Here is a 72,089-nt window from a genome sequence, read left to right as displayed (position 1 = left end):
TTGCAAAACATATGCAATTAAATTAAAATTAATGACAAACAACTAAATTGGTATTTTTTTTATTATTGCTTTATATATATCCTTATAAGGTGCTGTGCTATTAATTTGACGTAGGTTTTCACATTTACGTTTAGTAAATATATAGGGCTGAAATTTTGAGGGATTGTGGGGTCTTTACCAGGCTTCGGGATAGTTACTGTGTGTGTGTGCTCTGAGAATCTCCAGTGGGAAAGCGCAGGAGGAGGCCACTACATCAAATAGGGACACAAGGTGTTTTGTAGTACTCTGACACAAAGCTATCTGGTCCCGGTGACTTGCCATTAGGTAGGGCATTTATCATTTTCAAGATTTCTGCCGACACGTATGTCGAGTTAAGATCTTGGAGTTGCATGGAAGCTAGAGAGGGTAAGTTCAGCTTATTAAGGAACTCTATTAGTTCTGAGTCTCACGGTTGGATAGTGGTAGGATCGTCTTTCAATTATATAAGGAGCCGTAAAATCTGGCAAATGAGTCACCTATATCTTGTGGGTTGACTATTTTTTTGTTTATCTACCGAGTGATATAGGAAAGGATTTTTTGCTTTCGATCTTTGAATTGCATGTCTTTTTGCCAGTAGTTTACCTGTCCTATTCCCCGAGGCGTAATAATTAAGTTTAAAACCTCTAGCATGATGATCATAATGCTCAAGTAATAACTTACATAAGTCAAGGAGGAGTTGGGCAAGGTCTGAGGAAGTTTTATGAGTAAAGCAGGTTTAATTTTATGGTCATCTATGTATTGTAGAAGGTCATTTATCTGTTGGTGTTTATGCCATTTTACCCTAACACTCAAATTAATACACCCCTCATATATGCCTTAAAGGAATTAAAGGAGGAGTCAAATTTTTCCTTTTTTGTCCCTATACAATCCATCCTTTCACCTAGGTAACCTGCATCAGCTCTGACCCTTCTCAGGGAGGAGGTGATGTCAGCATATAAAGATCTTGCAGGGACACCAACATTTCTTTCATTGTGGAATCAAGTATGGGGTTGTTGGTGGTAGGGAAGTCAGCTATGGGATCTTTATGGGTGATGGGGCTGCTTTGGTCACTTACCTCACCTGGTTTTTCCCTCTGCATGATGCGAGTTGGTGCCATAATTTGCAGCTTAGTTTTAACAGGGCTCCTGGTGGGAAGGGTAGAGGAACCCAAATTGGTTGGTGATGTAGCCATAGAAGTCCAATGACTCTGATGTAGCGATTCTGCAGCTGCCAAGGTACCTGTTCACAACATGCAGCCGCTACAGTTTTGTTGGGGCCTATTCGGTTTGGAAAAAAGCAGATGGGCATGAAGAAAGTCAACACCTTCTGCGGCTGTTCCTGGTCTTTCCACTTTGGGGACATATCCATGGAATGAGGGATGGTAGAGATGGCGGCCAGATCAGGTTGGAGTCCCCCGTGGTAGAGCAGAGTGCTTTCATGGCCATCTTGGATTGTGGTTTCCATACCCCTCATTAAGCATAGATTTTAAAGTGGTTGTAAACCTCTGATGTGACATTTGAACAAAGCTTATCTTTCTAAGAACCCTAAATGTAATTTCTATGTGCTGCTTCATTCATCTGCTATCAGCAGGAATCCCTTCTGATAAGTTTTTCCTGACATCAAGAGAAAAAAGGTAGCAAGGGAGGGAGCACTGACTGATTGACAGCCTCCCCTCTGTTCCTGTGAGCTGTGTAAAGGGGGTGTGTCCTTTCCCTCCAATTAGCTGTCACAGATTTCCTCATTGAGCTCCACAATGTGTAACTCCAGCCCCCATTTCTCTGACAGCTCAGACAAGCTTTATACATTCTGGACTTTGAATGGATGTAGAGGGATGGCAGGGCATATTTTGCAGAGGGAATACTCCAAAGACATGCAGGTAGGTTAATTGGCTTCTGTCCAAAAATTGGCCCTAGTATATGAATGGGGACCTTGGATTGTGGGCTCCTTGAGGGTAGGGACCGATGTGATAAATAATTAATGTGGGCTACTGGCGCTACCTCCAATATATATATATTCAAAATATTAAGATTATTAAAATTACCGTTAGTGGCCCTCAGGCCTAGAATATATCTAAATGTATTTAATACACCTTATATCAACTGGTGTGGGTTGAACTAAACCAATCCCTTAATGATTAATCCAAAAAATGAGTGATTTCTATCTGAACCCCAACAAAGGGGTATGTATCAAGGAGGAAAAACTAATTTCCCCTATTTTTCAACATGAAGTGAATAATCTATATATACCAATTATATGTGAACAATATACAAATTAGTGCAAAATTAAATCCAAAATTTGTAAAAACCTATAAAAAGAATTCCCCATACATGGGAAGTGTATCAGCTTAAATACCCAATTAATTATAATAAAACTAGAAACAGAACAAAAGAACCAAAGGACAAAAAAACAGAAAAATAAAAAAAACTTGAAAAACCTAGACCAGTTTTAAATAGCAAAAATAGTCCACAATAATTCTTCTGTCAAATGTCCACAAATGTGCAAATTTTCTGCTTCAGGAGAAAAGAAGGTGACTTTTGTGATCATGAATGCTTATTGGTGACTTCCGTGCTCATTCCCCCTCATGGGTCCCCACTCATCAGATCCACGCACCCCCTAAGGGGTTATAGGCATGAAGGTTCTATTCCACTTTACTATTGGGGATTCCACCACTCGGCTTTGTCTTCCAAGTTCTTCCACAGGATTTTGTTCGTTATAAAGGAAAAAACAATCTTGTATCCGGTGATAGTTCCTCAAAAGGGAAAGAAACCAACTCTCATGGTGTAGTATGTCGGGTATCCAGAAAAAACTTTTTGTTGGGGGGAACAGGCTATTGCCACATTATATTATACTCTTTACAGGGCTATATTGAAAATAGTGGGAGGACTATGGCCACTAATTAAAAAATTATATGTTTTATTGCAAAAATAACAAAAACTTATAATCAAAAAATTAGATCGAAAAAGTTTTTTACAGAGATATAAAAAAACAATACAAAAAACATCTCACAAATCCATCATGTATAGCCTATTGTAAAGCAGTTTCACTCCTTTGATCTCAAATTAGACACCAGTACTACCCAACCGTCTACAAAAAACATAGCGGAATTTCTAGATTTGGTCAAAACTCCAGTCCTTGACCCTCAAATATTAGAACGACCTAATGCACAATTACTAGTGATGAAATTATAACAGTTATTAAATCCCTAGCCATGAACAAATCCCCAGGGCCAGATGGACTTTCAGCTGAATATTACCAAAACTTTTCCAACATACTGATCCCACATCTAGTCAAAGTATTCAGTGAAAAGATGGCCTCTAGTTCATTACCAACAGAAATGCTTAAAGCTATAATAGTCACATTACCCAAGCCAGGGAAAGAACCAAAAATACCTCAACATTTTAGACCAATATCTCTTAATACAGACCTTAAAATGTATGCAAAGGTTATTTCCAATAGGATAGCAGACGGAACACCGTCTTTAATAGCCCCAGACCAAGTAGTATTTGTACAAGGACGTCAAGCTCCTGATGGCACCCATACAATACTTAATTTAATTAATACTTAAATACTATATAAATACTATACTTAAATACTTAATTTATAGCTGTAAACTATGCACCGCCTTTATAGCTCTAGATGCTGAAAAGACTTTTGATCGGGTACATTGGGGTTATTTACAAGCTGCCCTTATAAAATTTGGTTTTACAGGATCTATCTTGTCAGCCATAATAGCACTGTATAACAACCCATCGGTGCAAGTTTATGCCTCCTCTGTACTCTCCGATGCCTTTACTATAACCAACGGTACAAGGCAAGGGTGTCCTCTTTCACCTTTAATATTTACACTGGTTATGGAATCATTTGCGGCTGCCATCAGGAGCTCCTCGACAATAAAAGGTATTACAGTAGCTGGCAAAAATCATAAAATAGGGTTCTTCGCAGACGATGTCATTTTGATGATCTCAGATATGAATAACTCTCTACCCGAAGTCTGAAAATTTATTGAAACCTTTGGTGCCATTTCCTATTATAAGATTAACGTATCTAAATGTCAGGTCCTCATAAATAATCTTAATCATAAAATATGGACAAAAATTAAATATTTATTCCTGTGTAACTGGGATAACAGCAAAATTCAATACCTAGGGATCTATCTAACTGCCAATGTATGAAGTCAACTATAAAAAACTACTACAATCAGTTCAGATCGAACTTTTGCAACTGGCTAAATTTGAAATTTCATGGATGGGTAGGATAGCATCTTTCAAAATTATGGTGCTACTGAAAATCTTGTATATTTTTAGGACAGTACCAATACCCTTACCAGCTCTTTTTTTCAATAAATATGATAACTCACTTCTATCCTTTATTTGGAAAGGATCCAGAGCAAGAATAGCCTTCTCGATACTTAGGAAACAGAGATCGAAAGGGGGTATGGAAGTCCCGATTATTAAAGACTATTATAGAGCTATTCTTTTAGACCAGCTTAAAGCATGGGTCGAACCGTCCCCAAGTAATCAATGGGTTACATTAGAATGCAGTCTAGTACAAAATAGCAACCTCAAAGCCCTATTAATTGCAGTGGCTACTAAGAAACCACTATATATAGCGGATCACCCTTCTATATCCGCCTCTCTTTGAGCTTGGAAAGATCTTCTAGATAGAAGTCAAGAACAGATACATATAGCCTTGTGTGATATCCCGCTTCAATCCTTTACTTTTTTAATACCCAACCTTTCAGTTCTACCTTGGATTGGGGCGGGATACCACACCTTGCGGGAAGTTGCAGAGGAAATCAAACACAAAGATACATTTAGAATGCTACAAATTCAACACCTTCTAAGTCTTAGGCCTTGTACACACAGTCGGATATTCTGACAGAAAATGTCCGATCGGACCATGCTTGTCGGATAATTCGACTGTCTGTGAGCTCCATCGGACTGTTTCCGTCTGAATATCCGACCGACAAAGTTTGAGAGCTGGCTATAAAATTTTCCGACAACATAATCCGATGTGCGTCAGTTCCGATCGTGTGTAGCCTAGTCCGACGGACTAGGTGCCACGCACACAGAATAAATTCTGAGACGAAAGTGCTTGGTCAGGTAAAACTACCATTCGTAATCGATATAGCACATTCGTCATGCTGCAATGTTAAAAATTATTTAATGCAGAGCATTCTCTTTTTCTTTAGAATGCTACAAGAATGAAGTTGTTTTGCTGCTCATATTCACACACACTTCTCCAAAACGTATTTCTTTATTCTTTTTCCTCATTTCATGAATACAATATCTTAATTCGTCACATCTCCCCAATCATATTTTAGTTTTTTTTGTTTTAAATTTTGTGGTTGTTTTTTTTAATCAAGATCTCCTTTTTTGACAGTTTGCTCATCTTCGGAATTTTTTTGGTGTGTTTCTTTTTTAATCTCTTGGAGGTTGTTTGGTGCTGGTGCCCCTTGTTATTAATTTGACTTTGTATTTTTTAAATGTACCTGCCTACTCACAAATAAACTGTCCTTTTTGAAGTAAAACACATAGACAAGAATTTCTTGAACCCAAAAAAAACGTTATTTAGGTGTCAGAAACAAATAAAGAGGGAGGCAGTGCTGGAGAAACTGGGGAGATTTGCGAAGCCTTTTGCCCCCAGGGCACACATCAACTATTTAAATGCAGAAATTGGTGGCCTGAGGAGTACATATCTGAGGGAGAACAGTCTGGTCCTGAAGTCCAAGAAATCTGGAACAGCAGAAGATGACATCTATGTCCCCAGGCTGTGGTCCTACAAGAGCATGCATCTTCTGTCAGACCAGACTGAACCCAGGCCATCACTCTCTGGTTTTCCTTCCACACTTGCTTCCAGGCTATGGCTGTGGTGGAGGTGTGGCAGAAGGAGGAGGAGGGAGCAAGTGTGTTATTTGTGTGATTTGGCCCAACAACCCCTTGTTGAGTGTGTGGATAATGAGCTTCTCACACATGAGGTGTTGCTCCTCCTCCATTTGCTGGAGTTTGCAGGCAGCCAAGGTGGCAAAGGCCTTTTGATATGTGGGGGTGGCTTTGAGGGCCGCTGAAGCCTTCCCAATTAGCCTCAGAGCCGACTCCTCCACATTCCCCCCCTTTCTGGCCCTTTTGGGTGGAAGGCGGAGGGGAGGGACCTGCCCACCTCTTGGCTGCCACTTACCCCTGCCTCCTTCTGGCTGCCACGTTCCATAGCCACCTCCTGGCTGCTGCATTCCATACCCTCCTCCTGGTTGAGGTCTTCCTGTGTATGAAAAAGGAACCTAGTTTTAGTTTTTGGTTCATCAAACACACACAATTTTCAGCTCTTGACTGTTGTAAATTGTTAACAAATAGAAAAGACTATCATTCTGAGCCCAGCATTTTTCATTCTTGGCCCAAAGGTTTTGGCCACTACTGTGTATTGATATGTGAAACACTTTCTAAAATCAGCAATTAGTGAGCAAAAATCAAGTTAACATCATTCATTTTTACTCCAACAATATGTAGAACAATACTATACCTGGCTCAAGCTGGGCTCCTCCAGTTATTCCTGTCTGGAAGGCCCAGGTTGGGTGTCGGAATACTCAGCAGGGGTGGAATAAAGCATAGAAGGAAGCGTGGATGTAAGAGTAGAGAGGGATTCCCTGACCTCAGCCTGGTTTGACATAAATGGCATCCTCTCATAGTACCACAGCCTGGGGACATAAACTTCATCTGTTGCTGCTCCAGTTTTCATGGACTCCAGCACCTTCTTGCGCTCCCTCAGATATGTACTCCTCAGGCCACCAATTTTTGTTCTTAAATAGCTGATGTCTGCCCTGGGGACCACCGGCTTCACAAACTCCAGCAGTTTCTCCATTGCTGCCTGTCTCTTTAATTTGTTACTGTAGTGGGGATGTGTAACTTGCCACAGACAGGGCAGCTCCCTGTACTTGTCGATGAACAGGGGGAGAAAGCTGTGGTTGTTAAACCCATCCATATTATCTGCAAGACACAACACAAGACAAAACCTAATGTCAGGCTAAACTCTTCTAATCTTGTCCCAATACAGGCCTCAATCTAGAAGCAGTATAGGCTAGTGATGTACCAAGTTAAAATTGTACCTTCGTTTGAACGATCAGCGTGTCAACTTCTCCCTCTGCTCACAGATCGTCCGTACGACACACGCGTGTTGCGTTTTAGATACAGTGCGCATGCGTGAAACTCCGCCCACCCCTGACGTTCTTTCTAGTCTATTCTCCATCCCTTCTCTTTTGGCGCAGTGGGGAGAGCACATGCCGGAGACATGGCAGGGGCATTCTAATTCCACTAACGAAGAGGAGGACGAGGAAAGCCCAGAGGCTGAAACATCCCGATCCCTGAGGAGAAGATTTAAGGCCTCAAATATGTCTTTTAGAGAGATGTTGGAGATGGTGGACATATTGAAGAGGAGCAACTATGATGGGAAGTATGGACCTTACCCAAACCCAAATGTCAGAAAGGCCAAGATCATGACTAAAGTTGTGAAGAGTCTTCAGAAGAATTTTGGGGTACGACGATCCAAGGATCAACTGAGAAAGCGCTGGTCAGACCTGAAACTGAGGGAGCATGATCAGTACAGAAGGATCAAGCGAGTTCTTCAAAAATGTAAGCAGTTGTCGTGTGTTCATATTATTATTATTGCTTGCATTGTTGTACAGTTTAAAATGGCCACTTTCATGTTCATGGGTTCAATCGTTCGTAATAAACATCATTTGTTAGCCCACTCCAAAAACAATGTTTTGCCAAGTTGCACTTGACTATATTTGTTCACACAACAGGTAGGTATTCCAGCTTTAGAAAGTGTCAAAAATAATGTTTTCATCCTTGAACTCTGCCAAAAAACACATTTGTACGACACTTCCAAGCAATGTTTCATATTCCTATTTCTGCCCTCAGATATCTGTGTGCTAAGTATTCCTTTTTTTCCATTCTCATAGGGGAGAGAAGACTCGGGACGTCTGAGGACACCAGGGACCCCACACCTCCCAAAGAAGGGGAAAAACCAACACCAGAAGCAGAGGAGGAAGAGGAAGGAGAGATTGTTGAAATTGGCGAAATTGGCACCACAACAGGTGAGTGTCGGAGACCACAGCTTCTGGTAAGCTAATCAATGTATGCCTGCATATTTATAATACATGGTGTGTTTTTTTTTTTGGTTTCTTTTTAGGTGATGTGGATGTTGTGGAAGAAGAATCACATTTTAGCAGTGAAAGTGCCCAGATCCTCACTGGGGAGATAATGGGGTGCAATCGCGATTTAGAGAATATCCAGAAAAACATCAATGATGTTCAGCAAAAAATAAAGAACATCGTTGATGTTTTAGGGTCTGAAACACACAAAACCCCTTCCTTGCTACTAAAGTGGCTGAGATGAAGGGGTTGCACCCCAAAAACACGTACTTTGATACCCCATGATGAGAGATAGCACATGTTGACATTAGACATGGGAACAGGAAACTGGCCACTTTTTGATTTTGCGTGCATCTTCCAAATTTGGCTTTTTAAGGGGTGACACCCCATCTGATGAAGGCAAATATCAGCACAGTTTGTACATACTCATGTCTATTGTCTTCAATTTTCAAAGTTGAATGTTGTAAGTTCCTGTGTTCTGTATGTTATGCTTTGATACATGCCCGTTTACACAAAAAAGGCAAGTTAAAAAAATGTTACCAAAAATAATGTTTTATACACACCAAATATGTTGGTTTGTTGTCAAACCCTTTTCTAAACGCACATGTGAATGTGCTTTTAGTAAAAAGTTACATTATCAACAATGTGTGGCTTCCTTTTTCAATGCGCAAAAGCAGTATTTGTAGTAAAGTTGTTGTTTTCTGTGGCAATGGGTGTTATTTACTAAAGGCAAATCCACTTTGCACTCCAAGTGCAGTTTCAGGTGTACTTTTGCAGTGCACTTGTAGTGAATAGTAGATTTGCCTTTAGTAAATAACAGCCACAGTGATGTTTAAATTTCCCCAATCACGCCATTTTCATGACCACACATATTTCTGCGATGGTGCTGAAAATGAGCAATATTTTTGTCAGTAATGCACTACATACATTAACAACAAAAATAAGGTGTGTGTGTAGCAGACCCACAACATAATAAGATTATCTGAAGAAAAGAAAAGACTGTCACTTCATCTCGCTCTGAATTTGGGTTTGCACTGTTGTAGAAAAAGGCCCAAAAAAACCCTGACCAGCTTTAAGGGCAGTCACGTTGACATTTTCCAGAAAGTCTGCATCAGGCCCAACTGAGGCCACATAGTTTGCTGAGTGTTTTTTCAAAAAATTGTGCAGGAATGCAGCACGAAAGCACAATATGATTGAGTTTATATTCCGCCATGTGGATTGGAATCAAAAATAGGTGGAACCGGCTGGCCATTATCCCAAAAGTGTTCTCCACTACTCTTCTGGCTCTGGCCAGCTGCAAATTAAAGATCCTCTGATCCGGGGTGAGGGTCCTCATCGGGAAAGGCCGCATCAGATGGTTTGCCAGAGCAACGCTTCATTTGCGACAAAAAAAAGGGGAGTCCTTCGACATTCTCCTCTGGAGGTGGCAAGCCCAGACTGCCACTCTGGAGATGCCAGTAGAACTCCGTCCACGCGAACACTCCACCATCCGACATACGGACATTTTTCCCCACGTCCACATACAGGAAGTCATTTGTCGCTGACACCACCGCCAAAATCATGATACTATTATACCCCTTGTAATTATAATAGTAGGACCCCGAGTTGTGGGGTGGGACGATGTGGACGTGTTTCCCATCAATTGCACCTCCACAATTGGGAAAGTCCCAACGGCTGGCAAAGTGGGAGGCCACAGTCTGCCATTCCTGTGGCGTTGAAGGAAACTGTGGAGTCAAACAAGAAAAAAAATAGTCATTTTGCACATCAACATTGCAAGCAGATTTGGCCAAGATCAATATAACATTTTTGGAAATTAGTATTTAAAGCCAAAAGTATAAGGTTCCCTTATGAGATTCCTCATCCCCCATCTGATGGCCCATTGCAAAAAATTAAGGGGGAATGTTTTGTACAGGTAACCCTCTCCACTTCATTGAGAGCTGAATGCATAAATAATGTGTGATACTTTGGCCAGCCCTTCCTTACTTACACTATTGGCAGCCCACCGGACAGGTAAGAAGTGTCATAATACAAAAAAAGGAACAAATGGAAGCACATTTTGACATTCTGCTATTACCTATCAAGATAATAATAGGAGAATTTTTTTTTTAAACTGTAGCATTTGAAAGTATTGAGGCAGGCCCTTGCACTACATGCTTCGGTGAATTGGGTTTGGCAAAGTCAGCAGATAGAGGATTACTATCAGCTGACCTAGCAGTTGGGGGGAGGGGGGTTCCTAATGAGTTTGGCCCACCAAAAAAAAAACCTCTGGCACTCTGCATGAATTTAAACACATATAACATTTGTACTCATTTTAGGGGGTGTTTAGGGGAAAGCAATACTATGGAGCTGACAAAATACATTGCTAAGTGACTAGGCTATAGGTTTATGGGCCCAGAAGAACATGCTGGGGAAGTTAGTGAAGGCAAATATGCATGAAGGACAAAAAAGGAACTTGAAAAGCTTCCAGCATGCATGAGGACAAAGGGGCACAGCATATCATTTACAGCATATTGCAATCATGGTAATTAGGGAATGAGGAAAGAAATCCAATACATTAGCAAACATTAAATACATAGAATGTGATGTTAAAGGAGAAAACGTACCTTAACATAGTCCTTCTGCAGGACCTGTATGATGGCAGAATGGGTCTCTGGAATAATGATTCCCAGGGCCTGGGGGGAGATGCCTGTCGAGAACTTGAGGTACTGAAGACTTCTCCCTGTCACCAAGTCAGCAGATAGAGGATTGCTATCAGCTGACCTAGCAGTTGGGGGGAGGGGGGTTCCTAATGAGTTTGGCCCACCAAAAATAAAATCCTCTGGCACTCTGCATGAATTTAAACACACATAACATTTGTACTCATTTTAGGAGGTGTTTAGGGGAAAGCAATACTATGGAGCTGACAAAATACATTGCTAAGTGACTAGGCTATAGGTTTATGGGCCCAGAAGAGCATGCTGGGGAAGTTAGTGAAGGCAAATATGCATGAAGGACAAAAAAGGAACTTGAAATGCTTCCAGCATGAATGAGGACAAAAGGGCACAGCATATCAATTACAGCATATTGCAATCATGGTAATTAGGGAATGAGGAAAGAAATCCAATACATTAGCAAACATTAAATACATAGAATGTGATGTTAAAGGAGAAAACTTACCTTAACATAGTCCTTCTGCAGGACCTGTATGATGGCAGAATGGCAGAAATGGTCTCTGAAATCATGATTCCCAGAGCCTGGGGGGAGATGCTTGTCGAGAACTTGAGGTACTGAAGACTTCTCCCTGTCGCCAAGTACTGCAACGTAGCGATGAGCCTCTGCTCCGGAGTGATGGCTTGCCGCATGCAGGTATCCTGTCTGCTTAAATAAGGGGATATCAAAGCCAGCAGATGGTGAAAAACAGGGTCCGTCATCCGGAGATAATTCTTGAAATCATCAGCATTATTCTCCCGGATCTCACGAAGCAAAGGCATGTGGGCTGGTCACGCTGGAGCAACCAATTCTTGGTCCAGAAACTCCTCCTCACCCTGTTCATGGACTGGGTTTGTGTCAAAGCTAAAAGCCCAACTCCAAGCCCCTGTACAGCATGAACTCTACGATGAGTAAGTACACGAAACATGGCTTAAAACAGTTGGCTGGTCAGAACAGACAACAGAAAGCACCGATAAACAGCAAGGCCTGAAAGAACGAACTGAAAACCAGAAACAAGCTGACAATAAGCACTGTAAATCATAGCGTACTATATACCAAGATACAGTCCGCAATGACCAACAAATGTGAACTGACTACACGCACTGATAATCAGATACGCACCGACAAGCACAAACTGGAGAGCAGTAATGATCTGAAGCACAAATCTGAAAAGCTGGAATCGTCTCTTACCAAACTTCTACTAGCACGCGATAAACACGAGATCAGCAGAAGGAGCTCAAAGGGTGCCACACGTGGTGCTGAACTTCCCTTTTCTAGTCCCGTCGTACGCGGTTTACGTCACCGCGTTCTTGTCGACCGGAAATTCCGACAACTTTGTCTGACCGCGTGGATGCAACACCAGTTCCCGACTAAATCTGTCTGAATTGAACCGACGGGTTTTATGGTCGGAATGTCTGACCGTGTGTACAAGGGCTAACACTGTAACTCTAAACAAAGAAATATGGGAATTCTATCATAGAAACCCTTCCTGAAAAAAGGCATTTCACATCTGTATTCCCTACTGCAGTCCAAATCCTTAATAAAACAGTCACCGGCAATACTGAAATGGGAATCAGGATTAAATAGTTCTTACTCCATGCAAGAATGGTTTCAGGCAATCAACTCCAGTTTAAAAGCATTGTGTATTACACTGGGAGAATTTTTATAAGATACTCTACAGATGGTACTGTACATGACACCAGCCCATCTAGCTAAAATTTCTAAAGAACACTCCCCGGAATGTTGGTGCAATTGTGGGCAACCAGGAAACCTGCTCCATATATTATGGTATTGTAAATCAATAGCAAGCTTCTGGAAGTCAATCTTCCATCTAATCTTAATGGTTACAGGGATAGAGTTTGGCATTACTGGGACTCTATATAGGGAATTTTCCCACACATTTTAGAACAGTAATTCTTCACATTTTAATTGCGGCAAGAATGTCCATAATATGTCATTGGAAAAAAGATATAGCACCTTCTACCACAGAAGTCGTTTCTAGAGTAACCTTACAGCCACGGAAATAGGGAAACCTTCAATAAAAATTGGGAAATATGGATTAAGGCACATAAACTGACAAACATCCTTTGAGGTACTACTATACGATTCAGGTAGTTAAACAGCAAGCAGGATACAGATGGCAGATAAGAGAGCAAAGAAGCAGTGGAGATAATCATACAGGTGTGATAGTAAGAGTGTGGGAGGAGTGTTTAGACATACAGGAAGGGTGATAAGAGCATTGGAGAGGTGGGGTTAAATGTTCAGGTTGTAGCGATCATGGAGTAGGGGGGGGGGGTTTAGTCAGGCGTTGGTAAGAGTGGGGTGGGGAGGGATAAACATTTATGGTGGTGAGAGTGGTGTGCAGTGAAGGTGTGGTGGTGAAAGTGGGGGTGTAAGGGCTTTTAGGTGTGGCGGTGAGAGCAGAAAAGGAGTCCAGTAAGGCATTCAGTTGTGGTGGTAGGCATACTCAAACCTCACTTCTCCCCCACTCTCACACCTGCATTCCTAACCCTACCTCTACTTAATCCCATCATCACATCTACATGCCTACCCTCACCCTGCACATAACACTAGACCTGTAGGTCTTATCACCAGAGCTGAATTCCTAGCCTCACTCCTCCTCTGCTTTCACCACCGGACTTACATATTTAACCAGTTCCTATGCCTCTTACTAAATATTTTTGACTGTCTACTTTCCAAAAAAGGGTCAATTGGGGGGTATTTGTACTGTTCTGGTGTTTTCAGGCCTCTGGAACTGAGATAAGCCATGAGTACATCAAGACTGATATATATATATACCCGACTTTTAAGTACACAATGGGGTTTATTTACTAAAGCTGGAAAGTGAAAAATCAGGCTCATTTCAGTATATAAACCAATGAGCTTCTAACCCCAGATTGTTCAATTAAGCTTTGGTAATAAAACCTGGAAGCTCATTGTTTCTATGCAGAAGTGAGCCCGATTTTGCACTTTCCAGCTTTAGTAAATAAGCCCCATTGTGTACTTAAAAGTGGGGTATGCCTGTATATATATATATATATATATAAATATATATATATATATATATATATATATATATATATATATATATATATATATATATATATATATATATATATATATATATATATATATATATATATATATATATATATACACACACACACACACACACACTGTATATACCATAGTTTGTGGACTCTATAACGTTCCTACAGACTAAATGACATACACTGATTTGTTTTTTTTTCACCAAAGAAATTTAACAGCCTAGAGTTTTGCCTAAATTTATGAAAAAAAACATTATTTGTTTCTGTTATAAATTTTGCAAACAAAGAAAACTTTTTTTTTTTTTTTTTTTTTTCGGTCTTTTTTAACAAAAAAATCTAAAACCCAGGAGTTATTAAAAAACACCAAAAGAAAGTTCTATTTGTGTTAAAAAATTATAAAAATGTATTATGGGTACAGGTGTGCATGTTGTGCGATTGTGCAATTGTTATTCAAAGTGTGACAGTGCTGAAAGCTGAAAATTGGCCAGCACAGGAAGAGGGTGAAAGTACCTGACACTGAAGTGCTTAAACCCAACAGATCCCCCTGGCTTACTGCTACATTTGGAAACCTAACCTCAACCCTCCTCTGCCCTCATCACACATCTGCATATCTAATGAATGAATGAATGAATGAATGAAATACTTATATAGCGCACAATGCGAACTGAATCGCCTCTAATCCCACCTCTAACCATCTCTAACCAACACACCTGAGAGTTTAACTTGCTCTGTCCACCATACTTGCATGCTTAATTCCTCATCTCTCCTTCTTTAAGCACCACAAATGCAAGCCTAATTCAATCCCTTCCCCCAGCGGCATAACTAGAACCTTCAGGGTCCCGATGCAAGAAACCATGGAGGGCCCCCCCGGCTCAGGACAGGGCTCTTTTCTCCGAGCCCGATGGTGGAACACCAGGACCCGGTCCCAACTGGGTGGCTGCATGTAAAGGAAACAATTTCTAAGGCTGCTTTCACACTGGGGCGGGAGCAGTGTCGGCGGTAAAGTGCCGCTATTTTTAGCGGCGCTTTACCGTCGTTTTAGCGGCGGTCTGCGGGCGCTAGCGGGGTGGTTTTAACCCCCGCTAGCGGGCGAAAAAGGGTTAAACCCGCCCGCAAAGCGCCCGCAAAGCGCCGCTGCAGCGGCGCTTTGCCGGCGGTATTGCCGCGGTGTCCCATTGATTTCAATGGGTAGGAGCGGTTTAGGAGCGGTGAATACACCGCTCCTTCACCGCTCCAAAGATGCGGCTAGCAGGACTTTTTTCACCGTCTTGCCAGCGCATCGCTCCAGTGTGAAAGCCCTCCGGCTTTCACACTGGAGTGAAAGGGGCCGGTTTTTTTCAGGCGCTACACAGGCGCTATTTTTAGCGCTGTAACGCCTGAATACCGCCCCAGTGTGAAAGAAGCCTTAATGTCCCCCTGCTTCTCCTCCTCTCCCACCCACAGGCATTCAGCGGATGCAACTATGTGCATTGCATGCAGTTGTAGCATAGTGATAATGCATTTAAGGGGTTAAAACAGGTGGTCAGTAGGCAACATATTGCCTCTCTACTGGCTGTCAAAGGCCTCTGAAAAGCGATCTGAGCATGGATCGCTTTTCGGAGAAACAGCATTTTACATAAAATGTGCATACATACATGTAAACACACACACACACACACATAATTATATATTATATATACACGCACACACACACATATATAAAAACACACACATATATATAAATGCACATATGCACACACATATAAACCAGTGGTAGCTGGTGCTCAAAATTTTTAGGGGGCGCAAACAAACTGAAAAATTCAGAAAAAAATATCAATTACAGCCACTGTGCCCATCAATTACAGACACTGTACCATCAAACGCCACCACTGTGCCATCAAATGTCACCACTGTGCCCATCAAACTCTGCCGCTGTGCCATCAAACTCTGCCATTGTGCCCATACAACTCTGCTGCTGTGCCCATCAAATGCCACCAGTGTGCCCATCAAATGATGCCAGTGTACCCATCAAATGATGCCACTCTGCCCATCAAGCTCTGCCACTGTGCCCATCAAATGCCGCCACTGTGCACATCAAATGCTGTTGGTATGCCCATCCAACTCTGCCACTGTGAATCCCCACCGCCCGCTCGCTGTCTGCCCGCCACTTACCCTGTCTTGGTGGGGCAGCGGGTAACGGCCATGAGCGGGGTCCTCCATGCATCTCCTGCCATCCTCATCTCCCGTCCTATCCTCCTGATAGACGTCCAATAGCTGCACCTATCGTTTTAGCCAATCAGGTGATGGGGTAACAGACCCGCACACCTGATTGGTGGAGAGGCGGTTCAGTGTTAAGAAAGCGAATATTAATTCACTTTTCTAACACACCTGGGTAGACTGTGAGTGTCAAGCATGGTGCTCGCAGTTCACCTATTTTGAAGCCTATTAGAGCCTATGGCTCTAATCAGGTGCTGCAAAAACACCCCCCCACCGCTGTAATTCAGGCGGCCGGCACCCCAAAAGGGACCAGACACCTAAATATGGCAGTGACCATGGACAGATTCATGCTATGCTATGCATACACACACACACACACACACACACATACATGCATGCTCTCACACACACACACACACATATACATGCATGCTCACACACACATACAAGTATGCTCACACACACACACACACATGCAAGCATGCTCACACACACACATACATGCATGCTCACACACACACACACATGCATGCACACACATATAAACACAAATACAGCCGCTAGTCTTATAAAAAAACAAACGGCAGATATTTACCTTGGCTCTTCCTGCCGGTATTGCACTGTAGGAGGGAGACAAAGAGCATACCCTGTGCTTTCACTTTAGCCTAATGTGAGGAGCTCCCCGCACAGTGCCGATTTCAATTTGGTTGATGATCGGGGAGCTCCTCTCAGCCTCCCCTCCTATTGAAGAGTACAGGGGGCCCTCAAGGGCCCCCTGCAGCAAGGAGCCCGGTCGCCATAGCGATCTTGGCGACCCCTATAATTCCGTCACTGCCTTCCCCACTCTCACACTACACCTGCATTCTTATCAATGCCTCTCTCTCCTTTGCTTTCATGACCACACCTGAACACCTAACCTGACCCATTCCCTTTTTTCAATTCCATACCTGAATGCTTAACCTTACCTCCCCCCTGCTATCAGTACTGCACCTACATGCCTAACCACTTCCTTCCCATGCTCACATCCATAACTAAATGCCTCATTAGACCCCTTCTCCACTCTCACCACTACATTGAGTAGCCTAACCCCACCTATTCCTTGTTTAATCACCATACCTGAATGTCAAACCCTACCCCCTCCCCTACTCTAACCACCACACCTTCACACCCCACTGCTCTCATCACCACACATGAATGCTAACCACTTCCCCACCTCCACTGTCACCAACAAACTAGAACATCTAAAACCACCCCTCCTTCACTCTCACTACCACAATTGAACACCTAACCCCATCTGTCCAACCCTCTCATCACATCACACCCACACATCTCACCATACTTCACTCCCACTATACACCTAAACACCAAGTCCACTCCACCCCTACTCTCATCAAATACCTACCCTACCTCTCTCCCTCTCTCACTCTAACATCTGAATGTTAATTCCACCCCTCTCCAGCTCTTATTATCACACCTACACATCTAATTCCACCAATCAACCAGGTCTGCATGCCTATCCCCATTCCTCCACCTTCATCATCATCATACCTGCGTGCATTAACCCACCCCTACTCTCACAATGACACCAAGTTCCTGGACCCAGGCCTTCCTCCATTTTACCACGACACATGTACACTAGTGTTGGGAAAACGGTTCAGACAAGAAAAAGTTTGGCCTGAACATCATCCATTTGCCCATTCAGCGAACACTCAAATTTGCCAGGTGCTCGGAGAGATGTTTGACCGTGAGCGCCCCACAATGCACTGCACGCTGCACAGTGCATTCTAAGCCCTGATTGGGGAAAGCTTTCCCCAATCAGGGAATAGTGAATATCTGATTGGTAAGAAGAAGGACAGGAAGCCGGCTGCTGCTTCCTTAACGGATAAGTCATCAGCTGTCAATGAGCTTACCCACTGACAGCTGAATGATAAAAAAAATTTGCCAGCAATACAAAAATGTAAAAAAAAAAATGGCATGGGGCCCTCCAATCCATACCTTGCCCTTAGCGTCTGTTATGGATTTTAAGAGGAAACCCACTCAATATAAAAAGATCTATACCAGACCCGTATTCGAGCATGCAGCCCGGCAGGCCAGAAAAAGGGGGGAGACAAGCGAGCGCTCCCTCCTGAATCATACCAAGCCACATGCCCTCGACATGGGGGGTGCTTTGTGGCAGGGGGTTGCTCTGCCCCCACCCCAAAGCACCTTGTCCCCATGTTGATGTGAACAAGGGTCTTTTCCTGACAATCTTGGACTGTGGTTGTGGGGGTCTGCAGACAGAGGGCTTATCTCTTTACCAAGAAGGCCCCCCCATGTGAATGAGCAGGGGTGCATAGTACCCCTACTCATTCACCCAAAAAGTGTCAAAAAGAAATAAAAACACACACAGTTTTTGACAATTCTTTTATTAAAAATAAAAAAATAATATTTTTTCAATGTATATCCATCATCAATCATGATGCTGACTCCACCACCGAACCCGTATTTTTTTTTTAAACGGTCTGCCCGTGACAAAGGCTAAGCGCCATCTGCCTACTCCTGCATCGGACAGTTCTTAAATAGGTAAGGGTCGGAGTCTACCTGGTGACACCGCTTGGTGGTACTGCCCCATGTGACATCACTGACCCAGCATGCATTGATCGGTGACGTCACACAGGGGTGGTGTTGGGGAAATTTTTTTTATTTTTAATAAAGGAATTGTCAAAAGCTGTGTGTGTGTGTGTGTGTGTTTTTATTCCTTTTGACACCTTTTTGGTGATTGGGTATGGGCACATAGTAGCACATACTCATTCACATGGGGAGGTGGGATCTGGGGGCCCACTTGTTAAAGGGGGCTTCCAAATTCTGATAAGCCCCCTGCCCACAGATCCTCATAACCACAGCTCAGGATTGTCAGGAAGAGGCCCTTGTACCCATCAACATGGGGGCAAGATGCTTTGGGATGGGGGGCAGAAGCCACCCCTCCATGTTGAGGGCAGATGGCCTGGTATGGTACAAGAGGGAGAGCACTCTTTTGCCCCTTTGTACAATGGTATTGTATTGTTGGACATTTAAATGTAATTATTTTTCTTTATGAATGTTGATTTGCTACAGCAGGTTCAATTCATGGCAAAAATGCACCACTTTACAGGCAGACTAAGGGGACCCCCCCAGGCACTATATTTAACCACTTGCTTACTGGGCACTTAAACCCCCCTCAGTCCCAGACCAATTTTCAGCTTTCAGCGCTGATGCACTTTGAATGACAATTGCGCGGACATACAACACTGTACCCAAATGAAATTTTTATCATTTTTTTCCCACAAATAGAGCTTTTTTTTGGTGGTATTTAATTACAGCTGGGAGTTTTATTTTTTGCTAAACAAACAAAAAAAATCATGTTTAATAGTTTGTTATAAAATTTTGCAAACAGGTCATTTTTCTCCTTCATTGAAGTGCACTGATGAGACAGCACTGATAGGCTGCACTGGTTGGCACTGATAGACTGCATTGGTGGGCACTGATAGGCTGCATTTTCTCCTCGCGCTGTCAGCGCGAGGAGGAATAATAGCCGATTACCGGCTCCGTTATATCACATGATCAGCTGTCATTGGCTGACAGCTGACCACGTGATAAGGGGTCGGGATCGACCCCTTGCTCAAATCGGTGATCAGGCGAGTCTCATAGACTCGCCGATCACAGGGCGCGCTGCATGCGCCCCTCAGGCCGCTCGTGCACAGGACGACGTCAATAGACGTAGTCCCGGCAAAAGAGATCCGCGCTGTAGCCGTCATTCGGCTATACCGCGGGTCTCAACTGGTTAAAGGATATTTTTTGTTGTTGTTGTTTCACTTATTGTTTCACTATAATCATCAATAAAATCACTGCTCCTTAAAAAATTATAAATCCTTTTAAACATTTTTTTTTTTTTTGGGCTGGCTGACACATCACTTCCACTACAGTAGACGGAAAACATGATGGTATCATCATTTCTCCCAGAATACAGGACTTTTGTAAACTTAATCTTCTTCCTATCCTACAAACTACACACAATAGGCTGAAAGTGTGGGCTAATCTTCCCCTTACGTTGATAGGTCGAATTAATTTAATTAAAATGAAATTGCTTCCCCCTCTACTATACCTCACGCGCCATTCTCCAACGTGGATACCCAAGGTTCTTTTTCAACGTTTAAACTCTCACATATCTAGTTTTTTATGGGGCACCACACCTCCCTGGTTCCGCTTGTCCATACTACAAAAACCTTGGACGCAGGGGGGCTTGGCTTGTCCTGATTTTTTTCTTTATTTCATTGGGGTGATGCTCACACATGCCCACGGCTGGCTTGCCTTGGACGCCACCAACACAGCAGTTGCCTTGGAGGCCTCAATTGTGGGATCATTTGAAGCACTGCGGAATGTTTTGTTTAGGGGCTCTAGGGCTCTGCATCCTCTCACTACCTCGATGAAGACGGCGCTGAGGGCGTGGTCTGGGGTGGTCGGCCACCGGCCGGCTGAGTCCCGGGTACGCTCTCCTAATACTCCATTGTGGCTTAATCCCTCCCTACCTGAATTCTACTCTATTCTGGATCCGATCGTGTGGGCATCGAGGGGCTTTCGGTATCTCCATCATATTTGCAAGAATGGTGCATTACTGACATTTGACCAGCTTAAATCTAGGTTTAACTTACCCAATGTGTACTTCTTCCGGTTCCTGCAGCTTTGCCATGCGTACGGGACTCAGTTTGGTAGTTCTCCTCTAACCCTATATCAGTCTAAGATGGAGCTGCTCCTGGGTCAGGAAACACTACCTAAACCATTATCCACGATTTACAAGGCTCTACAGCCCTCTGTTCATCGTGGATTGGAAAAACTTCAGGACTTTTGGGTGGCAGAGCTGCCAGAGCTGGATGGGGAGGACTGGGAGGACATTTGGGACTCCCGGTTTAGACACTTCGTCTCCTCTAGAGACCGGCTGATTCAATTTAAAATACTGCATACATTTTACTATACCCCATATAGGCTTCATAAAATGTACCCTGACTCCACGTCGCAGTGCTGGGGCTGTCAGGCGGGATACATTCACATGATTTGGTCTTGCCCTGAGGTGCAACATTACTGGTCACTGGACATCTCCTTTATTACTAAGCGGACAACGATTCCTATACCTCAGACAATAGAGATTTGCCTGCTTGGTTTGGTAGATGCTCTAGTCCCCTCAAAGGCAGTCCGCACATTACTGGAATTGTTGCTCTTTTATGCCAGGAAAATTGTTGTGCTCCGGTGGAGGGCCCCCACAGCAGCCCTCACCCTGAGTGCATGGAAATCATTAGTTAACCTTGCAGTACCCTTGTACAAGGAAGTATATTCTAACCGGGGATGCCCTCAAAAGTTTCAGAAGGTTTGAAATATATGGTTGGAGTCTGAGACAACAACTGTGGAACAGGAAAACCCTATAAGATTATCAGCCCAATCTAATGCGTAGATAACTCCTCTAATGGTTCCATCTGGGGGAGCATTTGAGCTGCCCACATGCCAATAGTCACCCACTTATAGACTTTTGTTTTATTGGACTGCCTGTAGTGAATCAATAGGCCTAAGTCGATCACTAGGCAATATATTTCTCCTGTCAACTTTAGCAGCAAGCTACAAGGTTGTTTTGATGAATGTTCTAAGGGTTAGGCTGATAGTTTTTAGGTTGTTATGCCTTACCTACTGTTTTGTATTATTTTGGTACATGTCCCCAAGGCAGCACCTTTATGGCCAATAACTTGCATGTAAGCCTTCAAAATGGGGATGTTTGATGGGGTTTGGGTCTGAACTTTTGCGGTGTTCAAGAGTTCTGGTGTGAACCGAACCGGGGGATGTTCAGCCCATCTCTACTGTACACCTAACGCCCACCATTCTGACATTCTAACCACCACACCTGCCCGCCTAACTCCACGGCTCCCTAGCTATCTCAACAACATCTGCATATTCATCCCCATCCCTTCAGTGCTCCAACTATTACACTTGCATGCCTAATCCCACCCTTCCACATATAACCCAACCCTTCTGCTCTCACCACCACACTTACCTAAATAACCAAACCTTTTCCCTGCTCTCAGAACAACATTTTAATGGCTAACTTCACTTATCCCACACTCTCACTGTCACACCAGCATTTGTAACTCCATTCCTTCTCTACTCTCACCACCACATCTATAAACACTGCTAAACCCCCCACTATGCTCTCATCACTGCATCTATCTGCTTATCTAACCCTGCCCTGTATTTACCTAAATACCTGAACACTAAATCCTCTTCCTAGCTTTTACCACCATACCTAATCCCACCTAACTCCCACTCTTTTCACCACATTTGTACGCCTATGTTCAACCCTTATTAACACCATACCTGCATGCCTAACACCACCCTGGGCTCACTCCTTCTTTGCTCTCACTATCAACACACCTTCACTCTTCCCCCACTATCAACTACACCTTTGCTCTATTCTCACCACCACACCTGAACATCTAACCTACTGCTCCCCCACTCTTACTAATATCCTTGGACACCTAACCCTACTCCTCCCTGGCTCTCACCACCACACTTGCATACCTAACCCCACTCCACCCTTTTCTGACCACCACAGCTGAATGTGAAACACTGCCCATCCCCAGCTTTTACCCCCATGCTGCATGCTTAACCCCAGCCCACCTCCCCTCTCACAACCACAGCTGAATGCCTATTTTCACCTCTCCCCTATTCTCACCACCACACTTATATACATAAGCAAACCCTTCACCTGATGTCACCACCACACTAATACACATAACCAAACCCCTCCTTTGCTCTCACCACTACCCTTACAAACATAACCTAATCCCTCCCCTGCTCGCAGCATAACACCTGATGATAACCCCCACTCCTCCCCTAATGTCATTGTCATATCTGCATTCATAACCCTGCCCTCCAGTTTTCACTGCCCTATCTCAACTACATGCCTTTTTAAAAACGATAATGTTTTCTCTTAAAAACAAAAAAAGATGTTTGATATTACAAAGATGTGCAGAAAATAATAATCTAATCACAGTTATAATTTAATTCCTAGACTTTTTCATTAACTCCAAAGAGAAATATGGAGTCAGGGCTGGCTAGTGTTAGACTATAACGGAAAAGAAAGCAACTTGTATGACAGTAAAGCATATTACAGATCCCAAACTTTTATTCTATTGATACATTTTATTGCACACTATTATGCTTCATAGTACAATATTCTATTATTTGATATATTTTAAATGACTATACTTTTGGCACTCTCACACATTTTATTTTTCACCTTCATATGTTGCAATAAATAGTTTAAATGAGCAAAAATATATAATTTCCTTGGAAGTTTAACTTCTAAATGTTGTTTTAAAAGCATTAAAATTAATCAAATTCACATCTCCAGCTGTATGAAGCAGGTGGAGGAAGCTTCTGTCAATCATGTCAAATTAAGGTAGGGGTAGATGCAAAAATGTTTTGAAAACATATTCATGCAATGAAAGCTCTGTCAGTTTATAACTTACAATAAGTTCTCCTTCTCTTTTGCTATATGAATTTGATATTTTGTAGAAAACAAAAATGTGGGCGCATAGCCACAGTTTATCTTTTTTTTTCTTCTAACCCAAATCTTTTAGGGGGAGTCTATTTATCAATAGCTTCATCTAAGATTCACAGAACTTACAACCAAAACTTCCACATTTTTTTCTAATTTAATTTTTCATTAGAAAAATGTGTACATTTCGTATGAAAGGTACATGAATCTTACATTAAAACAATGACAAATAGACACCTTAATGTATTGTAGGTAAGTGCAGGCTACTAAGAAATGGAGGAGAGGAGACATTGCAAAGAAAGAAACCATAGACTCATTTTCCCCCTTATAATCATGGACAAGGCTATTGCATCATCTCCTGCTTCTAGAAGGAGATTGTTCTTTCTCTTGAAGCAGAGAATTTTGGAACCTGTGGTTCTGCAGCTAATATTTACTAAATCTTGAAGCCCTTTTGAACTACAAATCCCAGCGGGCTCACTCTCTTGGCCCGGAGACATCTGTGAGGTCAGTCAGGAGCTGTTCTGCTCACAGCTGCACTGAGATCCAGTGATCAAGCCTCACAAGCAGCAGTCCACAGATCAATCTGCATCAGCACCAGAGATCCAGTGACACTGTTTATCTCATTGTCAGACATGTACATGCACAGCTGTCCTTAGAAGCCAGAGGCATAGAGATACTGTATCTGCAATGATTGCCACCCGTGGTTTTCCACCAATGCTACTGCAGTCTGCTGTGTACTGTGCACTTTATCCTACTGCCTATTCCATCTTCTTAAACTAGAGTCATATCTTCAATTGAGATTGGTGAGAGGGCAGCCTGTGCAGCCTCTGCTCTTTTGCATACATGGACAATGCTAGCAGTCATCTTTTCCCCTACTTCGATTAAGGAGATCTTGCTACCTCACCCTGAATGTATGCAGAGTTTGTTTATTCATCAACAACTACACTTCAAGTGTTGAAGGGCACCAGCTAATTGCTGCCAGAAGGTACCACCTCAAACACCTTCTGATTTTTCCCTATACTTATGCAGATACCTGTTCCCCACCCAGGAGTGCCTTTCCTCTGCCTATAGAGAGCTACTACCCCCCTTCCCATCACTGCACTGGTGGCTGGGTGGACTCAGACTGCAGTGACAGAAGGCCTCCCCTCCACAGCTAGTGCTGTTCCCTTAGAAGACACAACTATAATCCTTACTGCACCACCCATTAGTTTATGATTATCAGTTTTAAACTGCCTGTCCATTATTACCTGTGCTAAATCTGCTTACTTTCTAACATAATCGAACCGTGTACTACTGCAAGTTGTATGTTTCTGTAATTGACCTAAATTTCTTTACAGTACTCAATACAACAGTGCTTTATTAAAATCCATCCTCATTGCCTTATTTTGTGTTGGGTACTGTTTATAACAAGAATACCGAACAGTGTTTGCCAAATGTATGTATGAACCTAGAGTGTCAGAAGGGGTGAGGTGTTCACATGATCAGGGCAGTTCCAGAGGACAAGCATCACTTAGTGGCCCTTATGGGGATAGTGCTACAGTATATAGCATGCTCCACAGAATACAAAAAGTGTGGCATATCACTAATTCCTGTGTCTAGTCATGTAAAAACAAAAAACAAAATCCATGATTCACAGTTGCAAGGGAAGCAGGGGAAAAGTGTTGCTAAGCGTTATCTGAACTTGTTGGTCTAAGGTCTAAAGGCAGGGGTTTGTGCCCTGGACAAAAACTTTACCTGCAGTGACTATGAACTGTGCTAGATTTATAATAAGCATTGTCTCCTAAGAAGGAGAAGCTACAGATGATGTCTGCTGGAAACCTTGTACTAAAGTATATGCTGAATAGTGGAGTATGTACCTGAGTGAATGACAGGTTTCAAAGTACAGGTATCGGTAATGTGAAAATTGTTTACTGCTTTTACAGTACATGCTACAGAGGATACTTGTCTGCATTATCTGATCTGCAAAGTCTGGTTAGGTAACAGAACAGGAGAGTCCTTTTTCTGCACAGCACAGTGCCAGATTCAACAGCAGTTTGTGGAGATGGCTTACAAAAACCTTCCAAGACTTAATGACAGTTTATGCTGTGAGCTATTTTCTAGTGAGGAGACCGCAGTTATTTTATTTTTATTTTATTTTTTTCACACACTTCTTTGCTAAAAGCGATGGAAAACCTTACAACTTTAAAGCTGACCTTCAGTAATTTTTTCATCTTTCCATCTATTAAATCTTTTGCCCTTTTAACTTTGGATAGTAAAACATTTTTTTTCTGCCAGTAAATACCTTATACAGCCCACTTCCTTTTTCTTGTCATTAGCCTAGACTTATGATATCATGCAAAGCTCCCTCTCTCACTCTCGTGAGAGTTTGACAGGAAGGGAGAGGGGCTGAGTCGTAAGAGGACCAATGAGAACTGCAGGGCTGCAGAGCTGGAGGTATGCCTTTGCGTTAATCCAGGAAGTGAACAGGCAGCAGCTTCAGCTGCCCGCAGTTAAAATAGTTGCAGCCAGGCTCAGTGGAAGGAGATTTCTATAGCATATTTGGCAAGTACAGAATCACAGTATAAATAAAATAATATGCAAAGTGGTTGGAGGTAAGCTTCAGAATGGCAAAGAGGTTTTTATTATAAATTATGTGAGCAGACTGCAGTTCCTCTTTAACCACTTCAATACCAGGGACCTAGACACCTTCCTGCCCAAGCCAAATTTCAGCTTTCAGTGCTGTCACAATTTTAATGACAATTGTACGGTCATGTTACACAGTACCCAAACACATTTTTTATGATTTTGTTCCCACAAATAGAGCTTTCTTTTAGTGGTATTTGATCACCTCTGCAATTTTTATTGCTATCCCAGGAAGAAGTCAGAGTGACGAAACATGGGCGTGGCTACACGGAAATCAACTCCATTGATGTGAGACAACGTTTGCTATGCACACTGACACCGAGAGCAGGGGCTTTGGAGTGGGTGAGAGCCAGAGCGCACAAGCTGAGTCCGCCGTGACCGCAGTGCACCACTGAGCCATTGTTTGCAGTTTGCTGCGGTTATCTATTATATGCTGTGATTTTTCATTCACCATGTGAGTTTATATATTGAAGTGTGTTGTGAATTTTAAATAAATTGGTTTAAAACATTATCACACTATGTAGAGCACTTTTATCTTTCACATATGAAAATATCTGATTTGGATGGATGATCGGTTCATTGGCCCAGGTGTGGTTAAGAATACCTTTTAGCCTAACACGAGAGTGGGAGACAACATATGCTTTTCATAGGGAGAGGTGTCACAAGCACGTCGGTGTGGTAGAAGATTTAAGAATTTAAGAAGATTCAATTTCACTTTGTTTATTTAATTTAATATTGATTTGTGGACTTTTATCAATATGTTTCATGTCTCTACGTCACTGGGTGATTTAATCACATTACTATATTTTTGATATACAGTCATTGTTATTTCATTGCACCAGTGCCACTAAATTATCACCTATTTTTGTTATTACAAGGTTGTAGGTATAATTTTCAGTTAATTTATATTATTTTATTTAAGTGGCAGCTTATTCACGGTTTCATTTGCTCATTGGAGCAGTGGAGGTACAGGGTATTAGGGGTGGATTACATCCAGTACCATCAGATCAATGTTTATTTATTTGTCCATGTTCTGAGGATAGTTGGAAATGGTTTGATTTGAATGTAAGCTGTCAAGGGGGTATTCTAGTAATTACAGTTAATACCCGAGGCTGAATGGCATGACAATAGGCTGAGAGGAGCTTCAAAATTGATGATCTGGATCTAGGTTCGTTTATCTGAACAATGGGAACCAACTCCTTATATCAAAATAGGAAAAATGTAAACCGCGCTAGGAAAAATAGTGAAAAATTAACAAACTAACAAAGTAGGCGGCAGCAATAAATGTGATATGGCACCCAACAGTAACAAAGCCGCGCCAACCCTCCACTTCATATAATATAAAATTAAAATTAAAAAATAAAATAAAATTTGAAAATAGAAATAAAGACTAATACAATTATGCAAAATGACCTCAAATAATGTGTAGATAACCAAAAAAGCCAAACATGGCATAAAGTGAAAAAAGTCCAATTAAAGAAAAGTTCATAGGTGAATCCAAATAACGGACATAAGTGTTCTTAAATGGCAGCACCACAGTGATTCAACACTTTCCAAAGCGCGTGGGATACCCATCACCATATGTTGAATGCGCTTACCAGAAAATATATGGAATGAAGCATATACAAATGATAAATGGATGACATCCAGGTTAACCTTCCTCAGCTGGGTCAGCACTCCATCTCTTAGCGGTGTTTCCAAGATAATAGTCTGTTCAGTGGTCTCGATATGAAGCACTCAGAGGCCCACAGAAAAGAAAGGGACTGACATAGCGTAATAACGTAGGAACAGTTTAATGAATAAAAGTAATGCACTTACAAGTATGTAGATAAAACACAGCATATAGGAGCAATGTAAAAAGCCGGCCGGCAAACAGGAGCCCGTCCTCCTCTCCTACAACGTGGTGGCGTCACTGCGTGCCTTCCCAGATGCGTTTCGTCATACCTGACGTTGTCAATGGGGAACGGGCAGCGCAGTGACGCTCCGCCTAATAAAGCTAACGAAGGGAACCAAGCCTCGTATTGAAATACGAGGCTCAGTAACGCTCCGCCTAATAGAACTACCGAAGGGAACCAGGCCTCGTTTTGAGATGCAAGACTTAGTCAACATACGCCATTACAGAAAATGGCAAATAACCCCAGTACGAGCGCTGTCTATCCAGAATTGAAATATTATAGCAACCCGTAACGAACACACTTGGCGTCTGTTAGATAGAACATCATAAATGAAAATCCCATCCAACAGATATATTATGTGTTTAAAAAGAAAAGAAACATTAAAATAATAAATAAATGTGCTCGTGTAACACAAATAGAAAGTTGGCAATATATAAATCGCATAACACTTCATAATCGCTTATCCCTCCGTGAAACATGAACGAAAAATCCGTTAAATCGTGAAACGAAGGAATTACATCCCATCCTTCTGACGGGATTGGCGCGAAAAAGACGTCTGCATAAATGGTGTCATATGTCTAATAGTATGCTGACAGTGTAAAAAATCGCATACCCTTCGCAATACACGAAAGAGATAGAAAATTAAAGGGGAATAAGTAAATAAGAAAGGATTATTGGAGAAAATTATTTCACACAAATCCATAGGTGTAGTGTTTATCTAAATGGAAAGGACAAATGAAATAAATGTTAAAAAATGAAATAGGTGTTAAAATATATATATATATGCTATGGAGTAGTCAATGTGCATAGATCCAACCATAAATAATACGAGTTGGATCACCGCACATGAGCCAAACCCCATAACGACATAAAAATAAAAAATAAAAAATAAAAATAGCCTAATCTGTATGATCAATAGATCGTCCATAATAAAAGAATCCATATATAAAAAATAAAAATAATACATATACCTAAAATGTATATCCAAAAATGGCGCACATATCTAGAATGCATAGACCAGTCTAGCATCTCACAACAGGCAAGGCCAAAAGAATATTGTATATATAAAACTAGTATAACATTCGAAGTGCAAAGAATACATAAATTAAATATATAAAATTATATGAATAAAGAGTCAAAACCAAACAGATAAAAAGAAAGGTTTAACTAAGAATTGTCAATGAAGGCGTTGACATCGGTGTCAATATTGAGCCCAAAAGGGGTATAAGTTTTGAGACGGTGGACCCAAGACATTTCCAGTTTAGAAATTTCTTTTACTAAAGAGCTGCCCCGCCAGTGAGGCTTATATTTATCAATCCCCAAGAAAAGCGTCTTAGAGGGGTCTTTACTGTGAAATTTCAAATAGTGTTTAGACACAGAGTGGTTGGGGAAACCAATGATAATATTGCTTATATGTTCATTGAGTCTCACCTGTAGGGGGCGCTTTGTGCGTCCCACATATTGCAGCCCACAAGGGCACTGCAACATGTACACCACTCCCACGGTGGCACATGTGATACATGGTTTAATGGTATGGTTTAATCCAGTAACTGTACTGCGAAAAGTGGTGGTCCGTCTCTGAAGACAAGAATTCAAGGAACAGACCCTACACTTACCACATTTGTAAAATCCTGTGAGCTGGTCAAAAAAAACCCTACCTCTAGCTGGAGGGTCTATGACATTTGGTGCCAAGCGATGATGGACTGACGATGCTCCTCTAAACACTATTTGGGGCCTCTCACTAACCACATTTTTCAAGGTAGCATCGCTGCTAACAATGTGCCAGTGTTTGTTTATCAATTTCTTTATACTCTTCTGTTGAAAAGAGTAAGTGGTAATAAAGGGGACTTTTCCTTGAGTGTCATTAACACGTGGGCCCCTTTCGACCAACAAATCGGCACGGTGAATATTGGTCACTTCATTAAGGGTCTTAATTAAGAAATCTTGTTGATATCCTTTTTCTAAAAATCTGGAGGTGAGAACTTCGGCCTGTGCCAAAAATTCCTCAATTTCAGAGCAATTACGCCTCAATCGGATGTATTGACTTTTGGGAACTGATCGAAGCCAGGGGACATGATGGCAACTATCAGTCGGGATGAAAGAGTTCCGATCAGTGTCTTTAAAGAACGTTGAGGTGACAAAACGATCTTTTTTTATAACGATATTGAGATCTAAAAAGTTTATTCTCACCTGGCTTATCTCATAACTGAGATGTATGCCCCTTTCATTATCATTCAGGGAGTCCATGAAATGTCTCAAATCTCGCTCATGGCCATCCCAGAGGAGGAGGATGTCATCTATATACCTAGCCCACAAAACAATCTGAGGTATATCGTGGGCATAGATGACATCCTCCTCCCATCTGGCCATAAAGAGATTAGCCAGGCTGGGGGCATACTTTGGGGGCATAGCTTTAACATAGGATTAGCATAGGATATAACATAGGATAACATAAAATATTTAGATTCATTTCTACAGCCTTTGGTCCAGAAGTCCCCCTCCTATGTTAAAGACTCTAGACATGTCATTAACCTCTTGGATGATCTGTCTGCAGGGCCCGATACATGGTCTATGCATTCTAGATATGTGCGCCATTTTTGGATATACATTTTAGGTATATGTATTATTTTTATTTTTTATATATGGATTCTTTTATTATGGACGATCTATTGATCGTACAGATTAGGCTATTTTTATTTTTTATTTTTATGTCGTTATGGGGTTTGGCTCATGTGCGGTGATCCAACTCGTATTATTTATGGTTGGCTCTATGCACATTGACTACTCCATAGCATATATATATATTTTTTAACACCTATTTCATTTTTTAACATTTATTTCATTTGTCCTTTCCATTAAGATAAACACTACACCTATGGATTTGTGTGAAATAATTTTCTCTTTCGTGTATTGCGAAGGGTATGCGATTTTTTACACTGTCAGCATACTATTAGACATATGACACCATTTATGCAGACGTCTTTTTCGCGCCAATCCCGTCAGAAGGATGGGATGTAATTCCTTCGTTTCACGATTTAACGGATTTTTCGTTCGTGTTTCACGGAGGGATAAGCGATTATGAAGTGTTATGCGATTTATATATTGCCAACTTTCTATTTGTGTTACACGAGCACATTTATTTATTATTTTAATGTTTCTTTTCTTTTTAAACACATAATATATCTGTTGGATGGGATTTTCATTTATGATGTTCTATCTAACAGACGCCAAGTGTGTTCGTTACGGGTTGCTATAATATTTCAATTCTGGATAGACAGCGCTCGTACTGGGGTTATTTGCCATTTTCTGTAATGGCGTATGTTGACTAAGTCTTGCATCTCAAAACGAGGCCTGGTTCTCTTCGGTAGTTCTATTAGGCGGAGCGTTACTGAGCCTCGTATTTCAATACGAGGCTTGGTTCCCTTCGTTAGCTTTATTAGGCGGAGCGTCACTGCGCTGCCCGTTCCCCATTGACAACGTCAGGTATGACGAAACGCGTCTGGGTAGGCACGCAGTGACGCCACCACGTTGTAGGAGAGGAGGACGGGCTCCTGTTTGCCGGCCGGCTTTTTACATTGCTCCTATATGCTGTGTTTTATCTACATACTTGTAAGTGCATTACTTTTATTCATTAAACTGTTCCTACGTTATTACGCTATGTCAGTCCCTTTCTTTTCTGTGGGCCTCTGAGTGCTTCATATCGAGACCACTGAACAGACTATTATCTTGGAAACACCGCTAAGAGATGGAGTGCTGACCCAGCTGAGGAAGGTTAACCTGGATGTCATCCATTTATCATTTGTATATGCTTCATTCCATATATTTTCTGGTAAGCGCATTCAACATATGGTGACGGGTATCCCACGCGCTTTGGAAAGTGTTGAATCACTGTGGTGCTACCATTTAAGAACACTTACGTCCGTTATTTGGATTCACCTATGAACTTTTCTTTAATTGGACTTTTTTCACTTTATGCCATGTTTGGCTTTTTTGGTTATCTACACATTATTTGAGGTCATTTTGCATAATTGTATTAGTCTTTATTTCTATTTTCATATTTTATTTTATTTTTTAATTTTAACTCCTTATATCAGCTTCAATGGATACCATTGTTAAGATAAACTCTGCCCCCCCACCCGAAAGCACCTTGTCCCCATGTTAATGGGGACATGGACCTCTCCCCGACAACCCTGGGCTGTGATTGTTGGGTTCTGCGGTTAGGGGGCTTATCAGAATTTAGAAGCCCTCCGCCTGTAAATCTGTAAATCCATATTCCGATAAGCCCCCCACCTGCAGACCCCGACAACCACAGCCTGGGGTTGTCAGGAAGAGGTCCTTGTCCCCATCATCATGGGGACAAGGTGCTTTGAGGTGGGGAGAGACCCCCTGCCTCAAAGCACCTAATATTGAGAGCATGTGGCCTGGTATGGTTCAGGGCTGGGGGTGCTCACTCTTCCCCTCCCCTTTCCTGACTTGCTGGGCTGCATGCTCAGGGTATATACCAGGGATGGGCAAGTGACCATATACAATCGTATTAAGTGATGATCATATTAGATCAGCATGAGTATAATTGAAAGAATGGTGAAAAAAGGAAGTATATAAAGAATGTATAAGTAACCCTAAATAGCGGATATCAAATCTATGTGTGATAAGAGGCAGGCAGTGCAAGCCGGTCATCTAGTCAGCTGTGAATGGCATTATCGGCATAATACTCCAATTGCTCTACAGGCATACCCCACTTTTAAGTACACAAAGGAGTTTATTTATTAAAGCTGGAAAGTGCAAAATCAGGCTCACGTCTGCATAAAAACCAATGAGCTTCTAACCCCAGATTGTTCAATAAAGCTTTTGTAATAAAACCTGGAAGCCATTGGTTTCTATGCAGAAGTAAGCCTGATTTTGCACTTTCCAGCTTTAGTAAATGAACCCTAATGTGTACTTAAAAGTGGGGTATGCCTGTATTTGTCTGCTGGCTAGGAGCTTCTCATTGTCGGCCGGGTGCTCTGGGCGGACACAAGTCCATCCAGTTCACTTAACCACTTAACGACCACCGCATGCCATTGTACGTCATCACAATGGCATGTACAGGCACAAGCACGTACATGTACGTGCTTGCCTTCCAGCGGCGGTCCGGTTCGCTTCAGGAGCGATTCGGGATGGCAGTTGGTTTCTGGCCATCCCCTCTCGATTGCTCCTGGCGAATGAGAAGCTTCCTCCCACTGTGTATTGTATACACAGGCAGGGAGGAAGTGATGTCATTCTCCTCGGGGCGGTCTTATTGACCGGACTACGAGGAGAGGACACAGTAAGTCTGCACCAAACACTACACTGACACAAACTAACAAACCTGGTTCACCGCCAGGTTTTTATAGCGCTAGGTACCCTGATATACTACCCAATAATGGTTTTAACCCCCTGATTGCCCCTAGTTAACCCTTTCACCCCCTTTTGCCAGTGTCACTAAGCGATCATTTTTCTGATCGCTGTATTAGTGTCACTAATGTCGCTAGGTAGCTAGTTATTTTTTTAGGTTCACCGCCAGGTTTTTATAGCGCTAGGTACCCCCATATACTACCCAATAATGGTTTTAACCCCCTGATTGCCCCTAGTTAACCCTTTCACCAGCGATCACCGTATAAGTGTCACTGGTGACGCTGGTTAGTCAGTTCGTTATTTAGGTTCCCCGTCAGGTTTTTATATAGCGCCAGGGACCCCCATATACTACCTAATAAAAATTTGAACCCCCTGATTGCCCCTAGTTAACCCTTTCACCAGTGATCACCGTATAAGTGTTACGGGTGACTCTGGTTAGTTAGTTTGCTTTTTATAGCATCAGGGCACCCACCATTTATTACCCAATAAAGGTTTAACCCCCTGATCACCCGGCGGGTGATATCAATTAGGTTTTAGGGTCAGGGTCTGAGTCGCTCCAGGCAGCGCTAGGCTAGTGCCAGTACCGCTAACACCCACGCGCAAAGCATAAACCTCCCGTAGTGGTATAGAATCTGAACAGATCAAAATCTGATCTGATCAGATCTATACTAGCGTCCCCAGCAGTTTAGGGTTCCAAAAAACGCATTGTTAGCGGGATCAGCCCAGATACCTGCTAGCACCTGCGTTTTGCCCCTCCGCCCAGCCCACCCAAGTGCAGTATCGATCGATCGCTGTCACTTACAAAACACTAAACACATAGCTGCAGCGTTCGCAGAGTCAGGCCTGATCCCTGCGATCGCTAACAGGTTTTTTTGGTAGCGTTTTATATTGAAAACCGGAAGGCAGTGCATGGTTTTCGGGGTCCCGTACGTGGCTAGGCTCCCAAAAAGTCCCCCACATGTGGTATCCTCATACTCGGGAGAAGCAGCAGAATTTATTTTGGGGTGTAATTTGACTTATGCCCATAGCATGTGTGAGCAATATATCATTTAGTGACAACTTTGTGCAAAAAAAAATAAAAAATTGTAATATTCCTGCAACTTGTGGCAAAATATAAAATATTTAATGGACTCAACATGCCTCTCAGTAAATAGCTTGGGGTGTCTACTTTCCAAAATGGGGTCATTTGGGGGGGGGTTGTGTTATTTTGGCATTTTATGGCCTTCGAAACTGTGATAGGTAGTGAGGAGTGAAATCAAAAATTTGCACCCTTAGAAACCCTGAAGGCAGTGATTGGTCTTCGGGGTGCCGTACGCAGCTAGACTCCCAAAAAGTCCCACATATGTGGTATCCCCGTACTCAGGAGAAGCAGCAGAATATATTTTGGGGTGCAATTCCACATATAACTATGGCATGTGTGAGCAATATATCATTTAGTGACAACTTTTTGTAAATTTTTTTTTTTTTGTGTCATTATTCAATCACTTTGGACAAAAAAAAATATTCAATGGGCTCAACATGCCCCTCAGCAATTTCCTTGGGGTGTCTACTTTCCAAAAAGGGGTCATTTGGGGGGGGTATGTGTTATTTTGGCATTTTATGGCCTTCGAAACTGTGATAGGTAGTGAGGAGTGAAATCAAAAATTTGCACCCTTAGAAATCCTGAAGGCAGTGATTGGATTTCGGGGTGCCGTACGCGGCTAGACTCCCAAAAAGTCCCACATATGTGGTATCCCCGTACTCAGGAGAAGCAGCAGAATATATTTTGGGGTGCAATTCCACATATAACTATGGCATGTGTGAGCAATATATCATTTAGTGACAACTTTTTGTAAACTTTTTTTTTTTTGTGTCATTATTCAATCACTTGGGACAAAAAAAAAATATTCAGTGGGCTCAACATGCCCCTCAGCAATTTCCTTGGGGTGTCTACTTTCCAAAATGGGGTCATTTGGGGGGGGGTTGTACTGCCCTGCCATTTTAGCACCTCAAGAAATGAGATAGGCAGTCATAAATTAAAAGCTGTGTAAATTCCAGAAAATGTACTCTAGTTTGTAGGCGCTATAACTTTTGCGCAAACCAATAAATATACGCTTATTGACATTTTTTTTTTACTAAAGACATGTGGCTGAATAAATTTTTCCCTAAATGTATGACTAAAATTGAGTTTATTCGATTTTTCTTATAACAAAAAGTAGAAAATATATTTTTTTCTCAAAATTTTCGGTCTTTTTCCATTTATATCGCAAAAAATAAAAATCGCAGAGGCAATCAAATACCATCAAAAGAAAGCTCTATTTGTGGGAAGAAAAGGACGCAAATTTCGTTTGGGTACAATATTGCATGACCGCGCAATTACCAGTTAAATCAGTGCAGTGCAAAATTGTAAAAAGACCTCTGGTCCTTAGGCTGAAAATTGGTCTGAGGCTGAAGTGGTTAAAAACAAATAAATAAAATAAAAAATAATCGTACAATCCAAATACCCAATTTTATGTCCACAATTGATCCAAAGGAAGGCAAAAAAAACCCCCAGCAGAGCATGCTCCAATTTGCTACAGCAGGGGAAAAAAATTCCTTCCTGATCCCCCAAGAGGCGATCGGATTTTCCCTGGATCAACTTTACCTATGTTAGTACCTTGTTATATTATGTACCATCAGGAAAGTATCCAGGCCTTTCTTAAAGCAATCTACTGAGCTGGCCAGAACCACCTCTGGCGGGAGTCTATTCCACATTTTCACAGCTCTAACTGTGAAGAAACCTTTCCGTACTTGAAGATGAAATCTCTTTTCCTCTAGACGTAAAGACTGCCCTTGTGTCCTCTGGGTTGACCGGACAGAGAACAACTCAACACCAAGTTCACTATATGGACCCCTAATATATTTAAACATGTTGATCATATCCCCCCTTATTCTCCTCTTCTCAAGAGTGAATAAATTTAGGTTCTCTAATCTCTCCTCATAGCTGAGCTCCTCCATGCCTCTTATCAGTTTGGTTGCCCTTCTCTGCACTTTCTCCAGTTCCCCGATATCCTTTTTGAGAACTGGTGCCCAAAACTGAACTGCATATTCCAGGTGAGGTCTTACTAATGATTTGAACAGGGGCAAAAATGATATCTCTCTCTCTGTAGTCCATACCTCTCTTAATACAAGAAAGGACTTTGCTCGCTTTGGAAACAGCAACTTGGCATTGCATGTTGTTATTGAGCTTATGGTCTACCAAAACCCCCAGATCCTTCTCCACTATGGATTCCCCCAGTTGTACTCCCCCTAGCATGTATGATGCATGCATATTCTTAGCCCCCAAGTGAATAACTTTTCATTTATCAACTTTAAACCTCATCTGCCACATAGTCACCCAATTAGACAGTGTATTGAGGTCGGCTTGTAAATTGGAGACATCCTGTAAGGACGTTATTCCACTGCATATCTTGGTGTCATCTGCAAAGACAGAAATGTTACTTTTGATCCCAGACCCAATATCATTTATAAAGATGTTAAAAAGTAAGGGTCCCAGCACTGAACCTTGGGGTACACCACTGATAACCTTAGACCATTCAGAGTAAGAATCATTAACCACTACTCTCTGAATTCTGTCTTTTAGCCAATTTTCTATCCATTTACAAACTGATATTTCCAAACCTGTAGACTTTACCTTACACATGAGCCATGTGTGGGGAACTGTATTGAACACTTTTGCAAAATCCAAGTATACCACGTCCACCGCCACCCCTCTGTCCAAGGTTTTACTTACCTCCTCATAAAAAGAAATCAGATTTGTCTGACAACTTCTGTCTTTCATGAATCCATGTTGTCTGTTGCTTAAAGTGTTTTTGTTCAGCAAGAACTCGTCGATGTGGTATTTTATTAAACGCTCCAGTATCTTCCCAGCTATAGAAGTTAAGCTAACAGGTCTATAGTTACTTGGTAAAGACTTTGATCCCTTTTTAAATATAGGCACCACGTTCGCCTTGCGCCAATCCAGTGGGACTATTCCCCTCATTAATGAGTGCCTAAAAATTAGATACAATGGCTCTGAAATTACAGAGCTCAATTCTTTTAGGATCCGTGGGTGGATGCCATCAGGTGCTTTATCCACCTTTATTCTGTCTAAATATTTCTGGACCATATCACTTTTGAGCCATTGTGGATCATTTGGGGCTGTGTCACTATCACCCCCATTATGGACATGCGCTCCCCCATGCTCTTTTGTGTACACAGAGCTGAAGAAAGTGTTTAATAAATTAGCCTTCTCTTTGTCCCCAGTCACCAACTCTAGATTATTTTGTAAAGGGCCTACATGCTCAGACTTGACCTTTTTACTATTAATATATTTGAAGAATTTTTTGGGGTTTGTCCTGCTATCTTTTGCAATCTGTCGTTCGTTTTGAATTTTTGCATCCTTGATTTCCTTTTTACATATTCTGTTAAATTCTTTGTAACATTTAAATGACACTAGTGATCCTTCATTTTTATATTTTTTGAAAGCTCTTCTCTTATAGTTTATAGCTTTTTTACCTTTGGCCGTGAGCCACATAGGTTTTGTTTTTAGCCTTTTAAACTTATTGCCCATGGGAATATACTTTGCAGTAAGGTCCCAAACAGTCTTTTTGAAGAATTCCCATTTCTGTTCTGTGCCCATTGAATTCCCATTTCTGTTCTGTGCCCATTGTTATAATTCATCATTTACAGACATTATACATTCACTCCTGATGAGTCGGTCAACCGACGAAACGCAGCGAGCTATTGAGGATGCAATCCCTCACATTTCCATAATTTTTTACAACATTTTTATGAATTCTATTGTATATTATTACTGTACTATTTCTTTGAAATTTGTATAAATCTTTTTCCCTGTTATGATTATTAAGTTCTATATGATGTTTACTCGGTTGTCATGTCTGTACATGTATTGAACACTCATTGGTCACATAGAAACGCTCCATGACATTCATGTATAATTAATAAAAAAAAATCTACTCTTACATTCTTTTTGAGCCTGCCTCATTTAAAGTCCCACTCCCATACTCATTTTGTCTTTTGAATTTAGAATAGGGATGGAGACACACTGCCCCTCTTCCTTGTGCGTTTCATTTAAAGTCCGAGTATATGGAGATATACATTCCCCCCCTTTTTTGTTTTTTTCTATATTTATTTTACCGTCACTTTTTTAAAATATGTCAGCAGGGAAACCCATTGACTGCTGATGGCTTACAACCAGCTTACACTGCACCCTGATTGGGTAACCCCTATTGATGTTCCACCATCTTGGATCACTTTTTGTTTTTCTGTTGAGAGGTTCTACTGATTGACTCATATTGACTGATATTGACTGATATTGACTATAGTACTTTTGTCAAACGGCGGTAACATATGAGGGGTGTTTTTTCTGATAATTTTTTCTGTATTTTTTCTGTTTTAATAAAACAATTGTATATTCTTTATAAATAAAATTATATTTTTTAACAGATGGTTGTACTGTGTCTAAAAAGTCCATAGCCCCAAAAAAATATTTTTGTTCTCTCTAAGGTCTACATTTAGGACGTGGCACGTGTCTATTTGCAATGTTGTATCCACCTTACCACATGGTGTGTTGATATGTAGAATTTTTCAGTAATATGTAATTGATTCAGGATTCCATCAAGTAAAAAACACATGGTAAATGCCTGATTGCTGTGACATAAAATTGGTAAAAGCTTGACACATTTTTTTGGATAATTTCCACTCATCAGGAGCAGCTGTACACTGGATATGTCTGTAATAAAGTGTAAATTAAACATAAATGGTGGTTAATATACCAGGAAGAGAGGGGACAAGAAACCTATAGTCCCAACACTCTTACCTATGGGTAGATTCTAGGTTAAAAAGAATATAGATATGGTTATTAACAATTGGAGGCACTGTTGGAACAACATCCCCCCGGGAGCTGAGGTAATGGCACTGTGGTGACAGAATGGCAAAAAACACTGGTGAATGAACATCTCAAAGGAAGGGATCCCCCATCACAAGCAAGCAAATGATATTGAATATGAGCCCCTAGGACTTCTATGAAAAATTATTATATATATATATATATATATATATATATATACTGTATATATATATATATATATATATATATATATATATATATATATATATATATATATATATATATATATATATATATATATATATATATATATATACTGTATATATATATATATATATATATATATATATATATATACTGTATGTATATATATATATATGTATATATATATATATATATATATATATATATATATATATATATATATATATATATATATATATATATATATATATATATATATATATATATATATAGTAAACTAGTGTAACAATTAAAATAACTTCTGGCTAAGCTGATGAGGAAAGGGGGGAAAGTAACCATATATGAAAGGTAGAGTGGGCCATGAAAGAAGAACCCAGGTGTGCAATAAAGAAATTGGTTGTGTCACCAAAAGAAAGTATAATAATCCAGAGAAGGAGTACCCACAACAGAACCAATAGAAGAAACCACTGCAATTAGATTACCTGGGACTTGAAATAAAGCATATGGTCCAAGGTAGTGTATAGGTGTAACAGGAAAATGTTAGTGAACAAGGTGTATACTCCATCAAGGAATAGTGATGAATGGCGGCCAGCCTGCCAACAGAGCCCCACCAATGTTACGCTACGTGCTTGATAGAGAGGAGGCGACCACGTCCAAGCGACTAACACTCGTAAATAGGCGCCTAAACCCTCCTTTGTGATGCATGCAGATGGAAAAAGCATTAAGTCAGCATGTGGTGTCAAAATTGACATCAATCGTGCTGCTTGTGGGGGTAGCGTTGACACGCAGTGAGTACAAGCCTGCAACCCCACGATCAGTGAGATCGGGGGAATGGAGGAAAGCCCAGATGCCCGTCGCAGCTCCCCGGGATGAATGAAAAAACCCCCCAGCAATGCCCTAACAAAAACCTGTTATAACAAACTAATCCAATAATAAATATGACCTATATTAGCAATTCATGTATGTGACAGAAAATAATGCTATAAACAAAACACATGAGTATGTGTTTCCATCCCTTAATATTTATAAAGAAAAAAGAGAATGTTGGCAACGACTATTAAAGTGCAAGTTAAAGTTAAAGTATGTCTCTATCCCTGATACTTGTAAAAGATGGGGGAAATGGGAAAAAGGGAATAATGGGACTTTGTATGAAACACATCACCAAGGTAGAATGAATCAATCAATTTTAGTAAAAAAAAATATTTATTAATACAAATGAGCATAATGTAAGCTAATAAAGTACCAACTCAATAGATAGCATACAGAATTATAATAAACACGATTGGTAAATTACATAATATTAAAAATAATTGCACAATATAACATTATTCCACATAATTAATAATAGAATATAAATATACCCAAATATGTACAAACATTATTAGTAATGTGTTATAGATTCATGATTCAAACAAGTTAAAACCACATGGTAAACACATGATTGCTGTGACATAACATCGGTAAAATCTCAATGCGTTTTCGTGGATAATTTCCACTCATCAGGAGCAGCTGTACACTGGATATGTCTGTAATATAGTGTAAATTAACCATAAATGGTGGTTAATATTATAAATATTAATATTTATAAAGAAAAAAAAAGAGACTGTTGTTCCCACAGTGCCTCCATATCTACTTTTTAACCTAGAATCTACCCATAGGTAAGAGTGGGACTATAGGTGTTTTGTTCCCTCTGTTCCCGGTATATACAAAGTAACATTATACCCTTTTCCCCATTTTCCCCTCCTTTACAAGTATCAGGGATGGAGACATCTGTACTTTAATAGTTGTTGCCTCATATCAAGTCCCAACATTCTCTTTTTTCCTTATGGCCAACTAGAAGACGCAATCAATTCCCATGGCACTGTGAGGGGGCCAGCAGCATGTGTCCACAGACAAAGGTGGACATGGTCTAGCCTCAGGCAGGGCATCATTTACTCTGTTTAGTGATGTTGCCCATGCCATCCAGCCACAGCATAGGAATACAACGTTAGTTTGTAAGATTTAGGCCTTTACACTATATACATGAATACATTTCTTTTGTTCTGTCAAGCTTTTACTAAAGTGTACAAACTCTCTTTACCAAATTAGAAATATTATATCCCAAAGTATATTGATGTTGGAGAACGCATCCAACAGCATGGACTCACCATGTGAGCACTGTCCTATGCAGCCTTGAAGCATGCCCACTGCTGGATATGGAAAAGAGGACTATGCTCATTATGTGACTGCCTGGAAGATGCTTAGAATTAAGGATTGTATGCTTTAAGCCCCAGCCCCCTCCCCTTATACTTAGCTGAGCCCAATCTCAATAACAGCCTGTGGGGTGAAAAAGGGGCAAGGCCAACCCATGCTCTGGGAGACAATGGACACAAGTGTGCCCATAGCAGGCAGCTTGCTATGGGTGCATTCAGCAGGGGTGATAAGCCAGGAGCTATGGTGAGGTACCTGAGAAGAGGAGGATCAGGGCTGCTCTGAGCAAAACCATTGCTTAGAGCAGTTACGCAAAACATGATTATTATTTATTATTTTTTTAATTGTAGGTTTACAATCACTTTAAAATAACCAAACTGTCCTTTACCTGACATTTTTAATGCATATTTTCTTAATAATGATACAAAATATTATTTTTTAAGACACATTTATTACTTAGATGCAAATATATTTATCATTACATAGTTGTCAACATATTTTAAAAAGAAAAAGTTTCACAAAAACAAGTTAATACACTGAAATGCTATTATTAAAATGGCATAAGTACATACGAAGATTAATTGTACAAGTCCATAAGAGTTCATTTTTTACTAGGCTAAAAATTGAAATGTGGTTTGACAACATGACACTGAATCATTACTGTTCGTAAAGCTCTGTATGGCATAATCAGCATAATCATTGATTATGTCCCTTGTCATTTGATTTTATGAATTGCTCCATGAGACAACACTTTGTAGGTTAATTAATGGTTTTGTGGTTAATAGTAAGCAGGATTCCATATTTCTTGTTTTCCCTTTGGATATATACCACGGATTTCGTTTTTGTAAACAACACAATTTGCACTTGTGTATATATATATTTTTTTTCATGTATCTAAAAATATTGATGTAACATGAGTATAATCAAATAGATGTATTGAACTGGGCACTTGTTTCTGCTGCTGAGCAACATTTAGGCCCCATACACACTATTAGATTTTCTGAAGATTTTTGTCTTCAGATTTACCAAAACCATATAATATGAGATCAAACCTTAAGAGTTTCAATTTGTATGCAATTGGGCAGGCCCTTGCACTTCATGGTTTTGGTAAATCTAAAGGAAATCAGACAACAAAACTTGTATAGTGTGTATGGGGTCTAAAGCCCCATACACACTATCAGATTTTATGCTGATTTTTGTCTTCAGATTTACAAAAACCATGTAGTGCAAGGGCCTGCCTGATTGCATACACATTGAAACTCTTAAGGTTTGACCTCATATTATATGCTTTTGGTAAATCTAAAGGAAAAAATCAGCAGGACATCTGATAGTGTGTATGGGGCTTAAGACATGCAACACGTTAAAACCAGGTTGATTATGCTCCATGACATGTGGATATCACTATAGGATATATTTAGAAAGCAAAGAATGGGACTTTTGCAAACATTTGCTGGTGGATAATCAGTTTCTGCCACTTTAACTACTTATGTTCCTAAAGGTTTTACCCCCTTCGTGACCAGAACATTTTTTGCTATTCAGCACTGCAATTATTTTATTGGCAATTGCACGGTCATACAATACTGTGCCCAAATTCAAACATGATCACTTTTTTCACAAAAATAAAGCTTTTTTAAAACCAAAAACCGAACAAATTTTGAAAAAAAAAATATTTTCTACTTTATGTCAATACATAGCCAATAAAAGAAAATTTAGATATAGTCATTTAGGCCAATAAATGTATATTATTTAGTCTGTTAAAAAGGCATAGTGTCCACAAAATATGGTATATATATATATATATATATATATATATATATATATATATATATATATATATATATTGGAAAATTGATCATTCATTATGCATTCCTTATTATGCATGTAAACATCAGGACAGTACAAATGCCCCCCAAATGTCCTCTTTTTTGGAATGTAGACAGTGTAGGGCATTTAGTAAAGATTTTTTGTTAATTTTTTTTGGGGAAAATTAAGAAATTAATTACATTTATTTTTCATGCATTTTTGGGTGCATATAATGCATTTTTTGGTTAAGTTCTATTGGCAGATAGCATGTCTAATTTTATTTGTTTTCATTTTTTAATGCACAATAAAAAAAATAGTGGAGAATAATACTTGGCTATGTGTTTTACTTTAAATGACAGCTTGGGAGTGGGCAGTTACATTTAAAAAAAATATGATGTAAAATTGACAAGGGACACCAACATAGTTGTATCTTTGATCTTAAAAACTATGGGATAATGGTGCTGTGGTAACTTGCCCCACTCCCAAAAAAATAAATAAAAGCATAATAATATTATTCTTGATATCACTAGGAAAAATAGCCTTTGGAAATTTGTTTGCCATAACTCCATCAGTATCACCAGCAAAGCAACTTCATTATTATCCCATTAAAGAAGAAGAGAATGTGCGCTGCATTTCTAGATTTCATAATTTGCCACAACGCGAATGTTAATTGGCCATTAAAAATGCTAGTTTGCAAGTCCGACCGCTTCTGGCCCGTCCTTGCTTCCGAGCATGCGTGTTTGTACTTGGACTTTTGTCAGACAGACTTGCTTACACATGCTCGGAAAATCGAGAACAGACATTTGTCAAAAAAGTATCAATCAATCAATGCCACATAGGTATAATCATGCTCCTACAACAATGTATGTTCCTTAAACTATAAACACGGATGTGTAGTGGATACTGGATAAACTGTGAATTGAATGATACCGTTACATAAACTATGCGAAGTGTCTACTCATCTGCTACTGGCATGTACCAGTGAATAAAAAATACATCCCAAAAAATATTATTGTATTCTCAGTACTGTAATTGTGTCAAAAGAATATATACAGGGCTCAAAATTTGAAGTCCTGAACTACTAGCCAGGCCTCAAGTATTACTCACCACCAGTTGCCCCACCCAACTCCTACCCTGCCCCGCACCTAAACACACCCTCATAAATTATCCCATGAAATGACACTTAAATGTTTTATGCAGAATTAAGTTCTAAAAATAAATACATAATAAATATTAACAACAACTTTATCCGTGCCCATTAGGGATGAGCACGATTTTCGAATTGAACATCTGATGTTTGCCTGTTTGCCAAACAGCGAACAATATGTGGTGTTTGTGGCAAATTCGAAAGCCACCGGAACACCGTTAAAGTCTATGGGACACTAACATGAAAAATCAAAAGTGCTCATTTTAAAGGCTTATATGCAATTTATTGTCATAAAAAGTGTTTGGGGACACTGCTTTTCCCCAGGGGACATGTATTTTTTTTTAAACGCCTGTTTTTTTCGGGAGCAGTGTTTATTTAATGCTTAAAGTAAAACAATAAAAATGAAATATTCCTTTAACCACTTCCCACCCGGCCAATGTACATATACGGCCGGGTGGGAGCTCTCTACTTCTGAGAGGACGTTCAGGAACATCCTTCAGAAGGGGGGGGGGTCGCGCAAGCGTGTGCCCGCGCAGCGGCGCATCTCGGATCGGCAGGAGGGCTCTGTGATTGGCCCTCCTGATCACATGACGGCCGTGTCCAATCACGGCCATCATGTGATGTAAACAAACAGCCGGTTGCTAGGCAATCGGCTCCTCCTCTCCTCACACAGAAGTCATCGCTGAGGAGAGGAGAGCAGATCGCTGCAGCCGGCTGGTGATCAGTGAGTATGAGCTGTTTTTACAGCTTTTTACTAACTGATCACCAGTCTAGTGTAAACACACATCACCACACAGTGTAAACACACATGTCACCACAATACACATGTCACCACACATGTCCCCAAAACACACATGTCCCCAAATAAAAAAACACATGTCCCCCACATATGTCCCACTAAAATCACATGTTCCAATGAACATGATCATTTGCGTACATATGTCTGTGATCACACAAACCAATTATTATACACTTAACGGAATTTTTTTTACTAAAAATATGTAGCAGAATACATTTTGGCTTAAATTTATGACAACATTTGATTTTTATTGGATTTCTTTTAAAATAGAAAAAAGAAAATATTGTTTTTTTACCAAATTTCTGCTTTTTTTGCGCTTATATCGCAAAAAATAAAAAATGGAGTTGTGAATAAATACCACCAAAATAAAGCTCTATTTGTGCAAACAAAATGATAAAAATTTCATTTGGGTACAGTGTAGCATGACCGCGCAATTGTCATTGAAATTGCGAGAGCGATGAAAGCTGAAAATTGGACTGGGAAGGAAGGGGGCGAAAGTGCCCTGTATTGTAGTGGTTGAATATCATGCCTGGGGGGGGGGTTGTCTATAGTATGCCTGCAAAGTGGCACATTTTTGTCATGTTTAGAACAGTACCACAACAAAATTACATTTATAAAGAAAAATAATGTCATTTAAAACTGATCACGGGTGTAATGAATTGTCGGGTCTTGGCAATATAGATAAAACTCATTGAAAAAAAGAGTATGGGTTCCCCCCCAGTCCATTACTAGGCACTTGGGTCTGATCTGAATATTAAGGGGAACCCCAAACCAAACTTTTAAAATAAAATTGCGTGGGGTCTCCCTAAAATCCATACCAGGCCCTTCAGGTCTGATATGGAAATTAAAGGAAACCCTGTGCCAAAATTTAAAAAATGGCATAGGATTCCCCCCAGAATCCATACCAGACCCTTATCTGAGCACGCAACCTGGCAGGCCACAGGAAAAAAGGGGGGATAAGAGAGTGACCTCCCTCCAGAACTGTACCAGGCCACATGCCCTCAACATGGGGAGGTACGTGAATTGGTAAAGTGTCAAAAATGGTAAAAAATATATATATGTATATATATATATATATATATATATATATATATATATATATATATATCCATGTGATCTATGCTATTATAGCTGAGTAACTGTGAGTAACTAAGTACTGCTGAGTAACTGTGAATAGTAGACATGTGCAGAGTAAAATATTTCGTTTCAGAATTTAATTTTCGTCCGAAAAAATTTTTTTATTCGTTTTTATTCATTTTGTTTTTCGTTCAAAAGTTGCATTTGTCCAAAAATCCACATGAATTATGGTTGAATCTGTCTTTGAAGGCTTTTGAATGTATAAAGAAGATTCGACGGAGCTGCTAAACTCTATATAGCATACTCCGTGTGAACTTTAGAACCCTATTAAAGTCTATGGGACTCCAACGTTCAAAATCTAAAGTGCTCATTTTAAAGGCTAATATGCAAGTTACTGTCCTAAAAAGTGTTTGGGGACCTGGGTCCTGTCCCAGGGGACATGTATCAATGCAAAAAAAAGTTTTAAAAATGGCAGTTTTTTCGGGAGCAATGATTTTAATAACGATTAAAGTGAAACAATAAAAGTTCAAGCCCTTGTACACACGGTCGGACATTCTGACGGAAAATGTCCGATCGGACCGTGTTGTCGGATAATCCGACTGTGTGTGGGCTCCATCGGACTGTTTCCGTCGGAATATCCGATGAACAAAGTTTTAGAGCTGGGCTATAAAACTTTCCGACAACATGATCCGATCAGACTTTGTCCGATTGTGTGTCTTTCTTTTTTTGTTTTCCATAACATTCTTTCTTCTTTTGTTTTACTATATTGTTTTGGATGAACAGATTGTGTTTTGGATAGGTCTTTGGTCGCAATGCACATTTATATATATACATATACATACACATGTAGATATATGGCTCGGACATGGTCATTGTATCACTATTTATAAACATTTATTTCTTTTTCGGTTATTTCCCTTTTCTCTCTTCTTCTCTTTCTTTCTTATTGTATATATATATTTCATGGCCAATCTTCTTTTTGCATATCCACAGTGTCATTGTTTTTACCACTGTGGATTTAGTCGTCATACCATCACACATTTATTCATACAAAATGTTTACTCTCCCATGTACACGTCTATTGACATAATTGTTTCAAATTTATATGTATATTTGGAGAGGCTACAATCATAAAAACTGGTGGTTATGAGAGTTCTTCTTTAACTTTTTGGTTTCAATTGAGTTTGGGCATTTTACTGCACTCAAATAAACCCATTTTTGTTTATAGGCAGTTATTCCCCACCATCCATGGGACATGCCAAAAAGAAAAAAAACAAAGGAACAAAAAAGAGGGGAAGAAAAAAGGAGAAGAGAAGAAAGGAAAAAAGAGGGGCGGGGGGGGGGGGAGACAGAAAAGGATGATAGAAAAAAGGGGAGGGGATAAAAGAAGAAAAGGAAAAAGAAAAACAGAAAAAGAAAAAGATAAGGGAGAAAAGAAAAAAGGAAAAAAAGGGGGAGGGGGAGGGAAGGGGGAAAGAAAAGAGGAGGTAAAGGGAGGGAAGAAAAGGAAGGATGAATGACCACTATCAATCATAAATGTGGGACACATCCCACTCAAAGTTTAGACTTAACGGAATTCTCATGTTTAGAGAGAATATCCAGTAAACCTTGCGTTTGAAAAGTATCTGGAATCTGTCGCCCCCTCTCGTGGAAGTGACAATTCTCTCAATACCCTGAATGGAGAGACTTGTAGTGTCCTTATCATGTATATGATTCCAATGTTTGGCCACATAAGTAGATCTATTTTTCTCTATGTCATACAGGTAATCATGTAGTCTGTCTTTTAAACAAGTGTAGTTAATCCCACATATTGTATTTGACAGATCTCACAAGTGATCACAAAAATTGAGTATTGCAGTTAATGAAAGAGAAAATGTCAAAGGTGTTACCACTTGGTCTGGTAGACTAGTTGCTTTTAAAATGACCCTATTACCTCAATTTATTGACCTATTTCAAACCCTTTCTATTCTGGTCCCCGAATCATTCTTCTCCAAAGCCCAATGTATAACTAACAGATATACAGTATCTCAAAAAAGTGATTACACCCCCTCAAATTTTTGTAAATATTTTATTATGTAATTTCATGTGACAACACTGAAGAAATTACACTTTGCTACAATGTAAAGTAGTGCATGTACAGCTTGTATAACTGTGTAAATTTGCTGTCCCCTCAAAATAACTCAACATACATGCATTATTGTCTAAACCACTCATTATTGTCTAAACCACTGGCAACAAAAGTGAGTACACCCCTAAGTGAAAATGGCCATTTTTCCAGAACTGCCTTAACCCTTTTGGGTATGGAGTTTACCAGAGCTTCACAGGTTGCCACTGGAGTCCTCTTTCACTCCTCCATGACAACATCATGAAACTGGTGGATGTTAGAGACCTTGTGGTCCTCCACCTTCCATTAAAGGATGCCCCACAGATGCTCAATAGGGTCTGGAGACATGCTTGGCCAGTCCATGGTCTTTTTTTTAAAACAATTTTTATTAAGATTTTATAGTCAGGGGGGCGTGGCGACCGAGCGCCAAGATGGACGCCTGAGCTGGGAGCTCCGTTCGACCACCAGAGAGAACAACCCTATCGCAACTCCATCGGTGACATATTTCCACATAAACCTATAACAACACAGTGTAGACACCTTCGCTTCCACCGAAGATGCCAAAAATAGAAAGAATCAACAACCGCCGCGGAAACTTCCGAACCTCTTCAGAGCGCGCGGAATCACACAAAATGGCGCCGGATCGTGTGTGACTGAAATTCAGGAGCAGGCCTCGCAACAACCTCACCTCCGAATGACTTCCCTCAGCGGTTCCTCCTCGGGGACGAATAGCCCAACGACTAGAAACCCAGCCAAACAAAGGCAACGGATATCTTCTCCAGACGCAAACCGAGCGGACCGCGACATGGAGGTAAGCGGATCCGCTCCTGTAGGCCATGCTATACATCCACCGGCATCCGACCTGATTGCGGCCTACCCCACATCCGATCGACCGGTCTCAGATACGGTCCATAAGGAGATGCTGATGTCACTCAAGGCCTCCATACAAGCTGACCTCACTGTAGAAGTCACTAACTGCCATAGGGAAGTATTGGCCCTAGGTAATAGAGTGGATCAAGTGGAGCACAATATGGGGGAATGCACTACTTCCTTCAATACTTTAGTAGAGGCCCACAAGTCCCATGATGAAGAGATAGCATGGCTAAAGAGTAAAGTTGCAGACCTCGAGGACCGCTCTAGGAGGTGCAATATTAAAATCAGAGGTGTTCCTGAAGCCATACCTCCAAACCAATTACTGCAGTATGTACACACGCTATTCTCCACCATTATCCCTACATTATCTCCTCAAGAACTGACCATTGACAGGATTCACAGAATCCCCAAGCCAGCATTTCTCCCTGAAGGTACCCCTCGGGATGTTTTGCTCAAGATGCATTACTATCATATCAAGGAACAAATTATGACTGCGTTTCGTACTCGAGGCAGCAACCTCTCTCAATATGCAGAATTGATCCTCCTCCCTGACCTATCAAGGCATACTCTGCAATTACGCCGAAACTTAGCGACCATCACGAAGGCCTTGCGCAACCACAATATACCACACAAGTGGCGCTACCCAGCAAAATTGTCCATCTCACATGATGGTACCACGCACACAGTTACCACTTTAGCTGAAGGTATCGCACTCTTGCGTCAATGGGGCATACTTCCACAACAAAGCCCTCTGGAACCACCTGCAACACAACTACGCCCTATTCCGGACGAGTGGCAAGTAGTTTCGCGCAGACGAGCCCCCAAAAATGTCACTGATGGCAGTAAATGATCAAACACCGCTAACAAATATGTTCTCTCCCTGGACACAAGGATTTCTTCATCTCTCCTTGTTCTTACCCCTGACATTTGTCATTTCTGCAGCTTTGTTTGCATATGGATCGCTTATATGATTCTATTTTTACTATTCTATACGTTATTGTTTATTTTTGTGGTTACACCCTTTGTTTCATTAGCACTGGACCTACACATTATGGACCCTTCATCTCCTGTCCTACTACATTTCTAACTACCATGGCAGCATCTCTTCTGTCAACCTCATGGAGATCAGATGACTCTAATAATTCTCGAAGGACACTGTGAGTACACCTACACATTTTTTCCCACCTGAAATATGACTATTACTTTTGTTTCCATTAATGCCAGAGGCCTCAACCACCCCGTGAAACGCTACTCGCTGTGGACCGAAGCTCATAAACTAAAGGCGGATATTTTATGTGTGCAAGAAACTCATTTTCAACAGGACAACCATCCCAAATGTACACACAAAAACTACCCACATGTATTCCTGGCAAATAATCCAAATAAAAAAAGTGGAGGTGTTCTTCTTTCCATCCGTGACACGGTCTCCTTCCATCTCAAGAACTACATCACAGCCGACAATGGTCGCTATATTATTATCCAGGGTGATATTAACTCTAAACCGTACACCATTGTATCCATATACGCCCCAAACACCCGACAGATTAGGTTTTTGAATAGACTAATCCGTAAAATACAATCTATCCAATACGGTAGTCTCATTATTGGTGGCGATTTCAACCTCATTGTCGACCCACAACTTGACACTTCTAATGTCAAACGTAACAACAACACCTACCTAAATAAGGTCCTACATTCAGAGAAACTGTACGACGTGTGGAGATGCACACATGGCAACGAGAAAGACTTTACCTTCTTCTCCCATGTACATGGGTCTTATTCCAGAATAGACTTCTTTTTATCAGATCAATGGACCTTACAAAATGTTTCATCCTCTGAGATATATGATATTACGTGGTCTGACCATTCTGCCATATCACTTTCTATTCATGAGAAGGGTGTCTCCCCCTCGTCACCCATCTGGCGATGCAGTGTTAGATTACTACAGGACCCTGGTACCAGGGGACTGATTTCTCAAAACCTTAAAACATATTTCCAACAAAATGAACATTCAGTAGAGAGTCCCTTCACACTCTGGAACGCCCATAAGGCGTTTATTAGAGGCATCCTTATTCAGCTAGGAGCTAGAGCTAAAAAGAAGTATACTGCAACCATAGACTCCATTACTTCCGACATCCACAATTTAGAAGCCCTTAATAAAGCATCTCCCTCCCACCAGCGGACTACTCAAATAACTTCACTTAGAGAAAAATTGAGAGATCACCTGGCCCAAAACTATGATTTCTACCTTAGACGCTTGAAGTTACGTACCTACGCCTGTGCAGATAGAGCAGGCAAATATCTGGCCAATAGGATTAGATCAATACGCACCAAAACTAGGATTTCCCACTTGATACACCCTACATCCCATCATAAAATCATCAATCCTCAGGAAATCGCAAACCACTTTGCACAATATTACAGTGAGCTTTATAACCTTAGCACTGACCCCTACACTTCTCAACCTACTGTTCCCAAAATACAGCATTTCCTCAAAGATTTAGATCTCCCTAAACTCTCCGAAACACAGCTTGAATTGCTGAATTCACCGTTCACAAGTCATGAAATAACATCAGTCATCACTTCACTTCCTCATGGGAAATCCCCCGGTCCTGATGGACTAAATAATGAATATTTCAAAACCTTTTCCACTATTCTTTCCCCACATCTCCAAAAAATGTTCACACAGGCAGCACACTCAGCATCCTTTCCAAATGAAATGTTAAAAGCATACGTGACCACCATACCCAAACCTGGCAAAGATCCCACTACCCCTAATAATTTTAGACCTATTTCTCTCCTAAACACGGATATAAAGATCTACGCCAAACTTATCGCCCTTAGACTGTCGGAGTTTATGCCTTCCTTAATTAAGAGCGACCAGATGGGCTTCATCAGGGGGAGACAAACTTCTGATGCTACACGACGTATTATTAATATTGTTCATTACGCTAATTTAACTAAAACGCCTTCTCTGCTGCTCTCCATAGACGCAGAGAAGGCGTTTGATAGAGTGGAATGGTGTTATATGAAAGAAGTCCTCCAAAAATTCGGCTTTCACGGTCTCATCTCCAACGCAATGTTGGCTTTATATTCCAATCCATCCGCCCAAGTCTTAACAGCTGGTATGCTCTCCACACCGTTCCCTATTTATAATGGCATCCGTCAGGGGTGTCCACTATCCCCAACCATTTTTAACCTTATGATAGAAACCCTGGCGGAGGCCATTAGATCTCAGGCCGATATTACTGGACACGTGTTAGGATCTCGTAACCACGTTATCAATTTGTTTGCCGATGACGTTGTCCTGATGCTGACAAACCCATCCAGGTCTCTCCCCTTAGTCCATGAAACTTTGAAAAACTTTGGTGAGATTTCGTACTATAAAGTTAATTTTGCTAAATCATTGATTCTAGATTTAGGAATTGACAAACGTATCAAACTCCAACTTCAAAATACCCTTCCGTATGTATGGAAGGAGGATAGCATACCCTACTTAGGTATAAAAATCACCAATTCCACGAAAACCCTAGTCTCTGTCAACATTAAGCCACTGCTTCTAAAGATAGATGAAACGCTTAAATGCATAGCCAAGACTAAACTATCCTGGATGGGTAGATTGGCAGCGTGTAAGATGTTAGTTCTCCCTCTCATATTGTATGTATTCAGATCCATACCTATACCTATCCCAACCCATTTCCTTAAGACCTTGTCTACTACTCTGTGGAAATTTGTATGGAATGGTAAAAAAGCTCGCTGCTCTCCTAGCAACCTGATCCCGCATAACCGAGTAGGTGGAGTGGGACTAATTGACGTTTATGATTATTTGTGGGCATCTAGGCTAGACCAACTCCAACACTGGTTCAAAACTATAGATTCACCACTTTGGGTTGAGCTGGAAAGGCATATGGCCCCTATGCCAGATCTAGTGGCACTACTCGTGGATGATGTCTGGAAACCATGGGCTCTCCATTCCATGGCTCCCACCCTCATAGCCTCCCTACAGGCATGGAGGTTCTTCCTCCATCATACCCATAAATCTCAAAACTCTGTGGAATACAAATTTCCGCTTAGCTTGCTCAAGAATAGAATCCCTATGCTGTCCCTAAAGCAGTTTCCCAACCACGGTATCCATACCATCCAAGACCTATTGTCTAATGGTACAGCTCTCTCCAGCACACAGATTATGGCTCAATACGATCTCCCCAACAAGTGCCAATTTACATGCATTCAAGTGTCACATTTTCTGAAACGTAACCCTCCCCCCACACTAACAATGCCATCCAGTGCATGGACCTTCTTAACTCGCGAACGCCCCACCAGGAAAGGCATTTCGCTTTTCTACTCCCTTCTACAGGATAAACAATCCTTTGTGAAAACAAAATCGATTAATAAATGGGAGGCAGATTTAGGGAAAACGTTCACGGATGACCAGTGGACAACTGCATTTGGAGAAATCCAAAAAGCCTCACATTCTATTAATCATTGGGCAATGACCATTAGAATCATCAACAGATGGCAATACACACCGTGTAGACTGGCAACATTTTCTCCATCTGCCCATAGTACATGTTGGAGAAATTGTGGACAGCCAGGACACTTACTACATATGTTTTGGGAGTGCCCAAATTTGGTTAGTTACTGGAACCAAGTGTTCCAACTAATAACATCACTCACGGGTATCGTCACTCGCCCCAATCCATCCCTAGCGATCCTACATCTGGGTATTGAACAATTTCCACATGATATGCGGATTGTTATTTTCAACATCCTTCTTTCTGCTAGATCCATGATATTACAACATTGGAAAACTGTCATGACGGTAAACATCTCTGACCTGATTAGAAGAGTAAACCAACACCACACTATAGAGCGTGCACTTGCTATAAATACATTGAAGTGCGGTCTATTTGATAAGCAATGGAAAATTTGGATCAACAAATATAAGAATTCTGTGACCTAGATCTTAATCCTGATAAGATACATTCTGTGTAGTAACCAGTATTTGCATTACTGTTTGTGTAACCACCTACTTATCCATTTCTTTCTCGTTTCTTTCTTTTTTTTTTTTTCTACCTTCCCTTCCTCCATTGCATCGACTGTAAATTACAACTGTAAAATCAACATGTCCTGTACCAATTACCTATGTATCACCTTTATAAAACAATAAAAATGTATTGACAAAAAAAAAAAAGATTTTATAGTCATAACAAACCGTATATAATCTTAATACAGCACAATAGTGATACAGAAAGTTGACAATAAAAATTTAACCTGAGAAGAAACAAGCTATAGCCTCAGAGCATTGTTAACACAACATTTCTGGATGTGAATCTGGTAACGCAGTGTTAGTTCTTTATAGTGATCCTCACACTAGGACACCCCAACTGGGTTCTAGCTGTGTCTTCATGTGAGTTAATTGAGAACTAGAAAGGCACATCTCTTCTGGGTACAGAGACATCAGGAGATAAGAAAGAGATGAGCTAGAGAAAGAACCAACATTGCAAGCACTGAAATACATCAGCCAAACAAGGAAAAAAATATATAAAGGAGTACATCCCAGGACTGGGTCCAGGTTGGAGTATTGTGGGTATGAAAGTGGGCTATGTCCCGTATAGAGGGGTGTAATCGTATGCATAAGTCTTAGACAAATCTCCCAGGTTCCACCTAGGAGAAATGTAGATTGAGTCATATAATCTGATGAGTAGTGATTGAGTATCCGAGTGGTAACTTTCTATCTAAGGGAATGGTAAGTTATGATATAGTTGTACAATATTTCCAGTGATGTTAGTAGAGTGCATCAGGAGGGCAGGTGAGGGCTAAGACGACATGGTGATATTGTGAGAAGGGGGAGTCGCCTATACAGTATCAGTAGGTGATCTACCTTTTGTCTGATAAGGAGATGTTAGTATCTATACTTTAAAGTAATTGTGGTAGTCCACTGTGGTTAGGAAATGAGTCCAGCAGGACCACGTCTGTATGTATTTAGAATATGTCTCTTTCATTTGATGGATCAGTTCTTCCAATTCAGCAATGGGTTAATGCGGTTAAACCACTCTAATATGTTCGGTGGATCCGAGGAGCTCCATTTGCGTGGTATACACATGTTAGCGGCAGAGATTAAATGCATGGTCAAGGAGCGGAGATACTTGTGCTGTGGCTTAGGAGAGTGATGGAGTAGGAATTGCTCTGGTGTACAAGGAAGTTCATGCGTGGTGATTTTTTGTATTAGGGTATGTACCTCGGACCAGAAGGGTTGCAATTTAGTACAAGACCACCATATGTGGACTAGCGAACCTATCTCTGTTCCACATCTCCAACATAGCTGGGGAACTTGCGAATGCGATGTAGTATTTGTGGTGTCCTGTACCATCTGGATATTAATTTGTATGCATTTTCCTGTGCCGAAACGTTCTGTGAGCCCTTATGAGCGACCCTATAGATTGCTTCCCATTCTTTGTCCGAGAGGCAGAAACCTAAGTCTTTATTCCAATATTTAGCAGACCAATGATCAGATATGTGGGTGTTAGAGAACAGTAGAGAATAAGTGAAAGATATAAGGTGTTTTTGGGGTTCTGTTTTCAAGCACATGTCTTCAAAAGGAGTAACAGGTCTTGTCCAATCTGAAACCCTTCCCTCTGTGTTTAAAAAGTGTCTAATTTGCAGGTAAGACCAAAAGGGGAGAGATTGTGGGTGTAGTGAATTCTTTAGGTCAGTATATGAGATGTATTTGCCGTTTTGGAATAATTGAGGAATCCGTAGGGGAAAGTGGGTATTATTTTGTGACATTAAGGAAGTATGCATTCCTGGTGGAAATGCTGGGTTCAGTCTAAGTGGGGTTAGGGGGCCTATGACCGAGGGTAATTTATGTTTAGAGCACTCCCTTTGGTATGAGAGTAGAGTGGGGCCAATGAGAGGGTGGGTTTTGAATTTGGACGGTAACTGGCGCACCTGTATCCACGGAGATTGGGTGATAGGGGTATGTGAAAAGGAGTTTTCTAGTTGCACCCAATCCTTGATGTCGGAATGTATATTCCAGTCAATGACTCTGGATAAGTGGCATGCTTGCTGATATTTCTCTATATCCGGTAATCCTATTCCCCCCTGGTGTTTCGGGGAAGTAAGTCTAGAGTAAGATAGTCGGGGACGTATTTTGACCCAAATGAATCTCATTACTATTCTTCTATACGTGGTAAAAAAAGAGGGAGGAAGTTTGATTGGAATGGTTTGGAGGACATAAAGTAGCCGTGGTAGGACATTCATTTTAACTATCGCCGCCCTTCCAAACCAAGAAAAGATACCTGCTGACCATTTCTCAAGATCTTTCGTAATTGAGGATAAAATTGGTTGGTAGTTTTCTGCATACAGGTCGGAAAGGGAGGTGGTGAGCTTTATACCTAAATAGGTTAAGGCCCGGTAAGCCCAAGTGAAGGGGAAATTTAGTTACAGTGTTGGTATTGAGCCACTGGAAGCAAAATGTTTAAGGCTGTGGATTTGGCAAAATTGATTTGCAAGTTAGACAGATATTTGAATTGTTCGAGTGTGCTAAGGAGGTTTGGAATTGTGGTGATTGGTTCGGAAAGAAACAGGAGGATATCATCGGTGAAAGCGGCCGTTTTATAAGTGCGATCCTTCACTTTAATGCCTTTGATATCTACATTTTCTCTGATGCAATTCAGTAAAGGTTCCATTGTTAGAATATAGATTAAGGGAGATAAGGGGCACCCTTGATGGGTCCCATTTGAGATGGAGAAGGCGTTTGATAGGTGGCCATTAACCCTAACTCTTGCAGTAGGAGTGGAATACAGTGCAGGAATGTAGTGAGTCATATGTGGAGGAAGACCGATGGTTTGTAAAACTTTCGTCATATAATCCCAGGCCACTCTATCAAACGCCTTCTCAGCATCCAATGATAGGAAAAAAACGGGTTGTTTATTTTTGTTGATCCAATATTGAATGTTAATGGCTTTGAGGGTGTTATCCCTTGCCTCTCGGTCAGGGACGAAACCCACCTGATCTAGGTGGATCAGCGAAGGGAGAAGAGGGAGCAGTCGATTGGCCAGAATTTTTGCGTACCATTTGAGGTCAACGTTTAATAGAGAGATGGGCCTATAATTGGTAGAGGGTTGAGGGTACTTTCCTGGTTTAGGGATGACTGTTATACGGGCCGATAATAGGTCTCAAGGGGGGCTTGGGGTGTGTCATACGTGTTAAATGTCGATACGAATCTGGGAACTAAGATGTTCAGGAAGGATTTATAGTAGCCCACTGTGATGCCATCTGGCCCTGGACTTTTACCTGTTTTTAGCATACTCAGAGCATGAGTTGCCCCCTCTAATGCAATGGGCTTATCTAAATCATGGGAAACGGAGTCTGAAATAGGCGTTGGGATATATCGTTGTAGAAAGTCTGTAATCAGCTGAGCTCTGTCTAAGGTCGAAGGCTGAGAGATAGATGAGGATAGGTTATAAAGTTGAGAATAGTAAGCCCTAAAGTGTTCGGCTATAGCAGGCGACTCGTGGATGCTGTTGCCTTTATTATCTCTGAGAGAGTGTATCGTATTACTAGCTCTTCTGGGTTGTAGAGCTTTTGCTAACAATTTCCTGGCTTTGTTGCCAAACTCATAATAGCATTTTTTGGACAAAATATATTTGCGTCTGGTCTGTTTGCCTAATAGGTCTAGTAATTCTTGTCTAGCAGAAGTTAAAAGGGTCAAAGTATTCAGTGCTAACGTACGTTTATGTGTAGCTTCCAGTGTACAAATATGAAGGGTGAGCGCTTTAATGTGATCTAGTTTGAGCTTTTGCCGTTTGGCCGAAATTAATTTGCCCCGAATAACACATTTGTGCGCTTCCCAAGAAATTGGACGAGAGGTAGATATCTCGGCATTTTCTGCAAAAAATTTTTTTAGACTGAGCTCTACTTCTGCTATAACAGTGGGATCCGTAAGTAAGGCAGGGTCTAAAGTCCACGTTCGGGTTGGGGGGAAAGTTTCAGAAATTAGAAAAGTCATAGAGATAGGATGATGATCGGAAAGATACATGGGGTCAATTGAAGCCTTGTGAAGGGACGGGAGATCTGCCTGGGAGATAAACAAGTAATCGATTCTTGAATATTTATTATGTGACGGGGAGTAAAAGGTGTAGTCTTTACAGTCTGGATGTAATGTTCGCCATGTATCATGTAAGAGCAGGGTCTGGAGTTCCTTTTTAATCGCTTTCAGCGCTGAAAATGGGATGGAGGCAGAGCCAGCGGATGTATCCAAGAGGGGATTAAGAGGAATGTTAAAATCTCCCCCTAGGATTAAGGTACCTTCTTGAAAATCAGTCAAAAGGGACGCTATATTTCTGAAAAAGGTACTTGTCCTTTATTCGGAGCATATATGTTTGCAAGGGTGATTTTCTTTCCCTTACATGTACCCTTTATAAAAAGGAATCTACCTAGATTGTCTGTCATAGCGTCTGTGATTATAAGAGGACAAGTTTTTCTAATTAATATAGAAACTTCTTTTGTTTTGGAATCCTTAGAGGTAGAGTGATACGAAATAGGGTAATGCAAGTTGTGAAGGTTAAGGGTGAAACCCTCTCGAAAGTGCGTCTCTTGGAGGTATATAATATCAGCCTGATTCTGTTTCATGGTAGAGAGAAGTTGCGTTCTTTTTTCTGGTACATTTAGCCCTTTGACATTTAAGGAGATCAGTTTGATATGAACCGAGGAAGATTGGGTGGATTTGTAGAGTGGGGGAGTTACAGGAGTTACGATCCTGGGATGTATCGTAACTAAAAAAGTAACACCTGTTGTTAGTGGGAGAGCGTATTTGTGTGAATGGAAGGAGTAGGTAAGTGAGAAGATTCCGGCGACAGGTGAGAACCTGCTCACCTGTGACAGGGACGTATAAGTATTGTCAGTGAGTCAGTGGTATTAGCTAGAGAGATATTATTTGGATAAGGTACCTTTCTGAGACCACTGTGTGGGTAGTGGGAAGCCTAGGGAGAAGAATCTGTCGTGAAAATGGATGACTAAGAATCAGTAGTCATATATGGACCGTCGGAACTACAGCCACTTTAGACATCATGTGTAGTATGCAGGGATGGAAGCTTTATAAGGAGGGGCCGAGGTCTACCTCCACAGTAGTGGAGGAGATGGAGGCATAAACGGGGTGGAAGGCGAAGAGTATCTATGCCTAATTACAGTAACAGTCTCGGAAGAGTGAGGTAGTAATAAAAATTACTTGGAGAGGTTTATGAGGAATGTATCTGTATGGATGTTCATGATATGAACTCTGGCATACTGTGAGAAATGTACAATCAACTATGAAAACTTACTTGAGAAGGGAGCATAAGTGGTCTGCTCAACTCAAATTTAAAACTAAGCAAAAACCTCTATAGATATTTGTGTGGTAACCACGATAACTAGAGGCTATGAAATATAAAAGATAACATCAGAAGTAAACTCTCTGAGATACAGGGACCTCAGGTAAACCAAGTATTATCAAGTAACATCTGGGTTTTAACTGTGCAAAAGTAATAAGAGATACCAGAACTTACCCAACAGAGATGAGGGTCAGGGTGGCAAACAATAACGGCTATTCGGGTTGCAGGTGTATGGCAGACCAACAGCTAAAGGGTGGCTATGTGGAACCATTATGGTGATTAGATCCTAATATAAAAAAGGAAGGAAAAGGCTTGGGTATGGCTCTCTATGCACAGAAAGACAAACCAATGGTGGAGACATTACATTTGCAGGGGGTGAGGTATACATAAGAAGCCGACTGGAAATTCCTTATGGCGATGCCATACAGCTGCAACCCCCTTGACATATAGAACTGTGCGTAACTAGTCTGGTAAATATTAAACATTTAGCAGAGCCCTGATACCGGTAATGAAAGAAAAAAAAGAAAAAAAAAAAAACCTATAGAGGTTGTGATGAGATATCTATTCAGGGCACAAAAAAAAACAAAAAAACAAACAAACACAGTTCGCTCTCAAGGTGTCCGGCCAAACTTGACCCTTCCGACAGCGGTATGCCCTCAGAGGTGTTCAGTTCAAGTGGATCTTCAGGGTGGACGAGTAACGTCTTATAAGTAGTAAGGAGTCTTGGAAGCTTAGAGTCTGACAGTACTAGAGAGTCAGTGAAAATGTAGATGACTATGCTTTACGTAGAGCAGGGTATAAAGTAAGTAAGGCCCTTAAAGAGGTCTTATAAGTGTGATTTGGAGAGAAAGATGGTTCCTAGCGTCTGGTTAGTAGCAAGTTAGCGATCCCTGCGGGCACGTCATGGCCATGGTGTAGCAGTCGGACTATGCATAGTGGTTTGTGGACCACGTTTCTGGTAATAGAAGGAGAGCGTTGACGCCTAAGCGGGGTAGTTTGTACATCCATTTGGTCTTCATAGCATGGCTTAGGGGTTGCCCCAAGGCATTTGAATTCTGCATACCAATTAGGTACAGCCGTGAATGGTATGTCCAGAGTGTAGCAAAATGAATCCAATTTCTCTGGTGATCTGAGTACAGCCGTTCTGCCCTGATGCTATGCTGAGAGTGCAAAAGGGAATTTCCGCCGATATGAAATTCCCTTTGCTTGCAGGACTTCAAGTAGGAGGTGCAGATTCCTCCTGTGTCGCAGTGTGATGGCAGATAGATCTTGATAGATGGAGATCTTGTTGCCTTCATAGACTGCTGGACCTTTAACCCTAGCCTGTCGCAATATGTCCTCTTTAAGTCTATAGTCATTTACAAAACAGATGACATCCCGCGGGGGGATCTGCCTCTCTACCCTGCGGCTTCAGCGCTCTGTGAATCCGCTCCATTTCTATGGGGACCAAACTATTTCTGTCTAGAAGTTGATTAAAAATGGAGGATACTGTGTCACTCAGCTGTTGATTATCGACACATTCAGGGAGGCCTCTTACCTTAAGATTGTGTCTCCGTCCTCGGTAATCGAGGTCCTCCACATGTCTGTGAATTTCTCTTAGCTGCAGGCTATGGGTCTCTGCTGTGTTTGTCAATTTTCTAATGGAGGTCTGTTGCTGGGCAGATTTCTGCTCCACATCCCTCACTCTTCCCGCTATGGCCTGCAACTCCTGCCTCAGATCCGAGATGGCTGCTGACAGCGTATCTTTTATATCAGAGGCTACAGCCCGGAGGTCTTGCAGGGTGGGTTGTTGAGATGGCTGTGGCTGAAAAGAGAGTTGCTGAGAGGTGGGCTGACGGGGTGTCTGCTCTGAACGCTGCGTGATGGTCGGAGCCAGGATGATTTTGTTTCCCTGTTGTGAGGAGACTGGCGCAGATGTCGCCATGTTAGCTCTATTGGTCCGGAATATCTCCGGTATCCACTGGGTTTCCCCTGAGAGATCTCGAGCGGGAGGTGGAGGATGTTCTGGAGGTAGTCCCTATACTCCAGATGGCTTAAAACTCAAGAGAGATCCCTGCAGAGCAGAAGAAAGGCTGTGTTCCGACGGAGCAGGAGAGTTAAGCAGCCATCTTCCCTCATGGCCGGCCACACCCCCAGTCCATCGTCTTTACCCTCAGCTTCTTTAGCAAGGCAGCGGTTGTCTTGGAAGTGTGTTTGAAGTCATTAACATGTTGGAATAGAGCCACAGTACATGTTGGCATTCATGTTTCCCTCAATGAACTGTAGCTCCCCAGTGCCGCCAGCACTCATGCAGCCCCAGACCATGACACTCCCACCACCATGCTTTATTGTAGGCAAGACACACTAGTCTTTATACTCCTCACCTAGTTGCCACCACACACTTGACACCATCTGAACCAAATACATTTAGCTTGGTCTCATCAGTCTACAGGACATGGTTACAGTAATCCATATTTTTAGTCTGCTTGTATTCAGAAATCTGTTTGCAGACTATCTTGTGCATCATCTTTAGAAGAGGCTTCCTTCTGGGATGACAGCCATGCAGCCCAATTTGGTGCAGTGTGCAGCGTATGGTCTGAGCACTGACAGGCTGACCCCCAACCCCTTCAACCTCTGCAGCAATGCCAGCAGCACTCATATAAGTATTTTCCAAAGACAACTTCTGGATATGATGCTAAGCACATGCACTAAACTTCTTTGGTCAACCATGGTGAGGCCTTTTCTGAGTGGGATCAGTCCTGTTAAACCACGGTATGGTCTTGGCTAGGGATGAGCCAAACACCACCCGGTTCGGTTTGCGGCAGAACATGCGAAAAAGGCAAAAAATTTGTGCGAACACCAAAACACCTTTGAAGTCTATGGGACTTGAATTTGAAAAATCTAAAGTGCTAATTTTTAAGGCTATATGCAAGTTATTGTCCTAAAAAGTGTGTGGGGACCTGGGCCCTGCCTCAGGGGATATGTATCAATGCAAAAAAAGTTTTAAAAAGTTTAAAAAAAAAACAGACATTTTTTGGGGAGCAGTGATTTTAATAATCCTTAAAGTGAAACAATAAAAGTAAAATATTCCTTTAAATATCATGCCTGGGGGGTGACTAGTATGCCTGTAAAGTGACACATTTTTCCCGTGTTTAGAACAGGCCCTGAACAAAATGACATTTATAAAGGACTGAAAGTAATTTAAAACTGCTATATTGTCGGGTACCGACAATATAGATGAAAATCATTGAGAAAAATGGCATGAGTAACCCCCCCCCCCCCCCAAGCCCATTACCAGGCCCTTTGGGTCTGGTATGAATATTAAGGGGAACCCCGCACCCAAAATAAAAAAAGAGCCCCAGGCGGTATATACTCTTAACAGCAGTATACAGGCAGTCCCTGGATTACAAACAAGATTGGGACTGTAGGTTTGTTCTTAAGTTGAATCTGTTTATAATTTGGAACAGGTAAATTTTTTAAGTGTAGCTTCAGAAAAAAAAATTAAGCTTTTTGGATAACATGGGAAGGGTTATCACCCCTGTAACATTTGTTTTGCTGTCTGTGCCCCTGTTCAGAAGATTTGTAAGTCAGATGTTTGAAAATAGGGGACCGTCTGTATATACTATACAGCCTGTCCTATACACTCTGTGGAAAATTTGGTCTTAGGTGTTGATGGTACCAGAACACTGTAAGCCCTCACAGTAACTCTTGGTGGGCGCTGGAACGGGCCCTGCTGTGAAATATTATATCAAGAATTGTAATTACATTCCCCTGTTAAACAGGGGAAGAAAGATTGGGCCTTAGGCTGTGGTGGTGGTGGCACAACACTGTAAAGGCTCACAGATACTCTTGTTGAATGCAGGAAAAGGCCCTGCTGTGAAATATTAGATCAAAAATTGTAATTATGTGCCCTTGTTAAACAGGGGCAGAAAAATTGGGCCTTAGGCGGTGGTGGTGGTGATGGTGGCACAAGACTGTAACGCCTCACAGATTCTCTTGTTGAGCGCAGGAACAAGCCCTACTGTTAAATATTTGATCAAAAATTGCAATTACACTCCCCTGTTAAACAGGGGCAGAAAAAATTGGGCCTTAGACAGTGGTGGTGGTGGCACAACACTGTAAAGCCTCACAGATACTCTTGTTGAGCGCAGGAATGGGCCCTGCTGTGAAATATTAGATCAAAAATTGTAATTGTGCACCAGTGTTAAACAGGGGCAGAAAAATTGGGCCTTAGGCAGTGGTGGTGGTGGCACAACACTGTAAAGCCGCACAGATACTCTTGTTGAGCGCAGTTATGGGCCCTGCTGTGAAATATTACATCAAAAATTGTAATTGTGCACCAGTGTTAAACAGGGGCAGAAAAATTGGGCCTTAGGCAGTGGTGGTGGAGCCACAAGACTGTAACCCCTCACAGATTCTCTTGTTGAGTGCAGGAACGGGCCCTGATGTGAAATATTAGAGCAGAAATTGTAATTACATGCCCCTGTTAAACAGTGACAGAAAAATTAGGCATTAGGCAGTGGTGGTGGTGGTGGCACAACACTATAAAGCCTCACAGATACTCTTGTTGAACGCAGCATTGAGTCCTGCTGTTAAATATTTGATCAAAAATTTTAATTACACGCCCCTGTAAAACAGGGGCAGAAAAATTGTTCCTTAGGCAGTGGTGGTGGTGCCCTGAACCAAAAATATTCTTAGAAGTTCTCATTATGAAGATTGAGGAGGAATAGGATAGTCACTCAGCATAATAGGATAGTCACTCAGCATATGCAGTCTTCAAGGGATCCCACATTCATAGAAAAATCAATTGGTTACATCAGCATCAGGTGCTTGGTTGCTGGTGATCCAAGACTGATTCATTTTATATGAATGTGAGCCGATGAACAGAGTCTGTGGACAGGTGCACTCTGTGATTGGTTACAAAGCCTCGAGCAGCTCTGAATGTGCGTTCAGAAAGAACGCTGGATGCAGGACAGGCCAGTAGCTCAATTGCACATTGAGCAAGCTCTGGGCAGTGGTCCATCCTCAAGACCCAGTAACCCCGTGGATGTTCTGTTGGAAAGGTCTCCAAGTCTGATCTTGCCCCTAGATATTCCTGCACCATGTAATTCAGATGCTGGCAATGGTTGCTGTAACTGATCAAACCTCGACGCTGAGGACTAAAGAATTTTCTGAAAGCATCGGTCAGCCTGCAACCTTCTCCACTGCTCTTTCTGTGACTGAACGAAGCCTCAGCAACACGCTATCGAGCACCAGGAAAATGTAACCTCCCAGGCTCTGGAAACGCATAAGGCCTTCCGAAGATGTTTCATCCTCTGCTCCCTCTGCAAAGTCTGGATAAGTTGTGCAACCTTACTCTTGTAAGGTGGATTAAGAAGGGTTGCCAGCGAATAATGATCCCTCTCCTTGATACCACGAATCCTAGGGTCCTTTCACAGGCTTTGCTGTATAATGGAGGTCATGCGGTGTAAGTTTGCAGAGGCATTCGATCCTGAGTCCTCTGGGTCAATAAGGATCACATGATCCTCAACCACCTCCTCCCAGCCACATACAACTCTATGGGTTTCTGGGGACTATAAATGATCCCTTGAAGACTGCTGCTAATACTGAGTGTTATCCGCCACCTCCATGCTGACACAATCCTCCTCCTCCTTCTCCTCTTCTTCCTGTGTGATGGGCGGACCCACAGGAATACTATCTGGATAAAGGAGGCCTTGAGAGGTAAGTCCTCCTCTTCCTCCCGCTGTTCTGCCTCAAGTGCCCTATCCATTATTCCACAAAACATGTGCTCCAACAGACAAGAGGGACAATATCACTGATGCATGCGCTGTCACCTCTCCCCATACTTGTGGCCTCCTCAAATGATGACAGGACAGTGCATGCATCCTTGGTCAGTAGCCACTGGCATGGTGAAAAAAAAACAAGCTTCCCTGACCCTGTCCTGGTGCCATACTCACACAGGTATTCATTGATGGCCCTCTGCTGCATTTGCAGCCACTGCAGCATTGCCAACGTGGAGTTCCACTTGGTGGACATGTCCCAAATGAGGCGGTTCTTGGGCAGGTTGCATTCCCTTTGAAGGTCAGCAAGCCAAGCACTGGAATTATATGACAGGCGGAAATGACCACAGACTTTCCTTGCCTACCTCAGGAGATCCTGTAAGCCCGGGTACCTGCTCAAGAACCACAGGAACCACTAAAATTCAGGACGTGAGCCAAACAGGGAACATGAGTCAAGTGTCCCTGTTGGAGAGCAGAGAGAAGATTGGTGCCATTGTCGCATGTAACCATTCCTGGCTGAAGCTGGCGTGGCATCAACAATCTCTAGGATTTTCATATACAGCTTACCTGTAAAATCCCTTTCTTGAGAGTACATCACGGGACACAGGAGCTCATTACATAGTGGGTTATATAGGCACCTCTGGTGATTGGACACTGGTTAACCCCAATTAAGGAGAATTCCTCCCCTATATAACCCCTCCCATACGGGAGGCACCTCAGTTTTGTAGCAAAGCAATAGGAAACCACGTAAAACCCAAGAGGGGCGGGAGCCCTGTGTCCCGTGATGTACTCTCAAGAAAAGGATTTTACAGGTAAGCTGTATATAAAAATCCTATTTTCTTGATCATACATCACGGGACACAGGAGCTCCTTACATAGGGGGATGTCCCAAAGCAATGCTCAGATTGAGGGGAGGGAGACACAGATCATAATTAGAGACAGCCATGGGCCGGAGGACCTAAACTGCAGCCTGCAGTACACTGCGCCCAAAGGCGATATCCTCTTGCCCTCTGACATCCACCTGATAGAATCTGGTGAATGTGTGGATTGATGACCAAGTTGTAGCCTTACAGATCTGAGCCAGGGAGGCCTGGTGAGGCACTGCCCAAGAAGCACTTACAGCCCTAGTAGAGTGCGCTTTCCCTTGAAAAGGAGGGATTTTCCCTTTAACATTATAGGCCTGAGAAATAATCTGTCTAATCCACCTTGAGATAATGGATTTTGATGCCACCTGGCCCTTCCTAGGGCCTTCCGGCAAAATAAATAAGCAATCAGTTTTCCTTATCTGAGCCGTTGCTTGAAGATAGATACTGATTGCCCTAACCACATCCAAAGTGTGCAAAGATTCTTCTTCTGCGGACTGTGGGTCCGGAAAAAAGAATGGTAGGATTACATCTTGATTCAAATGAAATCCCAAAACCACCTTAGGTAGAAAGGACCTGTTGGGGCGCATGACCACCCGGTCCTTATGAACAATTAGATACGGCTCTTTGCTGGAGAGAGCTGCTAGTTCTGACACTCTTCTAGCCGTGGATATGGCTACCAAGAAAACCAATTTTTTGGTCAAAAGAACTAATGAAGCCAGATGCAAAGGTTCAAAAGGTTGCCCCTGCAAAGCCGAGAGAACCAAATTCAGATCCCATGGGCATACCGGAGGTTTGACTGGCGGCCTTATCCGCATAACCCCCTGAATGAAAGCCCGCACCAGGGAATGCGATGCAAGTGGCTTCTGAAAAAATACTGACAAGGCCGAAATCTGCACCTTGATAGTGCTTACGGCCAAATTCATTTCTAGGCCTGACTGAAGGAAGGCCAAGATCCTGCTAATGACATACTTTCTAGGATGCCATTCCCTGAGTTCACACCAGGAAACATATGCCCTCCAGATTTTGTAGTAAATAAGCCCGGAGGCCGGCTTTCTGGCATTAACCAGAGTAGAAAGGACTGGCCCTGAAAGCCCACGGTCTCTCAGAATGTGGATCTCAGCAGCCAAACCGTCAAATTCAGACTGTGTAAAGCAGGATGGTAAATTGGACCCTGTGAGAGCAGATCTGGCCGGAGAGGGAGGATCCACGGCCTGCCTACTGCCAACTTCATGATCTCTGCGTACCACGGTCGCCTGGGCCAAGCCGGGGCTACCAAAAGAACCAATTTTGTCTCCCTCTTGACTCTTCCCAGGAACCGCGACAGAAGCGGGCACGGGGGGAAGGCATAAATCAGATTGTAATGATCCCAGGGAACTGTCAGAGCATCTGACCCCTGAGCAAGTGTATCTCTTGTTCTTGACACAAATTTGTCCAGTTTTCTGTTGAACCTGGACGCAAACGGATCTACGTCTGGAGTACCCCACCTGCGACATATGTCCCAAAACTCATCGGGGTGCAGAGCCCATTCTCCTGGGCACAACTGCTGGAGGCTCAGAAAATCCGCCTGCTAATTTTCCACTCCTGGAATGAAGACTGCAGAAAGGCATGGAACATGCTTTTTTGCCCAGACAAGTATGCGATTCACCTCTTTTTGCGCAACCAGACTCCTGGTACTGCCCTGGTGATTGATATAGGCCACTGCTGTGGCATTGTCGGACTGAACCCGAACAGGGAGACCCCGTAGTCTGGAAGACCACTTTATGAGAGCCAAATAAACTGCCCGGATCTCCAAGACATTTATGGGCAATAGCTTCTCCAGCGCAGACCATTTCCCCTGCGAGCACGTCTCCTCCAACACTGCTCCCCAGCCTGTCAGGCTGGCATCTGTCGTAATAACCTTCCATGGAAGAGGAAGAAAAGTTTTGCCTTTCAGCAAATTCTCGGTTTGTAACCACCAGGCGAGACTCTTGCGTGTCCCTGGGGATAGACGCATAGGAAGATCCAAGGATTGGGGCTTCCTGTTCCAAGCCGCAAGGATGCATCTTTGCAGAGGCCTTGAGTGGAACTGAGCAAATGGAACGGCCTCGAAGGAGGCGACCATTTTCCCTAACAGTCTCATGCACAACCGAATGGGGGAAGATCTCCTGCCCAGAATTAGGCGCACCAGATCCCCGATGGCCAAGGCTTTTGGCCTTGGAAGAAACACCTTGCCCTGAGCGGTGTTGATAAACATACCCAGGTATTCCAACCTGGTAGCAGGCTGTAGGGATGACTTTTCTAGGTTTATAATCCAACCTAGGCGTTTCAGGTGTTCTAGCGTTCTGGAAACACTGTGGTTCAGGAATGCTACTGTTTTCTCCATGAGAAGCAAGTCGTCTAGATAAGCCATGATGGCTATACCCTGAGCGCTTAGGTTTGCCAAGAGAGGGCCCAGAATCTTTGTGAAGACTCGAGGGGCCGTAGCGAGCCTGAACGGCAAGGCCACAAATTGAAATTGGCGCCGCTCTACCGCAAACCTTAGATACTTTTGGTGTGCAGGGAAAATTGGCACATGGAGATATGCATCCTTGATGTCTATTGATGCCATAAACTCTCCCCCTTGCAGGGAGGATTGCGAATTGACTGCATTCGGGAGGACCGGATGCGTAAAAACCGGTTCAGATCCTTCAGATCCAGGATAGGTCTGACACTTCCATTTGGCTTCAGAACGGTGAAGAGATTCAAGTAAAAACCTGAACCCTGTTCTTTTGGGTCCACTTCTACTATCACCCCCTGGGATAGTAAGTGATCTAAGGCCAGAAATAGCGGTTTTTGCTTTACTGGGTCCCTGGGGATCCTTGACCTTAGAAAGCGAGAAGGTGGAATCTCCTGAAACTTTAGCTTGTAGCCCAGAGATACCGAAGAGATCACCCACTTGTCCTGGATCTCTTCCCGCCAGGCTTCCGCAAACTGCCGAAGCCTTCCCCCCACTCGGACGAGCGGGGGCGCCCCTTCACAAGGAAGCTTTTGGGCTCTGCTTGGCAGGCTTTCGCCCCCAAGTCTTTCTCTGCCCCTGGGCCCGGCCCTGAGCCTTTCCTGTGGAGGAGGGTTGAAAAGGCCGTCGCCACTGCTTAGAGCTTGATGCTCCGGGAGAGAGAGAGAACGCCTAAATGATGGACGTTTGCTCCTTTTGACTAGAAGGAGAGTAGATTTACCCCCTGAAATTTCTTGGAAGAATTTGTCTAATTCTTCTCCAAACAAACGTTTCCCTTTAAACGGGAACCCAATCAAATGCTTCTTGCATGATAGCTCAGCTGCCCAATTCTTTAGCCATAGGGCCCTTCGCATGTGTACCAACAGGAGAGACAAACGAGATGCTTGTTGGACAGAATCCAAAATCGCATCAATCATGAAACACAGAATTTGAGGTATTTCTGCATAATTCTCCAGTTCCTCACTGGGAAGGAGGCCAAGCATCTGCTTAACCTGTTCCTTGAGGAACTGACACAACCCCACGGCTGCGACTGTAGGTTGCACTACAGCGCCAGTCATGGAAAAGGAGGCTTTTAATAATGTTTCCAACCTCTTATCAGTTGGATCTTTAAATACCTGAGGATTATCCAACGGACAGGTCAGGTTTTTATTCACACAAGAAACAGCCGCATCTACAGATGGGACCCCCTATTTCTTGGTGAAACTTTCCTCCAGAGAATAATGCATAGAAAACCTTTTAGGAGGAGCAAACAGTTTATCGGGATGTCCCCAATCCTCATACATCAATTTTTTCCATTAAGGGATGAATTGGAAAGAAAAAAGCAGTCTGTGGGACTTTCCTGACTCCCAGGGGGAAGAAACAGAGGACGTAGCGACTTCAGTAGCAGGCATTCTGAATGTGGTACGCACCAATTCAGTATAATACTGCACCTGTTTTCTGAGCGCCTGGGAGGAGGGGGCTCTCTCCTCTTCCTCTTATTCCTCTGACTGCTCAAGATCCCTGTCCCAAGATAGGGATCTCTCCTCATTGTCAGAAGAATCATCTGAAAGAGGAATCTCAGCAGAGGGAGGGGATCTACCCCTTTTCCTGCTATCTTTCAGGGAAGCAGAAATAAAATTCATGATTCTCCCTTCAAAACCCTCCAACGTAGCCCTAAGGGAGTCCTCAGTGACGTATACCGGGGCTGAGACATTAGGAGAGGCTGCAAAACCTGACAGGGGTACTGACTCATCCTGTGAGGCTGGCTCCAGTCTTGCAGGGGGGGATGGTAACTTACAGGCATTTTTAGAACCCCTGGACCTAGGCGGTGATTTACCAGTGCCCTTGTTACCTCCCCCTGAGACCCTCTTACGAGGAGACATAGTCCTAAGCTACAAAACAGAGGTACTAGTATAAAGTGCAATCACTGTTGTGCTTAAAGTCTCACAATAAATATATATGCTTAATACTGCACAACCTGATGCTGAGTAGGTGTCTAAGGTTTTCCTGGATCCAATCCCTTGTGATGCTTACTGCCCACAGCTCCTGTGTCTCACACTTACAGCCCCCTGATGCTCTGGGCTTTTAAAACTGCCACCTGGCGCCTGCGCAGTACAGCGCCGTGCACACCAATGTGCACGGCTCACAACCATTCTCCCCCCTCCTCCATTAGCCCAGGAGCGCGCTCGGCGCGCGTGCACGAGGACCGCTGGAATCCAGGGGGGGGAAGAGGAATCTCCATCAGAGCTGCGTGGGACCCCCAGACTAAGTGGGACCCCTGTATTACCTTATTGTGGCAGGGACTGCAGTGGAGACGTGAGACCTCTGGAGAACCAGGCTTCACTGAGCGTGTGTACTGAAAGGCATGTAAGTATGCATCAGGCTGCTCTTACTCCTTCTAGTGGTGGAAACCAGTTAAGACATACTACTACTCAAATGAAGAAATCCATAATATAATTATATATAGGATTAACTTCCCTTACCTGTCCTCGCCGCAGGAATTTCTGAAACAGACAGAGTCCAGCCTTCACCCATCACGGCGGGCAGAGTTGTGACAACCTTCAGGTTTTTTTGGGGTTCTTTCTCAGAAGAACCTCCTACCTGGACCTGTAAAAGAAACTTTTGTGCCACTATGTAAACAGTACACCAAGTCTGGTTTTCCCAGAGCCCAGTCTTCCAATAGGAGAGGACTTACCGGCCAAACCTCGTTTCGTCAGATGACGAGGCCCGGGTTCCATACCATCTTGGGAGTCAAATATCGGACCGAGATATGGATCCGGTTTGTTGTATCCCTTAGGCCCCCGCAGGGACCTGCACAGAGCTTTCTTCATAGCACATATTTTACGTGACCAACCACCATAGACACTGGCGAAAAAACTGAGGTGCCTCCCATATGGGAGGGGTTATATAAGGGAGGAATTCTCCTTAATTGGGGTTAACCAGTGTCCAATCACCAGAGGTGCCTATATAACCCACTATGTAATGAGCTCCTGTGTCCCGTGATGTATGATCAAGAAATATATATAT

Source organism: Lithobates pipiens, unplaced genomic scaffold (assembly GCF_037356315.1).
Source record: "Lithobates pipiens isolate NorthernLeopardFrog02 unplaced genomic scaffold, aLitPip1_a1.2 Scaffold_13, whole genome shotgun sequence".
Taxonomy (NCBI): Eukaryota; Metazoa; Chordata; class Amphibia; order Anura; family Ranidae; genus Lithobates; species Lithobates pipiens.
The sequence above is the reverse complement of the archived record's forward strand: the minus strand, read 5'-3'. Positions refer to the sequence as shown.